This window comes from Leptodactylus fuscus, chromosome 2 (genome assembly GCF_031893055.1).
Source record: "Leptodactylus fuscus isolate aLepFus1 chromosome 2, aLepFus1.hap2, whole genome shotgun sequence".
In the NCBI taxonomy this organism is placed as follows: Eukaryota; Metazoa; Chordata; class Amphibia; order Anura; family Leptodactylidae; genus Leptodactylus; species Leptodactylus fuscus.
In genome coordinates, this window is record NC_134266.1 from 52395525 (window position 1) to 52467613 (window position 72089).

General features: G+C 44.4%; 2 protein-coding genes across 4 annotated transcripts; both read left to right on the forward strand.

The window, feature by feature from the left end:
* The first annotated feature begins 2630 nt into the window (after window positions 1-2630).
* On the forward strand, window positions 2631-37234 carry PHF12 (PHD finger protein 12). Of its 3 annotated transcripts, none has more exons than XM_075263756.1 (15): window positions 2631-3368; window positions 5550-5731; window positions 17134-17206; window positions 19555-19939; window positions 20081-20201; window positions 20924-21056; window positions 21709-21873; window positions 23709-23867; window positions 24319-25003; window positions 29395-29520; window positions 31335-31478; window positions 31953-32054; window positions 32307-32389; window positions 35045-35183; window positions 36047-37234. In XM_075263756.1, exons 1-15 carry the CDS (start codon window positions 3315-3317, stop codon window positions 36385-36387), a joined length of 2892 nt encoding a protein of 963 aa, XP_075119857.1. In that variant the 5' UTR covers window positions 2631-3314; the 3' UTR covers window positions 36388-37234. The 3 variants fall into 3 exon arrangements, with proteins under 3 accessions (XP_075119857.1, XP_075119856.1, XP_075119855.1); XM_075263755.1 differs by having other exon boundaries at window positions 2632-3368; window positions 24259-25003; window positions 31335-31482; window positions 31960-32054; XM_075263754.1 differs by having other exon boundaries at window positions 2633-3368; window positions 24259-25003.
* Window positions 37235-40320: 3086 nt separating this feature from the next.
* Window positions 40321-49238, forward strand: DHRS13 (dehydrogenase/reductase 13). The gene is made up of 5 exons (XM_075263791.1): window positions 40321-40592; window positions 44239-44357; window positions 46458-46581; window positions 46939-47250; window positions 48832-49238. The coding sequence occupies exons 1-5, from the start codon at window positions 40463-40465 to the stop codon at window positions 49092-49094; spliced, it is 948 nt and encodes a 315-aa protein (XP_075119892.1). The 5' UTR covers window positions 40321-40462; the 3' UTR covers window positions 49095-49238.
* The last annotated feature ends 22851 nt before the right edge of the window (window positions 49239-72089 follow it).

Below are 72089 nucleotides of genomic sequence, written 5' to 3' on the forward strand. Positions count from 1 at the left end.
CATATATAACCAGAGACCTGTATGTGCTTATATATAACCAGAGACCTGTATGTGCCCATATATAACCAGAGACCTGTATGTGTCCATATATAACCAGAGACCTGTATGTGCCCATATATAACCAGAGACCTGTATGTGCCCATATATAACCAGAGACCTGTATGTGCTTATATATAACCAGAGACCTGTATGTGCCCATATATAACCAGAGACCTGTATGTGCCCATATATAACCAGAGACCTGTATGTGCTTATATATAACCAGAGACCTGTATGTGCCCATATATAACCAGAGACCTGTATGTGCCCATATATAACCAGAGACCTGTATGTGCTCATATATAACCAGATACCTGCATGTGCTTATATATAACCAGAGACCTGTATGTGCTTATATATAACCAGAGACCTGTATGTGCCCATATATAACCAGAGACCTGTATGTGCTTATATATAACCAGAGACCTGTATGTGCCCATATATAACAAGAGACCTGTATGTGTCTATATATAACCAGAGACCTGTATGTGCTTATATATAACCAGAGACCTGTATGTGCCCATATATCAAATCAAAAAATGCTTTATTGGCACGTCCGAATAGGTATTTGGCATTGCCAAAGCTAGTAAAGTGGGTGGGGGGGGGGGGGAGTTGGGTTGGGTGGGTGGTGGGTATGGGGGGGGGGGGGGGGTCGGTTATAACAGTCCATGGAGTCTCATCTTCCTCTTCGTTGGTGACTGCTATATGGGGGTGGGTGGGGCGGGTGTATTGGGATAAATATATCACATATATAACAAGAGACCTGTATGTGCCCATATATAACCAGAGACCTGTATGTGCTCATATATAACCAGAGACCTGTATGTGCTCATATATAACCAGAGACCTGTATGTGCTAATATATAACCAGAGACCTGTATGTGCCCATATATAACCAGAGGCCTGTATGTGCTCATATATAACCAGAGACCTGTATGTGCTCACATATAACCAGAGGCCTGTATGTGCTCATATATAACCAGAGACCTGTATGTGCTCATATATAACCAGAGACCTGTATGTGCCCATATATAACCAGAGACCTGTATGTGCTTATATATAACCAGAGACCTGTATGTGCCCATATATAACCAGAGACCTGTATGTGTCCATATATAACCAGAGACCTGTATGTGCCCATACATAACCAGAGACCTGTATGTGCCCATATATAACCAGAGACCTGTATGTGCTTATATATAACCAGAGACCTGTATGTGCCCATATATAACCAGAGACCTGTATGTGCCCATATATAACCAGAGACCTGTATGTGCTTATATATAACCAGAGACCTGTATGTGCCCATATATAACCAGAGACCTGTATGTGCCCATATATAACCAGAGACCTGTATGTGCTCATATATAACCAGATACCTGCATGTGCTTATATATAACCAGAGACCTGTATGTGCTTATATATAACCAGAGACCTGTATGTGCCCATATATAACCAGAGACCTGTATGTGCTTATATATAACCAGAGACCTGTATGTGCCCATATATAACCAGAGACCTGTATGTGCCCATATATAACAAGAGACCTGTATGTGTCTATATATAACCAGAGACCTGTATGTGCCCATATATCAAATCAAATCAAAAAATGCTTTATTGGCACGTCCGAATAGGTATTTGGCATTGCCAAAGCTAGTAAAGTGGGTGGGGGGGGGGGGGAGTTGGGTTGGGTGGGTGGTGGGTATGGGGGGGGGGGGTCGGTTATAACAGTCCATGGAGTCTCATCTTCCTCTTCGTTGGTGACTGCTATATGGGGAGGGGGAGGTGGGGGTGGGTGGGGCGGGTGTATTGGGATAAATATATCACATATATAACAAGAGACCTGTATGTGCCCATATATAACCAGAGACCTGTATGTGTCCACACACTTTAGTAGAGCCAATTAAGACTCCATTCACACTTGAAGTTAAAGGCACACTATGACTGGTTGCATAGGGAGGATCCGATCCCCAAAATAGTTCCTGCTGCCAAGGCAAATTGCGCTTGTAGACGTCCTCTACAAGCAGTGGAGGACCAGAACTTATCACGTGACGCTTTTTAGCCTATCAGCGTTGTTCTCTCTCCAGTTATCCCTACAAAACGCCATTTATATTGCCGGCATTCTGCAAGAACGATTTTGGAGTGAAGACCAGTTTACAAAATATTTCCCTGCTAAAGGCTCCATAATTTTTAGTTTTATGAGTGTATGAGAATCGGCAATCTTTGTGAAGAAATCTTCTCTACATACATGCCAGCTCCAAGATGGCCGCCCTCTCATTACATACACAGAACGCGCATGCGTGTAAAAGCCAAAACAAACAAAAAAGCCTTTGCATGTCCGCAGGAAGATGACCCACTGCGCATGCGTTTGACGTCCTTATTCTTCATTTGTCCGCTGTGTACAGCAGCTGTACACGCCTTTTCCAATCTCTGCGCATGCGTATAATTAATGACGTGCTCGGCTGCACGCCGCACCCCCTGCGGTGTACCGGCTGTGTATGTGCATTTTTGCAGCTAGTACGCATGCGCGCCTGGTGACATCACTGTAGCCATCAAATGTATCCCGCCTCTTTCGTGGCGAGTCAAGGCTCCCGGTTCTTTCTCTGTAAACGCATGCGCAGGACTGGTGACGTAGACGTCTGCTGTCTTCCCAAATACAGTAGCGGTTGCGCATGCGTATACATCGTGACGTGCCTAAGTCTAGCGCTGCTCCTATCCTTGCCGTGTAGCGGCTCGGCTCTCCCCCTCGCTCTCTTCCACGCATGCGCACAGGGCTGTCTCCCGCGCAGTCACTTTGCGCCAAGTGCGCGGCCGCTGCTGGGGGAGGGGAGACGCACGTAAGCAACCGCGGAAGGAGTGGAGCGCAACAGCGAGACAGTGTACGGTATACAGCCCCTGCCGTCTGCCCTTCTCCCCTGTGAAAAGACGGGGCCAACATGGCCGGAGCCTTGATGCTTCCTGCAGACCGTAGCCATCGCAGGAGGAGGGACCGGCGACCAGTCGGCTAGGCCCCGGATAGGCCTCGCCATATCCCCGGCGCTGGGAGCGCCCCCCTCCTTGGACTGTTCCATCTAAGGCTTTCTCGTCAGGCGGATATCTCCTAGGAGACGGCTGCAGGCCTGTGCTGTGTCCGCGGGCGCCCGCCTCCTCCGTCTCCGTTACTCGGTGCTGCGGGCTCTGATCCCTGAGGGAGGCCCCGGTGTCCTGTCCCCACCGAGCTCCTATTCTGTAGGCCGCCGGGCCTGTGCATCCTCCACTGCGGCCCTGACACCGTCATGGAGACCAAAACCATTGTGTACGACCTGGACACGTCCGGGGGGCTGATGGAGGTAAGCTGAGCCCTGTCACCTGAGCCCGCCATGTCAGTGCCAGAGCCCCCCAACAATACAGCATGGGGGAGGCTGCCCGGCACTGTAGGGAGGGGCACACGTCTACATACATGGTAGGGGGCACACTGCCCAGTGCCCTCAGCTCCTACCCCGGGGGCACATGCGCAGTGCTGGCCTCTATGTACTGCCTGCAGCTCCTATATGGAGGGTGGTGTTATAGGGAGGATGGACACATTGCTTTTGCTATCTCTGACTCTCTGGGATCTATAGCAGGCTGGAAAGGGTCTTAGTGTAGAGGTCACTGCCCCATGATCCCTCTTAGATCTCGCCTGAGGAGCCCCAATATAGACATGACTATGATATTACATTCATCCAGCAGTTACCCACAACAACCAGTCATATTCCAGCTTATAGTCTACAAGGGGTCTGAGGACACAGAGCATGAATCTGGTTGGTTGCATTGAAAACACCTCCATTTTTTTGTAGATTTTCTACACTAGAATATTTACAGCTTTTTAGCAGCAGCAGAAACACCAAAATGGTTTTGTTTTGTTTTTTTCACTGGAAATTTTGTTGTGCCTCAAGTTTCACCCTATGTATTGCATATGTTGTAGCATATGGAGGAGATTTAGTAAAATCTTACCTATAGTATACTATCAGCATGCAATTCTATGACAAAAAAATCAGCAGTTTGTCTGTCACATGTGAACTTGCCTTAGGCCCAGTTCAGCTCTACGTTTGGGCCATTCCGTTCCCTTCTGCATGAAAAATGCAGAGAAAAAAGTCTTGCACGCAGCAGTACACACTCTACGTTTTTCATGCAGAAATCACACAGACCCCATTATAGTCTATGGGGTTTGCGGGTTTCCTTAGGTAACGTCTTTTTTTATGCGGATTAGGTTTCCGTTTAAGCGGTCCCCATGCACAGATATGATCCGGGCCTTAGGTTAGTATCAGCCAAACCTGCTAATTTTAGTGAGACTGGCCAACTATCTGTATTGTATGGAGTGACCTCCTTACTCATGAGTGAGATAAGACGGGACTGAAGACTTGGAGTTCAATATGCCCGATCCTTTTGTTCTCAGGGGAGATGAACTCTGACCATGGCTTATTCTCCTCTTAACGTTCATATCTGTGCTTGGCTAAGCCAAGCTTCCACGTATGTTGTTGGATGTAAAGGAATAGCTGTTAGTTGTTGGCGAAATGCTTCTTTGGTTGTCTGAGCACCTTAAGGTATTCCCATTTCAAATATTTATGGCATATCCACCGGCTATGCTATAAATATCCCATCGATGTGGGAGGCTCAGCTATTCTTGGAAGTGCCATAGAAGCGTTGGAGAAATGTCCCATTAATTCTGCTATGCTATGCCATCACGTTCTGATTAGTGGTGGACTGGCCTGGGAGCACCTCTGATCCCGAAAATAAAGGGGCTATGCTTAGGCCCAGTTCACATCTGCATTTGGTCCTTTCCGTTCCCCTATCTGCACAGAATATGCGGAGAGAAAAGTCCTGCAAGCAACACCTTTCTCTCCGTATTTTTTGTATGGAAACCACACGGATCCCATTATAGTCTATGGGGTCTGCGGGTTTTCTTAGGTAACCCCTTTTTTATGAGGATAGGTTTCCCTTTGAGGGTTCCGTGAACGCAGAGTTGAACCTGGGCCTTAGCTGTCCCCATTCATTTCATAGAAGTAAAAAGGTTGTAGCTTGACCACTCCAGGTGAATTGGGCACCCCTAATCTCGATATAAGTATGGCCCTTAGAAGGAGGTACCTGCATCTTTCACACGTGGTATTTTTCAGTTTCTATGTTTTGTGTGCGTGTGTATAAAGGATATATTGGGGCAGACTAGATGGACATTGTGGGCTTTTTCTGCTGTCAGCCTTCTAGGTTTCTATGAATAATGTAGAGAGAAATGCTAATGTAAACCAAGCCCTAAGCCAGTTGCAATGATGATTCAGGGGATTTTGGATGTGCTTGAGCATCTAATGAAAACTTGCAAGCAGTGATCACAGCACATGAGACAACTGAATACATATCCCAATGATGTGGTTATATGTCCAGGCCCAGGAGCCTGCTGCTGCAGGGTGTACAGAGAGATATGTGTGAATATCAGTAGTAGCTTTGGGCATGTCTGTTCTGCCATTAACGCTCCTCACATTTTCCTGTGCCTACACTAGCAAATCCAAGCGCTCCTGGCACCACCCAAAAGTGAAGAAGGGGAGAAGAAAAGCAGGAGACCAGAAAAAGAGCCAAGGAGAAGTGGACGGGCCACCAACCATGACAGCTGTGATAGCTGCAAGGAAGGAGGGGACCTCCTCTGCTGCGACCACTGTCCTGCTGCGTTCCACCTTCAGTGCTGGTAAGAAGCAGTAGCGTCCCCCCTCCTTCCATCTTGTATTGTTTGTATGGGAGTCCCTGACTGTATAAGTTATTGTTTCCTTTTCCGTGTTGGTGTTTTCCTGCGCTGTATACTATTGCTAGGCCTTAGAGATTTCTGCAGGTCATTTGGTTTTAGTATTTCTATGGTAGTGTTTGTTTCTATGATACAGACGTCGCCTGTGATGTGATCATGTTGCTCCGGCCTGATACCTGTTTTGCTTCCAGCCATACACAGGGGGCGCTAGAGTAATTGAATAATCAAACCCAGCTCTGTTTGTTCTTCTGTAAGGTCTCTTTATCCTCCGGATTGCTGACTAGAGCGATGACAGACGTCATGCCATGGTTGCCTTTTGTGGATTCCTGTGGCAGAGCTGGCTAGTTCTCTTCTCGTATTGCTCCTTGAAGACTGATGTCCTTAGGCCTCTGTAGTATAAGTGAAAGTTTCCCAGCCCATAGTTTACTGTTATTATCTGGTGACACCATAATTCTACTTACCCGGGGAGAAAATATAATTAGGCCTGTAGAAATCTCCTGGTAGAACGGGTTGAGGAGAGCTGGGAAGGGTGCCAGCTTTGTTGTTCAAGGACAACCTCTATTGTATATGGATGGTCATTCGTACATGGAGGGAATGTTATCCAGACCCTTTTCTTGCAGGCTTGGAGTAGATGCCGTGTTACACTGAATTATTGTGAGCGCTGTGACACAGGCAGGAAGGAACTTGTACAAGTTTACATAACATGACATGGGGCTTGCTGAAAACGTTACGTACAGGGAGGCTGTCATTGGGGAAGCTGCTTTGTTTTATCTTCCTGTGCCGTCGATAGATGTAGTGTTGTGTAACTGTGTGGATTCCCTGGAAACCTTCGGCATGTCCTGGGTAAATGCCGATCACTGTGAATGGAAAGGTTGTGCTCTTTTATTAGGCTCTGTTCACACAATGTTTATGAGCTACGATCGAGAAATACCTTCTATGTGGCTTGCGTCTATCTATTTAGTAGTAACACTAATATAACACAAGGAACATACCAACGCCATAAAGATGTCTTATAGCATTGGGGTCAAGGCTCTAGCTAAAACGAGTTGGGTAACCTCAGGGTCCCTGTGCTGTGCCCATTGGGGCAGTCATATGCTGCACAAGGGTCTTTTGGTTACATGTTTGATGGCTTCTTAATCCATTACCATTTTAATTAATAAATGATGATCCATCTTTAATAAACACATGTAAAATGTATGATTAGGAGGAGTCTGATCTGAGACACCCCCCCCCCCCCTCCAATACCGTGAATGAAAACGGTGGGGTACTGTTTCAGCACTTTGACCCCATCAGTCTTTTACTGCACTACATTGCCCCTCAAGAGGGCTAGCCTGTTTCAAGTGAATCAATCAATCATAAAGTGCTAGGAATAGAGGAAAATATCTATTGTAAAGAAGGAAAAGCTTTACCGGAATTGTATACGTGGTGTGAATAGAGCTGGATATAGTTCAATTAAATTCCTGAATATTATCAGCCTTTATGCTGTCAGTGATTGGGAGCATAGTGCCGACTCTATAAGCGTATGTATTACACAATATGACCTTGTAGTGAATGGGATTTGTTAAAATTCTGTTCACACTATGTTGTTAGAAACAGCACGTATGCTTGGCTCACAGAGGATTGCTTAGACTTCTCAGCGCTCTGAGAGTAAACAATGTTATCATTGACTCAGTGCAAACAGATCTTGATCATGGAGAAAGGGTAACACCCAGTTTATTAGAAAGTTTTTAATGTACACCAAACCCCATGTAGGGGTGAAATATACTCAAAGACCAAAAAGTTCTCGTCCATGTTCAATGGTTACAGCCACATTAGACTATCTATACAGACTGCTATTGTTTAGGGATTATCTTGGAGTCTAACCTTAAGATGGGTCATTATTAGCATTTTAGTAAGGGCGAGAGTCCCAGTAGATCAGTTATCAGCCGAGTAAAGGGGCAGTGGTGCTCCGGCTCAGACACTGCTCCAAACATTGTGTGGTGACTGTGAATTATACTAGATATTACTATACTATACATATACTATAATAAATTGTAAGCTCTCGCGGGCAGGGCCCTCTACCCCACTGTGCCAGTCGGTCACTGTTAGTATTACCGTATATACTCGAGTATAAGCCGAATTTTTCAGCCCAGTTTTTGTGCTGAAAAAGCCCCCCTCGGCTTATACTCGAGTCAGCAAAGAAAAAAAAAAATATTTTTTTTTTTTTTTTTTAGGAGGGGGGGTCCATGACCAGCCATAATATTAATGTATAGAATCTCCCATAAAATAGTGCAAAAGAAAAAAAAAAGATTTTTAAAAAATAAAAGTTCTAAATCATCCCTTTCCCTAGAATACATACAAAAGTAGAAAATGACTGTGAAACACATACACATTAGGTATCCCTGTGTCTGACAGTGCCCGGTCTACTGAATATAGGGTATCTGCAGCGCTCCTATTCCATCAGGAAGGGGTTAATAGGTGCACTGCAGATACCCTATATTCAGCCAGACTGAATTCCAAGTGGGGGGAATGAAAAAACCCAGTCCTCAAGCTCAGGGAAGGGGCAGACAGACAACCAAAACACCCCCTCCCCTTTCCCAGCACCCAAAAACTCCGACCATTTTAATTTTTGAAATTTTCCAGTAGCTGCTGCATTTCCCCCCCTAGGCTTATACTCGAGTCAATAAGTTTTCCCAGTTTTTTGTGGTAAAATTAGGGGGGTCGGCTTATACTCGAGTATATACGGTATATCTACCTGTATATTTTGTGTATTGTATGTAACCCCCAAATGTAAAGCCCCATGGAATTAATGGTGCTATATAAATAAACAATAATAATAATACTACAGCTCTCTCCAAGTCACCTGAACATTGCAATGCTAAAAGTCCTGTATTCTGAGAGTGAGCAGTGTCTGGATGAAGGGTGAAGAGGCCACAGCACACACACAAGCACCTCGGCTTCTTGGTACTGTCTTAAGATAAGTTATCTGTTATATCCCCTTGTAAAAAGGTAGCACTTTTCCTAGATCAACCTTATCAAGCCAAGTGCCTCCTTGTGAAATAAGTTCCAACTTCGTACACTCTGGTGTCCATCCTGTGACAGATCCTTTGGGTTACCGGGTACTCCTGTGGCAGGGACACTTTAAAAGTTCCAAGTTCCTTCCGGCTCTTCATTTATCAGATCAGAAGCTATTTTCCTATTCAGCACAGATATCTCACCCCCTTTATATGGGTTGTCTAGGATCTAAAGGTAGTTGATACTGATGACTTACCCACTGTATAGGTCATCAGTTTCGTCCCAGTCATGTGGAAGTTATATATCAAGTGTAAGTCCGGAAACAGCCCTGCTCCAATTCAAGTTCCAGTTACCACCTCTCCCACTTCCGGAGCAGTGATTCTCAACCACGGCATATACCACAGGTTGAGAACCACTGTCCTAGATAATGACCTCTACCGCTGGCTCCAGATGCAGAGAATTGCTGAGGTTTTACAGTGCAGGTTATATATAGCAAAAAAAAAAAGAGAAATTTCCAGTACGTGTTTGGGATTTTCCGAATCCCATTCACAGGTCTAGGAATCTTTCCTAGCCATAGCAGAGATCATTATGATACTGATTTCATCCTTTGTGATGTGCAGAATGAAATCTGCTGCAAAGTATGAAATGCGGGAGGAGTGTTAGAACTTTCTTTATATTTCTCATTCCTTTACAATTCACTCCTGGTTTTGGCTCAAAAAATGCCACACAATCTGCAACAGAAAACACAGCTTTTCTGCAACGTGGGCCTCAGCTGAAATGTGTTTTCAATGAATTCTATTCTCCTCCTTTTGGAGAGGCTATTGGTGTCAGATCTCCCCCCCTCCCCGAAAAGACTGTGCCACTCCAGTGGGCACTGCATTCCTTTCATTGTTTTGTAGTAGCTTTGCAGATCTTCCCCATGCACTTGAGTTGAGGTGAGCCTGCAGTACCAGGAGCAGCCACTACAATATGTACAGTAGACAATGAAGCAGGTTCAGGATTTGCCTCTGTGTAATGTACGGGGTGCTAAAGTCAGATACTCACTGGAAGACATGCTGCAAAATCTGCAACGTTTCTGCAATATGGGGCCTTAGCCTAAGGTTATGTGTTCATACACAGCAGATTTCCTGCTGACATTTCTGTGACTCCATTGTGTTTTGTTGCAGTTTGTGCAGCGATTTCTGTAGATCCCATTCAGGTATTTGGGACAGTCGCACAAAATCGATTTCATCCACAACCGAGTAGGATCATTTCTGCACGTCTTATTCAGAAGAATGGGCGGTAGCTAAAATATCAGCAACTTATCTGCTGCGGTGAACTTTTTTAGTCAAGGGTTACACAGGTGACCTAGTTGCAGACCGTGACACTGTGTAAGGACTTCTCCGTGTATCTGCTTCTAATGGAAGTGCGAGTCATGGAGTGCGTGGCCCGTATTGGTCTTAATGGGTGAATGCAGATGTTCTTCCTTGGGTGGTCCGTAAATAAGAATGGAGACTTGCTCTGTTTTTGACCATGGGGATGCACTTTAAAGTCTGAAAATCGCAGCACACGGATGGAATAGATAAAAGCTGGTCAAGCCCATGACCCTACAATGAGCAGAATTGTTTTTTGTCCGAGACGTGTGAATGAGGATCTTGTGAGAAGGAAACTACATAGATCTGTCATGTAGTCAGTTTGGTTGCCCAAGAATGGTTATACATGACACAACCATCACAAGGTAGTGCTCATACGTGTACATGATAACGCTCTCACACATTGGGAATTGTGGGCTGGTAGTGCTAAAATTGTAGGGTTCCTTTAATGCAGGGGTAGGGAACATACGGCTCTCCAGCTGATGCAAAACTACAACTCCCAGCATGCATACTTGCTCTGCTGTTCTTGGACCTCCCATGGAAGTGAGTGGAGCATGCTGGGAGTTGTAGTTTCACAGCAGCTGGAGAGCCGAAGGTTCCCTACCCCTGCTCTGTGTATAGTGGCTCCTTGTGTATATGCGGCCTCCTCAGGTCTTGCACTTAGCATCGGACGCTGCTTTTTGCGCTTTTCTTTTTAGAATAGTTGCTGCTGATTTTCCTCAGTAGTGATGAATTTTATAGCACAAAATTAGATGCCAGCCATATATCTTTAGGCACCTTCACCTGCGGTACCGGGAATCCTCCTGCCTAGTTTGGAGTTTTCTGATGATGGTGTTCTCCTTATGAAATATTCTGGTGACTTAATGGGTTGTGGAAGCTGGATCAGTTCTTCATTATTCTGTACACCCGAGTCTTGAAAGGGCACATGGCAAACACTGGTGCTTTTTTTTTTTTTTTTTTTTTTTTTTTTTTTGGGGGGGGGGGGTTTCTGAAAGACTGCATTCAGAAAGTAAACCCCATGTTCCCTTGCGCTCAGCAGAGCTTGAAGCATTTGTATGTAAAGTGTTAATGAAGTTTCCTTGTCTACAAACCACAGGGAGTGGACTTGGCAGACTCATTCCTCGGGGATACAATGCTTATATGATAAAGGCTTATTCCTTCTCTGGAGCTTTATAGGAGACCAGATACTTCCTGTCCTTAGGGCAACTTTTCTCGCCATAAGTGATACCGAGCGTGATGGGACCTTTGTTGGTCTCAGTGTAGGAATAAATATATGGATTTCTTTTAAGGGACGCAATGGATTTCTTGTCTTTGGATTTCCACTTCCAAATCAATATGTCTTTCTATGTGATCTTATCGGTAAAGGCTGGCCTATAGGACCCAGAATAGAAAGGGCTCTATGTCTGACAACATTGTAAACACCCCGCCATTCAGATGAGTGGCCCTTTGGTTAGATGCTTGTCACATTTCCATTCACAGAAATATACAGAAACTCTCTGGAGAGTCTTTTGTTCTGGAATTCGAAGTCTCTGATCAGACTTCAGTGGTGAGATCTGATAATTCTTGGTAACACAGAAGAAGCATTATGGTTATTTGCCTTTAAAGCAGTTTTGTAGCTGATAAAGTGATAGAAAAAGCTCAAAATGAAGAAAAATGATCCTCTCCATGAATCCACCGCTGCTCCTGTTCCTGCACTTCTAGGGTCCTTCACCAGTCTCTACTTCCTTGGCCCTCTTGACACACAGGACATGACTGGCTGCTCAGTCTGGGTGTGCGTGGCGGGACCAGGAAATGTACAGTGTGTGCATAGGGGTCGATTTGAGATACATTGGTGTAATATCTGTAGGTCTGTGAGCTGCCGTCCAGTGTTTGAGCACAACTGGCCGCTTTCTTGCTTCATAGACAAAGATGGCTGAATGTAGAGGTAGCATTAGAGTACTTGTCCCGACAAGGCAGCCGATGTGATCTCCGGGTATATGAACTTCATGGGGGGTGATTCAATCCTTATGTGTACACAGTAGTAATAGAAAATGTTTACAAGCTGGTAATATTTTCCAAAATGTGGTTTCTAAGACGCCTACAGGAGATTAACTGTGAAAAAAATGTTGATCTCTATACCGGTCTTGAAGCTGATGGTTTAATCCCATCTAGATTTAGAATGAGAGGTGAGAGAAGCTTTGGAGGTCTCCCAAATTCTGCCGTATATGAAAGGGTTTGTCCAGTGCTGAGGAGTTGGAGTGCTTGGGTTGCTGGTCACGTGACCTATGAAGTACGGGTAATACATTGTGTCATGTGGAACTGCAGACTTGGAGAAATTGCACGCCATGGTCATAGCATGATGTTCATTATAGAGCGGTAGTATTTTTCCTTTTTGCAGTTTTTTTTTAGTGTGTGGTTTTCTTGTTTCACCGGTCTGGACACTTTACCTACCAAGCAATAACTTTACGGCCATAACTTATAAATTCAGAAATCTGTAAAACTCGCAGTATTTTCGCTCTACCTTTATCTTGTTAATAGGCCACAGAACTTCCAAACTAGTTCTCATTTTCTTTCAGTATTTGTGCAGTTAGGGCTAGCTCACACGTAGTTGTTTGGTCCGGATTTTGCCTCAAAATTCGGATCAAAAAAATGCCCCCCATTGAATACAATGGGAGCCGGTCATTTCCTTTTTCGCTCACGGAAAAAAGTGACCTGCCCTATCTTGACGTAGCTTCAGCGGTGGTTGCCGCCGTGGCATCAGAAAAATTCCTCCGGACTAGACCCATTCATTTGGGCCTAGTCCAGAGCAGAAAGCCTCAACATTCGTAACTGGCCGTGGCAGGCGCATTTTGGTCCGGATTCTAACGCGGCTTGCCGCGTCAAAATCTGGACCAAATAACTACGTGTGAACTAGCAAATGACTTCATTACCTATTTTTGCTCCTTTTATTGTAAAAAAAGAAATAATAATAATACATATATCAGTCTGTTGTGGCATAAGGAGCGCAAAAGTTGAAAGCTGCTCTACAACATGATCCTGTATCTCACAGTCACTGATCTGTTTGCAGGGTTTTAAAGGTTTTCTCTGACCGTTTTGGTGGTGATATCTTTTGTCTTGTTCGGTTGCCAGTGGATCCGATCATAAATGCAGGAACTTTCTATGGTCTGGGACTTGTCGGAGACCCAGCCCCGTGACTTCCTTATTTTGGCCGGGTTATCTTTCCTCTTTGTTTCTGTGCTCCTGCATAAGAAGATAAAATGAAGTCATGACTGGATTTCTGACAAGTGCCAGACCATAGAAAGGTCTCTCATTCATGGTCGGACCCATTAGCAATCTATTGAGACCACAGACTGTCACGGCTAAGATGGTTAGAGAAAATCTTTAAAACGCTGCAAAAATTGTAATTTATATTCACAAAAATCCCTTTAGGCCGGTGTCCCATGAAAACATATTACAGTAATAGTAATTTATTTTTAGTTTTGTGCAATGATTCACTCTCTAATGGCCGTAGCCTTAAATGGTACCAGATATACTGGGTTTCTCCTGAGAACTCAGCGATTTCTTCTTTTTAGAACATTTGCTACCTCTATTAGTTTTTGGTCGGCCTGCCCTTATTTCTGGCTTTAACATGAAATCCTTCCATTGGAGGCCACTATAAATAAAAACATTAGCGATAACTTTCTGTAAGTATGTGGTCACTTCAATGAGAGTGTAGCCATGTGCAAGGCATTTGTATTGGCAAGTATCTGCGTCTGTGTGGATGGATTGGTATGTTGCACAGGCCGAAGCCTGCCGAGCACTCTTGAGATGATCACTATGTGGCTCCTTCTGCGGCAGGCTTCTTGGAATGATGTGTGGTATGCAGGCTTTGTCCTCCCGCTCTCCAGACGTCTTCCAGGCTTCTGCACTTTCTTTTGTTGCCAGTTCCTTCATTCTTCTGGACTGATTAATGCTCTTTACCAAAAAGAGACCCTTCATACACGTTTTAGGAAGCCACTGCTTATAGGTGGAGGAAATGGGAGGAAGTCACCCATACCACATTTCTGTTAATGTAGCTATGGCTCTGGGACACACTCAGTTTTTGTCTGGCAATATTTAAAAAAAAAAAATTATGATTCTTTTTAAAGAGGACTTTTCATGGTTTGGGCCACAGGCAGTTCTATATACTGCTGGAAAGCCGACAGTGCACTGAATTCAGTCGGCTTTCCCGATCTGTGCCCCGGGTAAAGAGCTAGCGATCCCAGTACCGTAGCTCTTCACAGTCAAAAGGACGTTCCTGACAGTCTGTCAGGTCCGTCCTTCTCCACAGCAGCGCCTATAGCACTGTACAGTGTGAGCGGGGAGGAACCTCTGCTCACAGTGCTCGTCCATAGATGAGTATTATCAGGAGGGGAGGGGGCTTTCCTCCCCGCTCACACGGTACAGCGCTATTGGCGTTGCTTGTACAGACTGTCATAAACGCCCTTCTGACTGTAAAGAGCTACGGTACTGGGACCGATAGCGCTTCACCCGCGGCACAGATCGGGAAAGTTATAGACAGTAGGAACTAAGCAGATTAATATATCACTTTCTTGGAAAAAAATTCAGTATAACTTGTCACTCATTGAGCTAAGGCTAGGTTCACACTAGTGTTATTTAATGTCCGTTGCTCTAATTCATCACAGGTTCAGATCAATGAACATTAAATGACAGGTGCAGACAGTCCCCTCTCTTTGGTCTCTCAACATTCACCCCAATGCAAAAAACCCATTATGCAAGCTTTCTTTCATCATTATCATATATATGTTTTTTTACTTGTCTTGCGTGCACAGCCTTTACTTCTATTACATATGTCCTCAATGGGATCGCACACAGGCTGTGTTCCTCTGCTACTGTTAATGCCATTTCATGTTATCCTATAACGAATCACAGCAGCAGACATTAACAGTAGTGTGAATATAGCCTAATGCTCCATGCACACAAGTGAGCCATGTTTTTCACAGCTAACACACTGACCCATTATTTTCTACGATCTCATGTATCACAGGTCTAAATAGGGGGCAAAAGTCAGGACAGGTCTTATAGCGGTTTGTTTTTCCAAAGCCTATCTTCCTGAAAAACACATGAATATACTCGGGTCCTCCTGCAGATCACACAGCACAGGACAAGCTTGCTTTTGCTCTCTACTAGCAGCAGTAGACTATATGGATCGGCACATATAGAAATGAATGGTCTCCGGGGTCAGCTCTGCGGCGTCTGGATTCCTGCCTAAAGAATGGTATTGATGTGACCGTAATGAGATTGAATCCATCAGTTTAGCTTATCTGTATAGCGATGTATGGGAATTATAGGTTTGTGGTGCTGGTCTGTGTGTACTTAGATGTATCAAAACAGGCAGGTATACTATTGGACTTGCACCAGGGATACTGTTGTACACTATATACACCATGTATTCAAGGGATTGTCCAGGAATTACAGTTTTGGGTGAAGAGGCCGAGGAAGGTGAAATATTAAAATACTGGTTTGTCCCCAGCACTCTGGTATCTCCCACCACTGTCCCCGGGCACTGCTGGACTGACGTCCTCGCCGCATGTTAGAGAGTCCAATCAGTCCGGGATTCTTTCCTGTGACCGCTGAGGCCACTGATTGGTTCAGTGGGCACGTGCAAGCGAGGACTTTCCCTGAATACCGGTGTGCCTGGGCCAGCCAAAATATCAGTGGATTTTTGTCAGACACTAAGCCAACTAATGGGTGGCCGAAACTTAGACCAGACAGTGTAACAATGCACCAGATTTATCATCCACAATCAGTCACTGATCAATCTGGCGCATTTTGATAAATTGACTTTATTAGTAAATCTGTCCAGTGTATTTTAGACGCGGTTCACATCTGCGTTCAGGCCGTTCCATTCCCCTCTCTGCATGAAGTGTACAGAGAGAAAAGTCCCGCAAGCAGAACTTTTCTATCCGCGTTTTTCGAGCGGAAACCACACGGACCTCTTTATAGTCTATGGGGTCTGCCGGTTTCCTAAGGTAACCGCTTTTTTTATGCAGGTAAGTTTCCATTCGGGAGGTCCCTAAGCGGACTCCCTGAACGGAAACCCGAGCGCAGATGTGAACTGGGCCTTACGTGATGTGACATTATGGAGAACGGTCTTTCTTGGTATGTTGTATTTGCAGACATAAAACCACTGGGGTGAGGTTTCAGCACATCTGCAGCTTCTGCCTGGTAATGTGTAGTCTAGATTCTCGTGTGTCACACCTGTTAGAATACATGTATATTTCACCCATCCAATTCACACCAGCAGGCATACCCAGATGTTGTTTCCTGTATTAGACCAAGTTCATACTTAGAAATTTGGAGCCGTAGTTTTTTTGTTTTCTTCGCCCAGTGTGCTGAAAAAAAGAATCCCAGTGTGGACCGATACATGGTGTACTGCTTTTTCCAATAAAAGGACATTTTCCATCCATACAAGTTGCTGACAGACCTGATTGTTTTTTCTATTGCAAACCCTTTTGCCTGGAGAGGGGTTTCTGTCGTGCAATTTGTGGGATAATTATCTTTCTTTGAAAAAATAAAAATAAAAAAATATGTGTGTGTGTGTATATAGATATATTCATATATATAAAAAAAATTCCCTATTTTTTTCTGTTTCTTCTTCTTCTGGTGTGTATATATAATATATTTAATGTTTTCCCTTATAAATGTACATTTAGTTGGACTGTGACCCTTCAGTAGTTGCAGTCATATATGGCCTGTAATAAGCCTGATATGGGTTACCAGGGATAGTAATAAATGTGCCAGTATAGTTCATAGTGTCTAATAGATGCTGCGTCTTATTCTTTCTGATTCATGGGAACTGCTGGGTTTTTTGCAGGTAGGTTTCCAATGTGAGTCTGATTTTTTTTTTTTTTTTTTTTATGTTTGTATTGTGGGTCAGGTTCTCAGACTTTTGTGCCGTTTTTCACTGAATATACTATTCAGCCTGTGTGTAAAGTTGGACGGATCTTAATTCTTGTCCTTTTTCTTCCCCTTTTCTTCCAGCAATCCTCCCCTGAGTGAGGAAATGCTGCCCCCTGGAGAGTGGATGTGTCATCGCTGCACCATCCGTAGGAAGGTATTGTGATTTAGGCTTTCTATAGCTATATGCATGCTGCAGGTGTGGGTCCTTTTACATGGGGTTTCCTTCCTAGTTTGGAGAGGCCTGGACAATGTGGGTTCAGTGAGTGGCACTGTGTGGCGGGCACGTAGCCCTTCCAATTCACAAGCATTGGCTGCAAGCCCAAATTTAGTCTAACAAATGTTGGGCTGTTTTCCTTCCACATTTCTTCTCCTTCCTGCATAATGTAATCTGGCTGCAAAATCTGAAAAGAATGTGTTTTTTTTCTTGTCAGTGTAATAAATAAGTATTCAGTGATCTCTGTGCAAGACACTGGCAGCAAGGGGTTTACCCACAGAATACATTTCTGGCATATCCGCACCTGTATCTTATATGAGCACCATCCTCCGTGCCCTGCTATTTCACCAAGCCTGACCTCACTGAGCAGACTTTCAGATATAGTTGGGCTTTATGGAAAACCTAGCTCTGAGCGGTTTCTGTAACCCCCATAGAATTTAACAATATAAGCTCACAGTTCACCTCTTTCCATAACTCCTGTTCACTTCAATGGGAGTTACGGAAACGGTGTAGCTGAGTTTAGGGCTTTCCATACAGCCTGGCCTTAGCTGAAAATCTTTGGTAAGGTTGTGGTTGGGTAAGTAGCAGAGCATAGAGTCTGGGGTGAGGCCTCATTTTAGAGACGGGTGCAGGTCCCAGACCTTATAGCATACATGACATGCCTCACATTTATTTTGTGTGCTTAAAGAGAACCTTTCACGATTTGGGGCACAGACCGTTCTATATACTGCTTGAAAGCCGACAGTGAGCTGAATCCAGCGCACTGTCGGTTTTCCCGATCTGTGCCCCTGGTAAAGAGCTAGTGGTGCCGGTACCGTAGCACTTCACAGTCAGAAGGGCGTTTCTGACAGTCTGTTAGGAACGTCCTTCTCCACAGCAGCGCCTATAGCATTCTGCTGTGTGAGCAGGGAGGAACGCCCCCTACCTCTTCTCACAGTTCTCGTCCATAGACAAGTATTATCAGGAGGGGAGGGAGGCGTTCCTCCCCGCTCACACTGCACAGCGCTATAGGTGCTGCTGTGGAGAAGGACGTTCCTGACAGACTTGAAGGTTCCTGACCTTGAAGAGTTACGGTACCGGCCCCGCCAGCTCTTTACCCGGGGCACAGATCGGGAAAGCTGACAGTGCACTGAATTCAGCGCACTGTCAGCTTTCCAGCAGTATATAGAACTGCCTGTGCCCCAAACCATGAAAGGTCCTCTTTAATTTGTTTCCCCTTTTGTAGACATCCCCTTGAATAAATGCACCGGATTTATCCTCCAGCCTAGGCCATTCTGATAAATCTAGGCATCTTATATTGTCTAGTCTGGCTGTGTAAAACTTAGAAAAAAATATATAGTGATTCAGCATCCAGTCTAGTGTAGACTTAAAAAATTTTCATACTTTAATAAAGCCATTTAAAATTCCACAATCACCAGAAACCAGTAAAAAATAGCAAAAAGACACAGCACTTACATATATAGACGATACTTGGGTTACATGGAACAATGGATACACGAACAAAACTTTAGCCGCCTACGCGTTTCAGGGTCAGAGCCCCTTCCTCATGGCGAAGTAAAGACTGAATGAGAAAACTGTGGCTTTATACCCTCTTCTAGGTTAGATGTTAATTAATCCGTATCTACTCCAGCTGTAATGTGGTCTAGCCACAGTTTTCATTCAACAAAATAACATACCCACAAAACATATATACACTTGAGTGTATATATGTTTTGTGGGTATGGTATATATGTTTTGTGGGTATGTTATTTTGTTGAATGAAAACTGTGGCTAGACCACATTACAGCTGGAGTAGATACGGATTAATTAACATCTAACCTAGAAGAGGGTATAAAGCCACAGTTTTCTCATTCAGTCTTTACTTCGCCATGAGGAAGGGGCTCTGACCCTGAAACGCGTAGGCGACTAAAGTTTTTTTTGTGTATCCATTGTTCCATGTAACCCAAGTATCGTCTATATATGTAAGTGCTGTGTCTTTTTGCTATTTTTTACAGGTTTCTGGTGATTGTGGAATTTTAAATGGCTTTATTAAAGTATGAAAATTTTTTAAGTCTACACTAAACTGGATGCTGAATCACTATATATTTTTTTCTGGGACTGTCTAACAATACCTGTACCGGCAGGGTTTAGTTTTTCGTGCATCAGTGCTAGTATATTACACAATGGGATCACACAAAACACCAAGGCTGTGATATACAATTTTTACTGTGTAAAACTTAGCAGAAGTAAATTCGCCCCGCTGTATTCTTTCTGTAAACCTCAATAACTTGATACGTTTGTGTTTGCAGAAACGTGAGCGTAAGAAGGAGCTTGGACAAGTCAATGGCTTGTTTGACCGATACGGGAGAAGGACTGTGTCACCTACCAGTGACATGGATTATTCTGAAAGAGCTGCTGGCAGCTTTCGAGCCCTTGCCCAAGCCAGGATGTTAGAAAGGCGGATAAGCCGCCCAGGCACCCCAACATCTAGTGCCAGTACTGATACACCAAATTCTGAGCAAAATGACATGGATGAGGACATGATCGATGTGGATGAAGAACCCTCTGTGGATTCGGAGTACAGTCATTCTCAACTCAAGAGACCATTTCAGTTGCTTATTGCAGCAGCCATGGAGCGAAATCCTACCCAGTTTCAGCTGCCTAATGAACTTACCTGCACCACAGCACTTCCAGGTCAGCCTTGATGTCTTGTACCGTATCTGCCATATACTCCTGTATCTGATTTCATGCTGGCTTTTTATTTGCTGTGAGTTACCCGCATTGTCCTTGAGTTTTAGTTACATAATGTGCTAAGCATTTTCAATTGTTCTGCAGGTACCAGCAAGCGTCGGAGAAAAGAAGAAATGACGGGGAAAAATGTTAAGAAAGCACAGCATGAGTTGGATCACAACGGCCTGGTGCCTTTACCAGTGAAAGTCTGCTTCAGTTGTAGCAGGTATGAATTGTACCCAGGTGACTTATAAGTGTATGGACACCCATGCAAATGAAGGTATCAGCGGTCGTGATGTACGCCACACTTTCCGCCGTTAAATATCATGTAGGAAACAGCATTGTCATTAGTCTCATGCAAGATGCCACCAAGTGCAGAGTTGTTTGATTTCGAGAAAAGGGTAATTGTCAGGTACCGCAGAAATGGCCGATCCTTAATGGACACACAGGTAGCAAGCAAACTTAATTTACCCAAAATCAACAGTGGCCTTCGTAATTACGAAGTGGAAAGTGAACGGTGATTGTCTGAATGTTCCCCGAGTCGGCAGACCCCCGAAACTGGGAGATAGAGACTGACGGGTGCTGGCCAGAGAAATTCGGAAGTACCCAACTGATGGATCACATACACCAGGAGTTTCAACAGGCATCCAGGAGTATTGTGTCGATCAATACCATCCGTAAGGAAGAATCTGCTGGGATCTACCACCTGGGCCGGCCTCCATCTCTATTGAATATCAATAAATGTTGTTTTTCTATTCTACCACAGGTGTCCAAATACTTATTGGTAGACCGTGTATTAGGGCCCGTTCACACAGCAGGCCTCCTATGCCTCTCTACTTTTCATGTTTGCTTTTGCTGGTTGTTCTAATCCTTGTTTATGATGTTAAAGTAAATCTCTAGTTTTTTGGCTGCTACTGACTCACTTCTGTCTGTGCTTATACCTGATAGGAGCTGTCGCGTGGCACCGTTAATTCAGTGTGATTACTGCCCTCTCTTGTTTCATATGGACTGCTTAGACCCTCCTCTTACTGCCATGCCAACCGGCCGCTGGATGTGTCCCAACCATATTGAGCACATTGTGGTGAGTCATTGTTGGTCACACTGTATTGTAGCCTTATACTTTCTGAAATGGCTGCACCGATTCTCAATAAGGCTACTTTCACTTTTTTTTTTTTTTTTTTTCCTTTTGTGTGTGTCCAAAAACTATATGACCCCATATTATTCTTGGGTCCCGCCCGGTGATGTGTTATGTTAGGCCACAACCTATTGTAGAGCTCCAGTTTGCTCACCTATCCACACTCTGGTCCAGGCTTGCTTCCACTTCCATGGCGCTGTAACCAACACTTAAGAACACAAGGACGCCGAACGTAGCATCCTGGTGTTCTTCGGTGTCGTGATGTAAGTGCAGTGCTGCCTAAAGGTGGTGGAGGCGGCAGACCTGGGCAAGGAACGTGGATAAGTAAATTATAGGCTGCTTCCTATTAGAATAATACAAAGTAGTGACAGATTAAAAATAGAATGCTGCCTTTGCCTCATGGAAGATGCCCTCTTGGTCACACACTTTCATATGTTAGTGACTCTGGCATTAATATTTTTCACAGACAGACAGTGGAGATTTCCAGTTGTAATATGGATGCATGCAGCCATGCATATGTATTGAGAGCTGATGGAGTTGGTCAGTAGACCTTGGAGAGGCATTGAAATCTTTAATGTAACGTCATTGTGTCTTCCAGCTGAACCAGAAGAATATGACCCTGAGTAATCGATGCCAGGTGTTTGACCGCTTCCAGGACAGCATTTCTCAGCATGCGGTAAAGCTGGACTTTCTGAGCCGCATCCATAAAATACATCCCCCAAACCGCAGGCAGTTGCCATCAGCCAGGAAAAACACGGTCAAGGTGCGTACAACTTCTTATAGTTTTCCAAGATGAAGATTTTATAGGGGAATGATTGAGGAGGAAAAAAAAAATCATATGAAAAGCAGCAAATGGTTATCTGAATTGAAGATTGTATTTGGATTGATAGTGATACATGAGGGGTCTTTACATGTCTTGGTAAGCTCTTTAATGGTTGGTAGAAGTTGAGAACCTTTCACCACCTCTACCAAGTCCATCCCCTTGCATCATTTAATAGGTATGTCTCCACTGATTCTGACACAGTTGGATTTTTTTTCTCTGTAGCCCCCACCATTTCCGAGCAATCAATGCTGTTAGTTTTGGTGGCTGACATACTATTTATGCTCCACACTGTCAGGAGGGCGGTGTCAGACAAGACCTCTTGCTTGCCTTTTCCTCGCACTGCTCACTAGACAGTACAAAACATAAATAGCACATCAGGTACCAAAACTAACTCTGCTTGTTGCTAGAGAAAAAAATTCCAACTGCACTTGAATCCATGGAGCACCTATTAAATGCTGCAAAGAACTGGATTTGAAGATGAAGGGTTCTCTTTACTCTAGAGCTACATGATGAGTTTGGCTGCGACACATTGTGGAGCCAAAGGTTTTCTGTCGGGTTGTCTATTGCAATTAGTGACTGTGATCTGGATGCATCTCAGCAATTTGAAAAAATCCAACCCTGATGAACACCCCGGTCTCCTGCCATGCGTCATGCATTGCTGCCAAACTCACACTGTAGCCTTGAGCACTAAGCCTAGCCTTGGGCACTAAAAATGGACAAATATAGAGCATGTGAGTTGTTTTTGATGGATGCCATTCAAAAATAAAAAAAGTGAATGGACAAATTGAAATCAATGTGTTCTCAAAATAGCCATGTGAGGAACATTACCAACACTGATGTCAGACGACTTTTTTCACGGTTGTGTGAATAAGGCCCATTACAGGAAAAAGTGCCCCAGTAAAAATAAGCAGCTTTAGCCTAACCTTAAGGGTACGTTCACATGGCGGAATTTGCATTCCACATGTGAACACTTCCGCGCATGTAGCTGCGACGGGATGCAGGTGTGCTGCAAGCGGCATCCAGTCACGACATTCTGCTCCAGATTAGGCCCAAAGAATGGACCTAATCGGGAGGGAGCCTCAAGCCATGGCTGACTCTGCCCCGGCAAGACAAGGCAGCTCACTTCTTTTTCCCGCTACTAGCTATAGTCACTGGGAGCCGTTTTTGGAGGCGGATTCCACGTCAAAATCTGCTCCCAAAAATTCTGTTTGAATATACCCTAAGCAAAACATCATTTAACAACATTTAAGCCTTTTGAGGGACCTTGCCCCCCCCCCTTTTCTTTTTTTTTTTTGGGGGGGGGGGGGAGGAGTGCGGTGGCATTAAAATACAGTGAAAAAATGAAATGGTTGTGTGAATAGCATCATTGATATGAACTGATTTTCACTTCAGCTGTTTGACAGACTTTAGAAAAATCACCATCACTCACTCTCATTTCTTTTTCTGCTACCACTTTCTGTTTACCCTTTATTTCTCTGTCACATGCCCCTATATATATATATATATATATATATATATATATATATATATATATATATATATATATATATATATATATATATATATATTTATTTATTATTTTTTTTTTTTTTTTTTTTTTTTTTTTTTTTTTTAAGACTGTGTGGGGTGGGTCCTCCCTCTGCCTATGGGCCTGACAATGTCTGGTTGTAATATGTTGTAATAGATATGAAAAAATATCTTAGCTGCTGTACTTGTTACCTTTTACCAAGTACAGTTTTAAGCATAATTGACATTTGTTTTCTGCTTCTCATCAGGTTCCTGAAGCTATCAAGGCCCAGTATCAATCCCCTCCACAATTACTGCCCCCTGCTGGGATACGTGATGGGGAACTAATCTGCAATGGTGTACTGGATGAACCACAAAAGCACCCATTGCACTCAGAGCACTTAGCTAACCAAGTAGAGCAACAAGAGGTTAGTAGACTATCGGTGTCAGTCCCCCACTTTTGTACACCCCAGACCCAATAGAACAAAAGAGGGTTGTTTTCTGTTCCACTGTATAAATGGTTGTGTGAGAATAGATGGTTTACTGGGAGCATATCTTTCTGTATATTAGCCTGGGCATGGTTCACATGTAATTGTCACTAGGGGGCGATTGTCCACTCTTTATGGCACGCTTACATGTTTATCATATAGTGTGTGCGTATATAGTCTGAATGGTGGTGGTGTTATTATAACACCTCTATCCACAAATGCTATCATCTTCCATTTTACATCTATTTGTGTGACCCTTTCCCTAGATGGGAGATGTATTCTTAGTTTTAATCCAAATTTTTTTTTTTCGGGTTTTGTTTTGAATCTTCAGTGGCTTCGTAGTGTGGTTGCGCTTCAGTGCAGCATATTGAAATACTTATCTGCTAAGCAGATGCCAACCTGGGGATCAGAGGACGTTGATTCGTTGGATGTGAAACCAGTCATATCACCTGATGGTTCAGTGTCCAACTCTCACCAGCACGCTGACGGCAAGCCTCAGTTTTCTCCATCTATAGGACTGTGTCCGAGCAGTCAGTCTACATCATTGGAAGAAGATGCTACTTATGTGGTGAAACCACATCTCTCAGCCAGCAGTGGCACTTCCAATGGACCTGCTGTATCGGAGTCCAAATCAAATGGGCCTCATGTTTATATTAGCCCAAGCCCAACGGAACAGTTACATGACCATCAGAGACTGTCTGGAGCTAGTCCTGGCATTTCTGTACTTTCTCAGAGACAAACAAGGCCTCGGTCAGGCACTCCTCCCACAACAATTGTTCTCCCAAATCATGTAGTGAAAACAGAGGGCACGACAGGACCTGCACACTGCACCCAGAGGCTTCCAGGTCCTGCTGCGACGCCTCCTAATTCATGCGCCAGTCCGGAGCCTACAAGCACTTTGTCATGGAAACCTACCCAGACACAACCTGCTCCCCCACTTGGTCAACATGATTCCAGACCTGTTGGGTCACCGCTTTCTGGTACCCGGGCACTTACACCTCCCCAGGCATCTGGAGGTGATCTCGCCTCGGCAGCCTCTGGTGCGTCCAGGCTTTGTGTAGCAGCTCCACCCACAGGTACGTCATTTCTATTGATCTCCCTCACTTGGATTCTTTTTATGTTGTAGTTATTTAAGGCCTGGTTCACATCTGCCTTCGGGTCATTCCATTCCCCTCTCTGCATAAAAACGCAGAGAGAAAAGCGCTGCAAGCAGACTTCCCGAACAGAAACCCTTGCACAGATGTGAACCGGGCCTAAGGGAGTTTAACATATTTTGTCATCACCTTGAGATAGAAATATTTTTATACCATTCACGTTGCAGTGTGAGATGTTAAATAGTAGCTATTATCCTCCATTTGTCTAACTACGTTGGGGGCATCTAAGTGGTTAAAGGGATTCCATAATTAAAATAGAATTTTTTTTTTCTCATGAACACATATGAATAGCCTTAAGAAAGGTTATTCTTCTCCTACCTTTAGAATTCTTCTCTGCGTCGCTGTTCCATAGATATCCTGGTTTACTTCGGTATGCTAATGAGTTTTCTTCTGGCGCGCTCTCTCCATGACGTCTTCTTCCGTCAGCTTCTTCTGGCCTTAAATGGCTCTGTACACTCGTGTAAGCGGCCACAAGAAAATGGCATGCCATTTACAGCTGGAAGAAGACATCGCGGAGAAGGCGTGCCAGAAGAAGAGGCCATCGCTGGGGAGTTCTCTCGCAGTATTGGGGACGCCCACAGTGCTGTTTGAGCATTGGGGACCGCCCCCAGTGCTGTGAGAAAACTCATTAGCATACCGAAGAAAACTGGGATGTCTACGGAATGGCAGCACAGAGAAGACGTCTAAAGGTAGGAGAAGAATAGCCTTTCTTAAGTCCATTCCTACGTGTTAGGGAGAAAAAAATTCCATTTTACTGATTGAATCAATCCCTTTAAACTGTCAGCATTAGTTATCACTGATATTGGCCATATCAGAAGCATTTTTGCTGTATACCACTGCAGATATCGCTTACTGATGACTTGGGCACAGCTGTGTGCTATACATGTGCATTGCAGAGCAGGCTAAAATGAAAGCTGAATGAAGCTAAATTTCATACATGACTAGCATTTCTTAAAGGGATTGTCTAGCCCGTGTTTGGCCTATGTTATACTTTGCTGATCACTAGTGTTCCCATTGTGGTATTTACTGGTTGCTCATCTGTCTGTAAATCTTGTCCTGCCATTACAGTGACCTCAGCGGTGCAGACATATCACCTCTGTGACTAGAGATTGGCTGCAGCGGTCACATGTTTGTTTTGTGACATCACTGCTAGAGGCCACGATAAATACTCTTATTTTATCCCATTCTAAACTGGACAATCCCTTTAACATACGGTTATGGTTCAATCTGGCAGTGTAAATGGATAGATCAGCAGTGGGAATATTGGATTCTCTGCATCTTCTGTTCTGGCATTGTCAGCGCCATTTATTTAGTTTCTATGCTGTGGGTGAATCCAGCGCTGGAGCCGCCACTGGTGCTGAGCTCTCTGCCAATTCACAGAATTCTGCTGTCCTCATGTTACGGGAATTCAGCATTTTATTTATAAAGCCTCTCCAAAACATTGCAGTTCCCTAATACTCAGACAAGGTTACAAACATCTATGAGCACGGTGTACAATGATATTATATAGCGTTGTATATACATAGTGAGAGCTGTAGCATCTACCAAAACCACACGTCCCCTCTCTATAATGTCTGTGTTGTGTATTCTGCAGTTGTATAAGGCCAGGGCTACAGCGGGACCTATTGTAGTGCTCCTGGATTTAACTATTGAGCTACCACTGTAGTCCGAATGAATACATGGAGTGTGCGGCAGCTATGGCTTATACATATGTACATGTATATGCCTTTAAGGTCCCACTACGTGGGCAGATTAGGAGCACTGACGTTTTAGACCATATAGAAAGTCATTTGGCTCTTATTTAGCTGCAATGGGAGTATGTTTGAGGGACAGAACCCCGTCCACCCAAGATGACCAAGGGCCACACAATTCTGCAGGTAAATGACAACCATGTGGCCACTGTATGTATATGGGATGTTATTTGCATGTGGCTGATGAAACCTGAAGAGCCCGGCCTCACATATGTGACCAGCCAGCGAGCGTGGACGATACTTATTTATATGGCCAGCTATTGCCCCTGTGTCTAAAGCTGTCTGGCACTCAGCACATCTGCAGTTACATAAGAATACTTACATTGTATCTTGTGTTGTGTTAAGGGTTTTCCCACGAATGTCATGTCCCATGTACAGGATATTCCATAAACGTCTGCTAGATGCGGGTCCCACAGCCTCCATTACCTGACCGTGACCTCACTGAGAAGACTTGGCTATGGTCGGAAACAATATACTAGACTGTTTCTGTAACTGTTCACTTCTATGGAATTTGGGCTCTCTCCAGATCATGTTTTTACATCCATTTAACAGATGCAAAAAATGGACACAGACAATGGGCGGCCATCCACAAAATGTATGGCCGCCCATTCGTGTCTGTCATTTGCATCAGTTAGATGGATGTAAAAATAACAATCTCAATAGTCTTAGAGAGACGACGCAGCTCAGAGCAAATAACCGGGCACGAATATGACTGGGAGGGGTGTTATTTGAGAGAAAGGTGAGGACCCACATCTATCAGACATTTATGACATATCTTGTGGAAGGTTGAACACTCATTAAAATTGGTTGTAGAGTATCCTGATACCGAAACGGCCAACCAATGAGCAGCGGTGCACCATAGTACCCGGCCATGTAAAGAGGTGGCAGCTCCCCAGACATTACCACTGAGTCTTCTGAGTAAGGGAGCGTTCACACTACCGTCGGTGTCCGCTGCTAATGTCCGTTCAAAATCTTGTGTGGACATTAGCAGCGGACACTAGCTGTGTCCGTGACATTTTGCATTGATTTAAATGGAGATCGGGTGCGTTTTTAATGTCAGTGTCTGTCCTTAACTGTTCGTTCCCACAGATGTCCGACTTTTCAAGCGGACAGCAAAATCCTACATGTCGGGTTTTGCTGTCCACTTGAAAAGTCGGACATCTTTGGGAACAGACAGTTAAGGATAGACACGGACTGTAAATGAATGCACCCGATGTCCATTTAAATCAATGCAAAATGTCACGGACACAGCTAGTGTCCGCTGCTAATGTCCACACAAGATTTTCAGCGGACACTAGCTGTCGGACACCGACGGTAGTGTGAACGCTCCCTTACTGGCCAGCTATTGGCAGCCTAAGCCATATCTGTTTTGTTATATTGACGCCGTCCACCTAGAACATCTGCCATTGTTTGCTCACTCTTACACTCTTTTTGGCACAAGCTGACTTTGCATGTAGCATTTGTTAGTCAGTGTTTCAGATCTCTTTGGCGTCAGACCTTCATAGGTTTTCTCTAATTTATGGATTTTTTCCAAGCCTTTTTATACATAATGTTACTTTCCTGGCTTTCTACTATTGCTGACCTGTCATCAGGATAGGCCATTAGTATTTCAGATTGGTAGGGGTCTGGGTCATCTGACTGTAGGTGCAGCTTTGTCCAATTCAAGGTTAACAGGATTTCAATAACCAGGTACATAATGTTACTGCACTTGCCTGATGCCATGACCCCCTTTAGTCAGCTGACCAGAAGGTTGGCAGAAGTCAGAGCTGCATCAGTCTGATATTGCGGACCAGTCCATGTATTTTTTTTTGTTTTTTTTTGTTTTGTTTTGCTGCTGTAGATTTATTTATTTTTTTATGTAGATTGTGAGCCCCACATAGAGCTCACAATGTACATTTTTTTCCTTATCAATATGTCTTTGGAATATGGGATGGAAATCCACGCAAACACGGGGAGAACATACAAACTCCTTGCAGATGTTTTTTTGCCATCTTGGTTTTGGTGGGATTTGAACACCAGGACTCCAGCGCTGCAAGGCTGCAGTGCTAACCACTGAGCCACCATGTGGCCCCTTGCTTCTGTAGATTTACCACTGTGAATGTTTCTCAATTTATGGTCACAGTCGGGTATAACTTTTTAGGTCACTTTAAAATGAATGTGTCACCAAAGACATTATTTTTTTTAATAGAATTTTTTTTTTCCAAGATTTTAAAAATATCAAGATTTTTATTTTTCATATTATCTGTATTTAAAAAATTTTTTTTTAAAGTAAACTACAGTAGATTAGAAAAAGTGATTTTAATAAAGAAAGTCATTAGCGATACCGTTAATACAGATTTTGGAAGAGATTTCCTTGAACTCCTTTCTTATTCCCTTCACTTTGCTGGTATAACGTGGACATATTCTTTCATGAGTCTTTGTTCTTGATGGGGCTCTCAATGTTTTTTTTTATATTTCTTTAATCTTTCCACATCTCCCATAGTCAAATTTGTGTTTTTTTGCTATTGACTTTTTTGGATACACTTTATCAGGTAATTTTGTAATGTTTTTTTTCGGTTCTAGATGGTAAAGTCCGACCCAGTACGTTAATAATCGATGGGGCCTCAACCGGTTCTTCATGTACAGTAAACTCTTCAGCAATGGCTGAGCTTACAAATTCTCTCAGATCGTTGATGGATGGAAGCGGAGGTAAATGACAGTAACTATTAAATAGAACACATTATATGTCCTGACGTGGGATTCTTCAGGAGTTAAAGGGGTGTCCCTCCATATAGCTAGACGTAAGAGAACAGATACTATATACCGTATATACTCGAGTATAAGCCGACCCAAATATAAGCCGAGGCCCCAGTTTTACCACAAAACACTGGGAAAACTTATTGACTCGAGTATAAGCCGAGGGGGGGAAATGCAGCAGCTACTGGAAAATTTCAAAAATTAAAATGGTCGGAGTTTTTGGGTGCAGTAGATGCTGGGGAAGGGAGGGGGTCTCTGCCCCTTCCCTGAGCTTGAGGACTGGGGTTTTTCCCCCCACTTGGAATTCAGCCTGGCTATAGTCAGACTGAATTACAAGTGTGTGGGGGGGGGGGGAACAGTCTCAGGGAAGGAGCAGTTAGACAACCGTGTTTACCGTACAGGAAAAATATTTTTATAGATTTGTAGAGCGGGCGTTTTCGGACACAGGGATACCTAACATGTATGTGTTTCACAGTATTAGTTTTATATGGGTTCTAGGGAAAGGGGGCGATTTTGAATTTTTAATACTTTATATTTTTAACTTTAAAAAAAAAAAAAAAAAATTTGCATTTATTAGACCCCTTAGGGATCTTGAACCCCAGGGGTTCTGATCATTAATACAATGTGTTACAATTCTAATGCATTGCAATACATTGCAAAAATCGTCATTTGTTTTGCAGGCTGCATAGAGCAGTCTGTAAAAGAAAAGCGCTGCAACCGGGGAGCCTTTACAGTAGCGCTGAGGGGAATCCCCGGCAGGAGCACTGAGGGACAGACCTGAAGGAGAACCTCGGCCAGCCGAACTTGAATCCCCAGCTGCCAGGGATTCTCCTCAACGTTTCTGCCGGCGGCCGGTCGCAGTTCCCCTTCAGGTCCGGCGGCCGAGGTCTTCCTTCAGGTCCGCCCTCTGCGCTCCTGCCGGCCCCAGGGGATCTCCCTCAGTGCTTCAGGTTGGCCTTGAGAGAGTGGTCACGCCTGCTCCCTACTCTCTACCGTAAGTACTTCTGCAGTTTGAAATGAATAGCCGCCCCGGTGTATGTAATATTGCTGAATTACCGTAATGACGCGAGTTTAAGCCAAGGCGGACCTTTTCAGCACAAAAACTGTACTGAAAAACTCTTTTCATACTAGTGTATGAACCTGCAGGTCTGCAGTCTCTGTGCAGGTCTGCCATGTTCTGGGCCTTTGACCCGCAGATGAGCACGTCAACCAATCAGAGGCTTAGCAATGTTCAGATGGTGTATCAAGGCTGAGCCATCGATTGGCTTACACTATCATGTACAGGTAGGAGGAGCTAAATGGACACGAATGTAGACTTGGTAGATCCCTGGCTATATAGTATTTGTAGCTTTAAGCCTCCCTATACAACCCCACCCACCCCAATTTTTAAACCTTCTGGTGCATTATATCGTAGAACTTTGTGTTGCGCTGTTCTCCTGTTGTTCCTACATATTTATGAATAAATTGACAGCTAAGCGTTACGAGCTAGTGGTGAGTCCATACATAGCCTGATACGGACTAGTCTGCGCTGACTGTATCAGACTGTGAAGAGACTCCTCCATGGCCAGGAGAATGGTAACACCCAATTTCCAATTTATTCTTAAATATTCAGGCTAATAGTGGGGCAACACAGATTTATAGGTAAGATTACCCAGAATTATTGTTTCGTGGGTTTCGGCAAGTATTGACGTGTCGGGAAAGGTGACCTGTCCTATACTCCTGTAAGAAGTCGCTTCCTATAACACTTTATGACTTTATCATTGCAGAGATCCAGATAAACATGCTGGATGAGAAGTTGATAAAATTTTTGGCCATGCAGAGAATCCAGGAGATATTCTCTTCCAAAGACCATCCTGTAGCAAGTGCCACCCGTCCCCCGCCAACTCCTTCCCTTGGACATCACGTGGAAGGTGGGTCTGTTTTCTGTCTCTATCTCTAGAAGCTTTTATTATATTAGTCTTTGGGCCTTGTGGTTTTTTTTTTTGTTTTATATAAAATGTTGTCAATTACAACCAGCTAGACTCTTTCTAGCCGTACATTATTATTATTATTATTATTATTATTATTATTAATCATCTCCAAATGCTGATCCTTCTTTCCCTTGACTTCCACTGTCAGGGAAAGGTCATGACACTCCAGACCAGATAGCCATTTGGTTCTGCTAAAATCAGCTAGTTTGGCCAGCATTAACTCTTTGGCAACATTAAATCTGAAACTTTGGCGACATCCCAATTTACATGCAAAAGTAAAACAAATAAACCTATTAAAGCCCCACATTGCAAAAACACTGCATTTTCTGCTGCTTGGTACGTTTCCAGGTTTTTTTGTTTTGCATATGGAGATATGATACTGACTGTCTTTCTAATTGCTTTCCCTTCATACAGCCCAAAGAAGAGATGTGCAGGCCAGGGCCGTCTTCTACCCCCTGATGATGGGTTCTGGGGCCCCTGTCAACATGTGCTACCGGACTCTCTATATCGGCACAGGTTAGTTCACCACATTTATTAAATCTTTCTCTTAGTAGCCATGTTGTCAACTCTCATTTCTGAATGAGAATAATTACCCCCATCTCTGCCCCCCCCCCAATTTTTTTTTGTTTAGTTTTTTTCTTCACTTTATTACTGCAGAAACTGAGCAAATATTAGATTTGAGCTTTTGCTTTATATCTCCTGAATGTACAAATGGCTCAGCTCCAGTCACGTGAGCCTGTTCATCATGTGTCCCCTCTTTCATTGCAGGAGCAGACATGGACGTATGCCTTACAAATTATGGTCATTGCAACTATGTTTCCGGCAAGCATGCTTGCATATTTTATGATGAGGTGAGTACGGATATTGGGTTGCCTCTCCTTTATCTCAGGCTACATGCTCACGACTGGAATGGTCTTTACTAGCCACAATATGGACCTGTAGTCTGCAAAAAATAAATAAATAAAAAGGTCTTGCATCAGAATGTCCTTCACGTTCACTGAGTCACAAAAACTTTTATGAGCTCGCCTGCATTACATAATAAGGACATGGGAAAAATATGCAAATCTGTTTTCCAATATGCAAATATAAAAATAGTGCCTCTGTTTGCTGCCCTCTAGGGGCTGCCCCCTTAAACATCATGCCCAACTTTTTCAGCAAGCCTTAATGCTATGATGCGGGGTTTAGCCAAATCAGTATCCCAGCTGTGGACAGCGCTGTTCTAATCTGCTTGGATCTCCTCAGTATAGTGTAGGGAAAACTGATTTGGCAGAGAGGAGACTTCTAGACCAGGTTCTGGGGATAATGTTTAAGGGGGCTGCCCCTAGAGGGCAGCAAACAGAGACACTGTTTTTCTATTTACAGCTTGGAAAACTGATTTGCATATTTTTCCCATAATCCCCCAGTGGAGTGAAAAAGGCTTTTGTAAGTCTCCATACGCCTGTGAAGGTGATCTCTCCTTAAGGAGTGATAATATCCCCAGAATAATATGGTCAGGGATAAGTCCTGCTCCATTTTTTACAAACTGTTTCTACGGCGCAGACACTGAACTATAAAAACTACAGATATTTATGAGGCCATAGAAATGAATGGGTCAGTGTACTATCCACAGCGACAGATCTGTAATTGCAGACACTATATTGAAAACAAATCTGGTCATGTACATCGGTCTTTATGATCAGTGTCACCATGTATAATAGTGTTTGCAGACCAGCCTTGCATCTGGAATTTTACTGCGAACACTTCACCTGCACAGAGGTCCACACTAAGCCGATGGTCATAGTTTTAGGGACATTTATCATTTTAATTTCACCAAAACCCAACACCCCTGTTACTTTCCATCTTCAGACTCAAATATGAACGCAAGCTACATCTTGTCTTTTGTATCCTTTATACTTATTTATGAAACTGAAATATGTAATTCTGGTGCAAGAAATGAAGCAGGTTGGACTATTTTGAGTGTTTATATAAACATTTTATTATTAGTTCTTGGTTCATAAGCATAAATTCAACAAGGTCTGTGCGTCAGAATAAGTCAGACTAAATGCAAGATAAGTGACTTTCATCCGGTCAGTATTGTTCTTCAGTATTTGTGCACTAAATCGAAGAGTGAAGAAGAAGAAAAAAAAAAACTAAAATTTGCACCTCTGTTTTTTGACTTCTAAATAATTATGTAAAATACTGACCGTATGAAAGTGACTTTAGAATAAGCAACAACACTTTTTTTTAGTAAATGTGAACTTAAATGTATATATATATTTTTTTTTTATCAAGATACATCTAGTTATGGTCGTTTAGTGGGCCCAGGTAAAAGGCTTCATAAGTAGCCCACCCTCCAGCACATAACGTAATGTCCCTCCAAGTGGCCTACACAATATGGGGCCCCCTTAGTGACAATTCAGTCAATATCACATACAAGTAAAGAAAAAAAAAGAATATTTGTTCTCGCCCAATCCCATGAAGCTGCTTCCTCATCATCCACTTTTGCTGCAGACGTCAGCCGACTCCTGATTGGTGGACCATTGTGTTTTAAAGGGGTTGGGCTTAAGGTTGAGAAGAAATATGAGGGACTGAAATGGAAAAGTCTGTCCAAAAAGCTGTTGTTTGGTTCTATGAACAACCAGGCAGAAGCGTCAGGCATGGGGACAGGATAAAATAATTTTTTTTTTAAGTGGAATCTTACAATGACAATTCTTCTTTCTAAAATGAATGTATACAATGTTTGCCCAGTGATCCCTGTAGTCTTTCTTATACTCTGTTTAGCAGTTGCATGAACCTTATATCGTTCCATGACTGTTTCCGGTTTCAGTCCATAGTCCAAGAAAGCTTTACTAAGAGAGCTGTTTACTATTCGGGCTTATTCTCGCTTTGTAACTAGACTCTTAAAATGTGGAGAAAAGGGAATGTGACTGAGAGAAAGGAGCACGGTGTAAATCTATGGTCCTATGGCTGAATCTACTAAATAGTGTGAACCTGGTCTAGTTATAAGCTGTCCTTATTTACCGAGGACCTTTCACCAGCTCCAACAAGTCCAGCTCTTTACATCATTTAATAGGCGCTGCTTCACTCATTCTGGCACAGTTGGGTTTTTTTTCTCCAGCCCTCACTTTTTTTCTTTTTTTTTTCTTTTTTTTTAGCAGTCAATGCTGTTAGTTTTGATGCCTGATATACTATTTAGGCTCTATACTGTCAGGCAGGAGCAGACAAGGTGTGTGAGTCTGAGCTCCGACACTGGCTGCCTGTGATTGGAGCTCTGGGTCACACCCCTTGCCTGACACCGCCCACCTGACAGTACAGAGCACATCAGGCACTAAAACTAACAGTACTGATTGCTCAGGAGTGGTGGGGGCTAGAGAAAAAATTCAAGCTGCGCCAGAATCAGTAGGACAGCGCCTATTACCAGATGAGAACTGGAATTGGTGGAAGGTCCTCTTTAATAGCATACATTTCATACAGTTTTCTGTACATGAACAATAAACTTAATATATTTTTGCTTCTACCCCATGTAGAACACAAAACATTACGAGTTGCTGAACTACAGCGAACATGGAACAACTGTAGACAACGTCCTATATTCCTGTGACTTTTCTGAGAAGATCCTCCCTACCCCTCCCAGCAGTATTGTTGCCAAAGTGCAGAATGTTATAAGTAAGTTTTGTTGTTTTTGAGTGTAACATGTTATAGGTTGTCAGTCCAGAAAAACATGGCAAACCTGAAGAATGATTCCATTAGTTTGTCACACACCACTACATATTTACCTACAGAGTAAAGACGTGTTCTAGTGTTTTTAGGACAAACCATCAGCTAACTGAAGGGGACACAGCACTTGAATGTCTTGAAGCGACAGTGCAGATGATTTATTAAGACTGTCCTTTTCCACGCCGGTCTTGATAATCCCTGTCCTGTTAGTTTGCTACTAATTTAAGACCAGATGCATGTCGTATTTTATAAAGCACATCCTCAAGGGTCAAGTCTGCACCAGAAAACTGGCAAAAGTGATGATAAACACTTCAGTGACCCCACTTTTAATAAAGCTGGTGGAAAATAAGTCTTGACCTTTATCCATTCTCAGTTACCACTTCGTGCACATATAAAACTATCCTTAAAACAGCAAGTCTGCTGCATGGCCAAGAAAGGGTTACAAGGGGTTCTTCAAGGATGTTTCATTCATATGCTTAGGATCAACTGGAGGCTCCGTGCCTTAGTATAGTGTCCAGCAGGCGGCACTGTAGCCCAGTTCAGTGCAGTGATAACACTCTGCCACTATACAGGGCACAGAGCGAACTGCCTCCGGCTCCGTGCAGGGCATAGTGCAGGAAGTAGTCCCATACAGGTGATCCATGTAAGGGGCAGTCAGTTAGCCCTTCACCCGTTTAGATATTTATGGGATATGCTAAGGATACACCATTAATAAGATGGCCAGGAAATTTTATGAGTGCCTTATACACAAGTATTCTCATGGCTTTCTTTATTAAAAATCTTTTTTTTTTTTTTTTTTTTCCCCTCTCTAGAGCGCCGCAAGAGCCAAAACCCCGAGCCAGAGCCTGTTAAGGAAGAGGCAGTTATGAACTCCCATGCACAAGGTCCTCATGTACAGCCGTGTAACTGCAAAGCCAGCAGCTCTAGTCTCATTGGAGGAAGTGGAGCCGGCTGGGAAGGCACTGCTCTCTTGCACCACGGGAGCTACATTAAATTGGGCTGCATTCAGTTTTTGTTCTCCATCACAGAGTTTGCAACAAGGCAACCCAAGGGTGAGAGTGAGGCCTTAGCACAAGACCTGGACTTGGAAGACAAGATAACTCTGAAGTCACCCCACCAGGTGCCCGTTTTACGATCCAACTCCGTTCCTTAGGAGCCAAACACTAGAACTCTTACAAAGACAAAGACTCTTCCTGATACTCGACCTACTCGTCGGAGCAAACCTGTCCAGTGGCCCCTCGGAATCCCCTGTTTTGGCCAGAAAGTTTGCACATTTGCATGATATGAAGAAACTTCACCTTTTTATTTTTGTTTTTTCTTTCCTCTGCTCATTTTAGGGGCATTTGCACATATATTTCTATCATACATTTCATATATTATAAATATATATATAAATATATATTTTTTTTTATTCTAAGACTCAACAGCCTTTTTCCCCTCCCCGTAGTGAGTTTACCTGGACACGATTGCAACGTTTGGAGACCAGAAACTGAATTTAGGATTTATTTTTTATTTTATTTTAACTTTTTTTTTGTTTCTTTTCATGCCATTGTAAATTAATAGACACAAGCTCATACTTTTTTTTTTTTTTTTTTCTTTTGCCAGTGACACTTTTTTATAGCATTACAGGATTCGTTTTGTTACATGTATCCACTTACAAGCGCCCCATCTCAACCCCTCAGTCTGACCACCGTTCCAATAAACCTTTGTCATTATAACAGCGAGTACAGCATTCAGCGTTTTGTACATACACAACAGATGGCTGCCCTTTTTGCCCTGGATTTTTTTTTTTTTTTTTTTTTTTAATGTATACAGTGCTGCGTGTGATATGCCTTTTGGCTCCTGTCTGTTGTAACAAAGGTTTTTGTTGTATACTTGTCCCCCTTTTTTGTTTATTTTTAACGTAATACTGCCACTTCTCTTTGAGGAGATTGGACGAGCTAGATTCAATGTAAATATAATTGTATCGTTTTAGATTTTACAAAACCTTTTTTCCTGTATTCTGTATATATAAAAGTTGATTCTTTCGGAGTTTCTGTGTAATGACTTTTCATGACTTGGGCACATTTTGACCATTGAGCAATCCAGGATACAAAATGAACGTCATTGCTCTTCCTTGGTGAATTTGGTCATGGTGATGGTTCATGATCTGTATGATATCCTCAGTTAAAGGGAGTCTACTATCACCAACATGGCTTCTAAACCTCTTGTATGTTGTTATAGGAGGCTGTTAGTTAACATATCGTTCTTACATCAATCTTACTGCTGAGAAATACAAAAATGTTATTTCATATGCAAATGAGCTGTTAGAAAAATGCAAACAGCCCAAACGTGGTAAAATAATAGTGATACTTGGGGCCCATTCACATGGGCACAGAGGGGGCGGATTATGGCGCGTAATCCGCCCCCTCACAATGGTGGTTTATGGAGACCGCTAGCGGAAAAAAAGAAGCGAGCTGCCCTTTCTTCAGGCGGATTCAAGCCGCGGTGTCTGTCTGACGGCAGCAATCTCCGGAGTCGGCCCATTCATTTGAGCCGACTCCGGAGGGGGAAGCCGCGACAGTCGTGGCCGGCGGGTTTTGACCCAAGAGTGACGTATAACTTGTAAATGGCAATAAAATATATCCAGCACTCCGCTCAGCACCTTTTGCCTTCTAGGGCCATCCCCAAATAGAGACTGATAAGTCCCCTGGACAATGACTTCTAGTGATCACAAAAGATGGTGCTTCAAATATGTTCACTAATATGCCCCTACAACAGCATATGAGTGGCTTATAAGCAATTTTTGTGGCGGTGGACTCCCTTTATAATGGGATTTTTTCAGAACCAGGATATTGATAATCTATCCTTAGCAGTGGCCATCAATATTAGATAGGAGGGAGTCTGACTTGTGCTCAGGTAAGTGCTGTTTCACTGTTTACCACAGTCCAACCATACACTGTCTACTTGCTACCTCTGGTGCAAGGTATTCCAGATTCTACCTATTCAAGTGAATGCCCAGAACGGTCACTGCCAAGGAGATGGTATGCAGGTGGGTGACCTTTGTACAGGCTGGTGTGACCTGTGGCCCCTTCATACAGCTGATTGACTTGGGGTGCAGAGGGTTGGACTCCCACTGATATGGTATTGATGGGCATAAGCATCTGGGGGTCCTGGGTGACAAACCTTTGCAGGTGTAATATTTGATGCCCTGTCCTAGGCCATTAAAGAGGACCTTTCACCACTTTTGGGCACATGCAGTGTTATATACTGCCAGAAAGCCGACAGTGCGCTGAATTCAGCGCACTGTCGGCTTTCCCGATCTGTGCCCGGTGTAAAGAGCTTACGGTGCCGGTACCGTAGTGCTCTATGGTCAGAAGGGCGTTTCTGACCATTAGCCAAAGACGTCCTTCTGCCTCGCGGCGCCTATCGCGCTGTGCTGTGAAGCGGGGAGGAACGCCCCCTCCCTCTGCTCACACAGCTCGTCCATAGACGAGCATTATCAGGAGGGCACAGTACAGCGCGATATGCACCGCGAGGCAGAAGGACGTCTCTGGCTAATGGTCAGAAACGCCCTTCTGACCATAGAGCATTACGGTACCGGCACCGTAAGCTCTTTACACCGGGCACAGATCGGGAAAGCCGACAGTGCGCTGAATTCAGCGCACTGTCGGCTTTCTGGCAGTATATAACACTGCATGTGCCCAAAAGTAGTGAAAGGTCCTCTTTAATGTTAGAAACCAGATATTTCAAAGGTTGTCACCGGTATTGACTCTATGCACTGCAATCCATATGTAGGGCAAGGAAAACATTTAGAGGACCTTTCATGTCCTCAGGCACATGCGGCTTTATATACTGCTAGAAAGCCAACTGTGCTGAATTCAACACACTGTCAGCTTTCCTGTTATGTGCACCGGGGCTGTAATGTTACTGCCGTTATAACCACACCGATGTCTGCCCACTTTCAGTAGGGCCTTCCTGACAGTCTAGCTGGGATGTGAGAAATGACCCTCTTACTAGTACTGTTAGAGGGGGTATTACTTACTGCCCAGCCATGACGCTGAGCTGTGAGGAACGTCCCACCTGATTGTACTCGTCTATAGACTAGTACTGGGGGGACATTCCTCACAGTTTAGTGTCATGGCTGGGTGATAAGGAATGCCCCCTCCTGACAGTACAGAGCTATAGGGAAGGGTGTTCCTCACAGCTCAGCTAGACTGTCAGGAACGCTCTTCTGACAGTGGGCAGACATCGGTAACGACTCCAATATCTCAAGCCCTGGGCCACATAATGGGAAAGCCTACAGTGCGCAGAATTCAACGCACAGTCTGCTTTCTGACGGTATAGAGGACATGAAAGGTTCCTCTTTAAGAATATCCGGGTATAACAGCGGTGATGCACTATTCAGTAAATGAACGAGACTAATGCTGCATGCACATTACCCTATGAGAGTCTTGTGAGCGCAGTGGCAGCCTGTCTCATCTAGACTTCATTGACAGGGGCAGTGGATGACTTAGAAGCTGTTAGATGGTAATAACATCTGAATGAGAGTTTACTGTAGAGGTTGTAGGGCCACTTGTCTGCTCAAGGAGCCCCTAGTAGGCACTTACAGTGGGGTTTGCATAAGGTGCAGGAGGAGGTCCCTCTATTACTATATGTATGCTATAATACTGCAGCTATAGAGGCTATTTCCTGAAATGTCTGTCACCTATCTTGTTCCCGCAGCACTTTAGCGTTGCGGTTCCGGCCTGTGGCCCTTAGCCTCAACCAAGCAAAACAATGAGTTTTTGTCTGCGGATTTTGATGCTTTTCCGTGGTGTTTCTGCAACACATTTATCGTGCTGCATTTTTCATACACTCCATAGAAATCTATGGAGAGAAAAACTCAGCGTTTCTGCAACTATAACTGACATGCTGCGTTTTTGAAAAACGCAAACGTTTTTTAAAAAAACGCAGCTTTTCCACAGTATTTTTTCCATAGTTCATATATATGAACAGGACACTACAGGCTGAGAACACACAGACTTCTAATGCAGCACAAAAAGGAAACCGGCAAGAGGCAAACGAACGTCACTAGTTTGTTCCTCTCAGGCCGCCGTCGCTAAGCTCTGCAGGAAACAGCAGGTTATGTGGGTCGTGCAAAGGGATTGTCATTACATAGTGACAGGACGGGAGGGCGGGAGAGCCGGCAGCAGATAAACCGGGATTGTATGCAGCGTGTATAGTGGCCATCACAGAGAGCAGGAGTCATGGCCGCCGTGCTGCTGCTGTCTGGGGGAGTAGTCATGGGGCTCTATGTCCTCATCTACTACAACTTCATCAGGGGAAGACACTGCAAGAGTGACACCAGCCTGAAGGGGAAGACTGTCCTAGTGACAGGTAAGAGAGAGTGTAATGGGGAGACTGTCCTAGTGACAGAGAAAGTGTAAAGGAGAGACTGTCCTAGTGACAGAGAAAGTGTAAAGGAGAGACTGTCCTAGTGACAGAGAGTGTAAAGGAGAGACTGTCCTAGTGACAGAGAGAGTGTAATGGAGAGACTGTCCTAGTGACAGAGAGTGTAAAGGAGAGACTGTCCTAGTGACAGAGAGTGTAAAGGAGAGACTGTCCTAGTGACAGAGAGTGTAAAGGAGAGACTGTCCTAGTGACAGAGAGTGTAAAGGAGAGACTGTCCTAGTGACAGAGAGAGTGTAAAGGAGAGACTGTCCTAGTGACAGAGAGAGTGTAATGGAGAGACTGTCCTAGTGACTGAGAGAGTGTAAAGGAGAGACTGTCCTAGTGACAGAGAGTGTAAAGGAGAGACTGTCCTAGTGACAGAGAGAGTGTAATGGAGAGACTGTCCTAGTGACAGAGAAAGTGTAAAGGAGAGACTGTCCTAGTGACAGAGAGTGTAAAGGAGAGACTGTCCTAGTGACAGAGAGTGTAAAGGAGAGACTGTCCTAGTGACAGAGAGAGTGTAATGGAGAGACTGTCCTAGTGACTGAGAGAGTGTAAAGGAGAGACTGTCCTAGTGACAGAGAGTGTAAAGGAGAGACTGTCCTAGTGACAGAGAGAGTGTAATGGAGAGACTGTCCTAGTGACTGAGAGAGTGTAAAGGAGAGACTGTCCTAGTGACAGAGAGTGTAAAGGAGAGACTGTCCTAGTGACAGAGAGAGTGTAAAGAAGAGACTGTCCTAGTCACAGAGAGAGTGTAATGGAGAGACTGTCCTAGTGACAGAGAAAGTGTAAAGGAGAGACTGTCCTAGTGACAGAGAGTGTAAAGGAGAGACTGTCCTAGTGACAGAGAGAGTGTAATGGAGAGACTGTCCTAGTGACTGAGAGAGTGTAAAGGAGAGACTGTCCTAGTGACAGAGAGTGTAAAGGAGAGACTGTCCTAGTGACAGAGAGAGTGTAAAGAAGAGACTGTCCTAGTCACAGAGAGAGTGTAATGGAGAGACTGTCCTAGTGACAGAGAGAGTGTAAAGAAGAGACTGTCCTAGTGACTGAGAGAGTGTAATGGAGAGACTGTCCTAGTGACTGAGAGAGTGTAAAGGAGAGACTGTCCTAGTGACAGAGAGTGTAAAGGAGAGACTGTCCTAGTGACAGAGAGTGTAAAGGAGAGACTGTCCTAGTGACAGAGAGAGTGTAAAGAAGAGACTGTCCTAGTCACAGAGAGAGTGTAATGGAGAGACTGTCCTAGTGACAGAGAGAGTGTAAAGAAGAGACTGTCCTAGTGACTGAGAGAGTGTAATGGAGAGACTGTCCTAGTGACTGAGAGAGTGTAAAGGAGAGACTGTCCTAGTGACAGAGAGAGTGTAATGGAGAGACTGTCCTAGTGACTGAGAGAGTGTAAAGGAGAGACTGTCCTAGTGACAGAGAAAGTGTAAAGGAGAGACTGTCCTAGTGACAGAGAGTGTAAAGGAGAGACTGTCCTAGTGACAGAGAGTGTAAAGGAGAGACTGTCCTAGTGACAGAGAGAGTGTAATGGAGAGACTGTCCTAGTCACAGAGAGAGTGTAATGGAGAGACTGTCCTAGTGACAGAGAGAGTGTAAAGAAGAGACTGTCCTAGTGACTGAGAGAGTGTAATGGAGAGACTGTCCTAGTGACTGAGAGAGTGTAAAGGAGAGACTGTCCTAGTGACAGAGAGTGTAAAGGAGAGACTGTCCTAGTGACAGAGAGTGTAAAGGAGAGACTGTCCTAGTGACAGAGAGAGTGTAATGGAGAGACTGTCCTAGTGACTGAGAGAGTGTAAAGGAGAGACTGTCCTAGTGACAGAGTGTAAAGGAGAGACTGTCCTAGTCACAGAGAGAGTGTAATGGAGAGACTGTCCTAGTGACTGAGAGAGTGTAAAGGAGAGACAGTCCTAGTGACAGGTGACGCTGGGTTCACACCTGCGTTCTGGTCTCCGTTCTATGGTTTCCGTCTTCTGCATGCCAGAAGACGGAAACCATAGACCGTGAGCGGCGGTGAACGTTTTATGCTCTCCGCCGTGAAACCGGATTTTTTAATCCGGACACAGAGTAGTGCATGTCCGACTCTGTGTCTGGATTATAAAACCCGGTTTCGCGGCGGAGAGCATAAAACGCTCACCGCCGCTCACGGCTGGACATCTATCTTACCCATTCAAATGAACGGGTGAGAGAGACTCCTGCAGGTTTCCGTCTCCTGCTCTGTTTTAGGCAGGAAACGGAAACCTGAAGTACGGACTCCTGGGTGCAGATGTGAACGAGCCCTAAGAGATATGTTGTATACTGTACAAGTGTGGGGAGGATCCAGAATGAATGGACGACCCATCATTCATGCAGAGGCCTCTGATGGTCTGATACTACTCAATGTGACCTGTATGTGCCGATATGAGGATTAAAAATATACATGACGCTAGGTTCACACCAGCGGCCGGTCTCCGTTTTCAGGTTTCCGTCTTCTGCATGCAGAAGATGGAAACCTGTCAGACCGAGTGCGGCCGTGAGCGTTTTATGCTCTCCGTGGCGAAACCGTTTTTTTAAAACCGGACACAGAGTACTGCATGTCCAACTCTGTGTCCGGTTTAAAAAACCCGGTTTCGCCGCGGAGAACATAAACCGCTCACTGGCGCTCACGGCCGGACATCTTTAAACCCATTCAAATAAATGGGTTTGAAAGAAGCCGGCAGGTCTTTTCAAAAACCAATGAAAAAATTATTGGAAGAACATTTTTCAGTGACTTGGTTTTTGTTGTCTTCTGCAGCAAGATGACCAATTGCTATCAGGTTCTCACTAGCTCTTGGATTCCGGCCTTCGGGTTCATCCTGAATCTGGGAGACAGAGATCAGAGCAGGATGCTGAAAAAATAAGATTTGTGCTGTTATGTATAAAATGTCTATTTTTTTAATTAAATAACAGCTTAGTAAGATGGCACCAACATTCTGGACCACACCCAAGGAAATGTGTAAGATCCAGCTGATTTCTATACATATATACTGTATATGTCATCTCCTCTACACAATGCTACATAAGACGGTTTGTGGTGAATAAAGAGGAAGTTTTGTTCACGCTGACAGTGAGTGCGGAGAGTGACTTCTTTGAGCGCGCTCCTTATCTACATAGAATTTGGAATCCAGCAACCAACCAAGGATACTGACTGCATACCAAACCAAAACACTGCTCCTTCTTGCTGTGGAGTCTATGGCTGATCAGCTGCAGACCCCGCAGTGCGAGACACTAAGCCGAACAGCCCCATTTATCTGAGCTGGATCAGTGAATGAAAGCTGCGGCAGAAAGGAAAGAGGAGTTTGAGGCGATACTATATCTCCAATTACAATTCCTTTTCGCCGCGTGACTTCTGACAAGTCCGAACATATCTTAACTCTGTGCTGTCTCGTTCCTCTTGTTATTCCTAGATATTAATGAAACCGGCAAGTGTTGCCATGTCGGGTGTGTCCGCACTAGTGCCAGACTGTGGAAAGACAAAGTGCTTTGACAAGAGGAACTGGAACGTCCAGTTGAATGAATGGCTGCGATGGTTCTTGTGTAAATTTCTCTGATGCCGTATTTTCTTTTGTATATACAGGGGCAAATGTTGGAATTGGCAAAATGACGGCACTAGACATGGCCAAGCGGGGAGCTCGGGTCATTCTGGCTTGTCGTGTGAAGGAAACCGGAGAGGCGGCTGCATATGACATACGTAGAGTAAGTGGAGATCTCACACAAACTCTTCATTGAGGAACATTTGGCAAGTTGCTGATTCTGTTCTTGATGCTTTTATGCTTTCTTCCTCTCTCAGTGTTCCCAAAAAATGATCACAGGGGTTGTCACCCAGCTTTACCAGACTCCTGAATGGCACATCTGCCTAGTTCAGCGGTAATACAGTATCCACCCCTATATTGCAGGATACATTGAAGGTGTAAGGGTCCTTGCACATGCAATAGCCTTGCAGAAAATGTGCCTGTAATTCCTAAGTATAGGACAGTGTGTCTTGGATGAGGCTGATGAGTTGGCTCCTTCAAGAGGTTTTCTTGTGAATATAACCGTATTTCATTTTTAGAGAGTTAAAAGTTAAAGAAAATATAATCAATTTAAAAAAAAGATTTTTTTTTCAGTATTTTAGAAGTAAAAGTCTTTTATCTTGATAGATTTCCATTGGATATGACCATGAATGCAGGAACTTTCTATGGTCTTGGACTTGTCAGAAACCCAGCCATGGTTTCCTTATTGTGAGCAGATTATCAGGCAGGGACACTACATGTAGGAGAAGATAACCCAGGAACAATAAGGAAACCATGGCTGGGTTTCTGACAAGTCCAAGATCATATAAAGTTCCTGCATTCATGGTTGTACCCACTGTCTACTGAATAAGACAACAGACTGTCACCACTAAGGGTGGTCTCACACCTCTGTCCATGCTGCTAGCGGTCGTTAACCCAAATGAATGGGTTTGAAAAGTGACTGGCGGTTTCCATCTCCTGTCCAGTTTCTCAGGCAGAAGATGGAAACCTGAAAGCGGAGACTGGGCGCAGGTGTGAACCCGCCCTCAGTGTCTGCTTTGATACTTTCTTTTATTTTGTTTGTTTGTTTCTGCTTTCTGAGCATGCGCAGAAAAAAACGGACAGTATAACGGATCCCTACCCATTGCCCATAGACTTTAATGTTAAAAAAATAACGGGCGCTTGGAGTCCACCATGAAACCGTTATTTTTCGCAGTCACAAATGTCCTGTATGAAGGATTTTTTGTCCATGAAAAAAAAACGGACATGTGACGGATATGGTGTAAACAGACACTAACGGACACCGGATAAAATCCCATTGAAATCAGTGGAATTTTTAACAGATTTATGAGGGTTCTGCTAGTGTCTGTTGCTAATGTCTTGTGACAGACAATAACAACAGGCACTACTGATGATCAACAACGGTATTGTGAACGAAGATGGGCAGAGGAAATCTTCAAAACTCAGCAAAATTAAAAATAATTTATATTTGCAAAAATGTTTAATTTCTAATTCTCTACAAATTTAAACACGGTTATGTTCATGGGAAAACCCCTTTAAGGGTCTTTTGGACAACTGAGTCGCTGAATAAATACAACAGTGATCATCTGACAATCTCAGACCATCTAGACCAGCCGAAAATTCATTGATTATGGATAGTACATCGTCTCGTGTAAGCAGAGCTTGTGCTTCACCGTATAGGGGTCAATGATCGGATTAACAACTGTTCGTCCTCATGCAGGGCCAAACATACTCTATAACTGACCACTAATGGAATTGTTATACCTATGATCAATGCATGTTATGGCCAGGCATCAGCCCACGTACAAGGACCCTTACTCTTTATATCAGAATCATACATGATTTAGCAAATGACCGGAATTACATGTATAAGTCACGTAATGTCATGTAACACCATATACCACCATCAAATCATTGATATTTCTCACAGAAATAATATGATGTACAATGACTGACGTTTTGGAATTTGATATGTAGAATGGCCATAAATTTCTAAGATGGTAATGCCCCTTAAAGGGATCCTGTCACATGGAAAATGATGTTGAGCCTGAAGGCAGCATGTTATAGAGCAGAAGAAGGTAAGCAGATTGATCTACTGAATGTATGACCACAACGCTATATAACCTATCATTTATCTATTGAAATCTGAATGGTCAGCCTAAAGATTATTAAAAGTTTCGGGCTGATTTGGGGTTATTGTACATTGGAATCATATGGCTAAGATGTTACATGTGGTATTCTCTGTAATGTCATGCTTTGATATGTCCTGTCTACCTTTCTCCAGCTGTCTGGTAACAGTCAGGTACTCTTCATGAAGCTCGATCTAGCCTCCATGGCATCCATTAAGTCATTCTGCCAAACGTTTCTGAGCAGTGAACCTCGCCTGGACATACTTATCAACAATGCAGGTAAGACACCAGGATCTAGGACATAGCTCCATCCTGATGTACATGGGGAAGCACATGACACTCTTGTTAATAGATAAAGAACCAATGTGCCCATCTATTCAGATCAGGGGTAGGCAACCTTTGGCACTCCAGCTGTTGTAAAACTACAACTCCCAGCATGTATACTTGTTCTGCTGTTCTTGGAACTCCCATGGACATGAATGGAGCATGTTGGGAGTTGTAGTTTCACAGAAGCTGGAGTGCCGAAAGTTGCTGACCCCTGATCTAGAAGGTCATTGCTACAATCCTTACAGCAAATAGCCCAAAGTGCTGAAATGACAGTATTTATGGCATTGCTTTCTCTTATGGCAATTTTAGGTATTGAAGGTAAAGGCAAGACTGAAGATGGTTTCAATTTGGTCTTTGGAGTCAATCACTTGGGTCATTTTCTACTGACTCATTTGCTTTTGGATCGCCTCAAGCAGTGCACTCCCAGCCGTATTGTGGTTCTTGCCTCCAAAGCTTATAACAGGGGAAAGATTGACTTCAAGAATCTAAATCCATCTGGAGAAACATGGAAGGAAATTCTCCAGGCCTATTGTGACAGTAAACTCGCCAATGTTCTGTTTGCTCGCGAGCTAGCTAACAGACTCCAGGGCACCGATGTGACTTGTTATTCTGTTCACCCAGGTAGGTACCTCCATTCTGTGCTCTGTTCTTTAGCTGCGGTATATAGTTTTAAGAATCTAACTAGTGTTCCACTATATGACAGATCTGTATGGAAAGACATTATGGAGATATATTTCCCTAGATGCAATGCTTTCTATAGGCAATATCTCCATAATATGGCATTAAATAGAGGATGCCACAGGTTTTTTTTGCATATGAGATCAAACGTGAGTTCTCTTCAGACCCCAGAGTATAATAAGCAGAGGCCCAGGGTAGGTGATCAAACGTAAAGAACAGTGTTACTCACCCATGATTGGGTCTCAGCGTCACAGGGTGTGAAGCATTCTGACACTACGTGACTGCTGAGGCCCAATCACAGGCCTCAGCGGTCCCTGACAACAGGCAGAAGACAGCAGGGAGTCACGCCAGAGCCCAGGAGAGGTGAGTGGGCTTTTTTTTCGGTCTGAGGAGATCCCACAGTATGATCATAGCAGTTTTGGTTCAGACTTGTTCAGTCCAAGTGAAACTGCAAATATTGTAATAGCTGAATCAAAATAACCGACCTGAGCAAAATCACCTTGGTTATCTTGGTTACTGTTCGGTTTCAATTATCTTTCGATTAATCGCCCTCCCCTACCCAGGGCTGGCGTCAGCATGTGGCAAACCCAGACAAGCTCTTGAGACTGTTTAAATAAAAATAAAAAATAAAAAAGAAAGAAATTGACCATTACCTGCTGGAGTAATTATAGTGGGTAACAGGCAATATTTGTTGAGCAAACCTCATGACAATCTCACAAGCATCACCTGGCGATTTTTTATTTTTTTTGTACCAAAAACATTTGAACCAAAACTTCTCTTATACTAGGAGTTCTCTTCAGACCTCAGAGTATAATGATCGGAGGTCCAAGGGAGGTGAGGAAACATAAAAACCAGCATTACTCACCTCTCCTGGGCTCCGGCGCAACTCCCTCCTGCCTTTGGGCCTCTTCGATGACGTCACGTCATTGTCACAACACATAATAACACTGGCGTAACCCACATCTGTGACATCATTGAAGAGGGCTGAAGACAATAGGGAGGCATGCTGGAGCCCAGGAGAGGTAAGTAACACTGTTTTTTTCTGTTTGATCACCTTCCCTTGGCCTCCGATCATTATACTGGGGAGTCTGAAAAGAATGGGGCCCAGTCTTTGCTAGTTACGCCGCTGTAGATATATATACATAGATACTTATATCTGTGGGCTCCCACTCAGTTTCTGCATTGAGCACTTCCATTAATACAGATGAAAACGTTCACTGCACTGTTAACAGTATCAGGCCCTGTTCACATGTTGAAATGTGGCGCTGATTTTGCGTCAGATTCTTCCCTCATTTTGTTCCCATTAAAAACAATTGGATAGGATGCTGGGAAAAAAAATTAAAAATCATGCAAATCATAAAAGTAGAGTCTGTAATGTATAGCGGGATGTATAGGTAGAGCTGGGGAATTTCTGGTTTGGGATAGTAAGAGTTTGTTGCCTTCTGTGTATACAAATCCCATAGACTACTATAAAGATTATGATTTCTTTTACGCCTTCTATGTAAATATCTTCCCTTCTTTCAGGTGTGGTACTCACTAATTTAGGACGCAACTTCCCATACTGGCTTCAGGTACTTCTGTTTCCTCTCGCCTGGCTCCTGCTGAAAACACCTATGGATGGAGCGCAGACCTCTATTTACTGTGCTGTCCAAGAGGGGATTGAAATGTACAGCGGGCGCTACTTCGCCGACTGCCAGGTTCAACAGGTCAAGCCCCATGCTCGGGATGACGCAGTAGCCAAGAAACTGTGGGAAGTTAGTGAAGATCTCCTTGGATTAACTAAATAAAAGCTCTGCCACCTCCGTTTCATCTCAGGGCACCGCAGGTCTCCCTATAAATCTATAGGCCTGTCTTACTGACAACAATCTATGCAAATAATTGGAAAATTTTACTGACGTATTCACAGATAGTAAATTAATATTATTTCCCAATCTTTTATTTCCAGTTTTCTCAAAGGAAGCATGACTAATATATATTTTAACATTTAGTATTTTCAATAATGAAAGCTAAAAAAAATTAGAATACAGAAATGTTTTCCAATGCCTTCACATTCCACATTTCTTTTCCGGCTAATAATAATTCATTACATTTATTTTCAGGGCCATATATTATATTTGTTGTTTAATCAAAGTGACCAAGGAAAGTAAAAAAAGAAATGTCCTTGTAGTAATAGAAAATAACAGTGGTGTGTGAGCAGGGCTACGAATATGGAATCAAATGTAATAGACTCTGACTTCAAAATATAATGATATGATATTATAGAACTATTAAAGGGGATGTCCAGGCAAAAAATGGTCAACCCTTTTAAAGTTTAATTAATTAAGCAATGAAATTAAAAAATGCATACTCACCTGACCCCATTGCTCCGGTGTCTTTGCACACCTCCCGTTTCATCCGCTCCCACGGCGTCTTCCAGCGTTGTGCTGAAGCCATTGATTGGCCTCAGCGGTCACGTGTATTTGCTAAAAATTCGGGGCTTTATATGCTGGACAACTTCTTTAGGCTGCTTATCCTCCGGACCAATCCTTTAGCCTGCCTATGTACCTGATCACTCTTTGGTTAGCCAGCCTGACCGCTCATTCTTTAGCCTTTCTATCGAGTGGACCACACTTTCTTTATCATGTCTATCCACTGGACCACTACATATTTTGTTCTCGACCACCCCTTCCTCAACATTTTAACTATGGCAATGCTAAAGGTTAACTATTGCACTGAGGTCAACTAAAGTTCATATAGATTCAAGTCACATAGGTAATAGATCTTTACAGTCAGTAAGCAGTGAAGAGATCCAATTTAAAGTATGACCTTAAAGGGATATTCCCATCTCCAGGATCATGTTTAAACTTGTAGCTTATGCCAACTGAAGTGTTTTACCCAATACATGACTTTGTTTACTTTACTCCATTAGTCAGGTACAGCTGAATATGCCTCCTCAGTGTGTACAGGGTTCAGACCACCTCTGCTATCTAGTGGCTGGGCTGTCCTCTTATCTTCATTGTGATTAATGGCTAAGGGTAAGTTCACATGGGGTTTTTTAGTCCAGTGCAGTACACCGGCATCCAGTCACACACTCCGCTCCGGATTAGGCCCAAATGAATGGGCCTAGTCGGAAGGGAGTGTCTTCAGGCGGATGTCGCGAGGCGAATCCGCCTGAATGAGCCTGTCGCTTTTTTTTTCCGTTTGTTCCGGCTCCCATTGATTTCAATGGGAGCCGTCTTTTTGGTCAGGATTTTGTAGCCTCAAAATCCTCAACAAAAAACACCGTGTGAACTTACCCTAATGGAGCAGTCTGTCAGCTACACAAAGTGATAAGTGCTAGACCAGTGCTTGATCAGTGCCCTGTTCGCACGCTGCTGGCCACCAACTTGTCACTAAAACCAGGAAGTGGAGGGGAGAGGAGACAGGCGACAAAGAGAAACCCTGAGATGGGAAAGTCCCTTCAGACATCAGGGAATATAAAATTCGCAATTCTTTTGTTTTGTTCAAATCTAAGTTTGTAAGATCATGAAAATAAAAGCCCAAATCAACCCAATATGTATTACCTCCATCTCAATGTTACACCATGGCTCACATGACCACATCTCAGCGTGTAGTCTGACTTAGTTTTAACAATTTCAGAAGTTTTGTCTCTTTATTAAACTGATTTCCGTTATTGTTTAGGACTTGTTGATAAAATTGTGTTAGAAACTTTAAGGAGGAAAATGGTCTTTTGCAATATTTCTGTCCGGACGGTGTTCAGTAGTTACTACTAGCTGTGTGTTCATAAAAATACTAATATATTTTGTCACTAAAGGAAATAATTTACTGTTAATTTCTAGCAATATTTTGTATAGATATAAAACTTGTTTTAGTAATCTATTAATAAAGAAAAAATTATCATGCAAACTAATATTATGAATGACTTTAAAAGCCATATTTCTACAGGATACCTGTTTTTTCTATAGCGTTTGGTATTTCATACTGTCTTATGACAATGATACAAATGGCGATCTGGTTTTCAGGTGGAAGAACATTTGGTTTCCAGTGACCACTAATGTTTATGGTTTGATACAAAACCAGACTGGGAGCAGCAGGGGCATATCTAGGAAAGATGGGGCCCATAGAAACTTTTTTGACTGAGGCCCCCCAGTTCCCCACATGATATAATGCCCCCTTTACTGTCCCCATCACATTATAACACCATCTTTACTGATCCTTTCTCACAATATTAGCCTTTTATCAGTCCCCATACAATATATTGCCTGTTATTGTACCCATACAGTATATTTTCCCTACTACAGGCTCACGGTACAGAATGTGCCTCCACTTACAGACTCCCACGCAGTAAGTGCCCCTGTTACAGGACCTCATGCAGTAAGGGCCCCTGTTACAAGTCCTAAATAAAGACTTTACTGTATGGGGCACTGTAACAGGGACCCTTAATTTCTGGGGTGCATGTGACAGGGCCCCTTACTGTGTTGGAGGCCTGCAATAGCAGCCCTTGCAGTACGGGAGGCTGTAATATGGACCCTTACTATATCTGGGGCCCGTAGTTTGTGCCCCTTACTGTATGGGTGCCTGCAACAGAGGCCCTTACTTTATGAATATCTGTAATAAGGCCCTTACTGTATGGGGACCTGTAAAAGGAGCCCTTTCTTTATGGAGATCCATAACAGGGCCCTTACTATATGGGGGAATGTAAGAGGTTTCAGTAAGGACTCTACACCATCTAGTGCCCCCATCGGTAACAGATGATTTTTATGTTCACCACCTGCTGGAGGTTCCAGGGAAGTGGTAGTGGGTTCGAGCTGGGGAAGGTGCCCATTGAGTCTCTAACAGCTGGGTCCCTAATCTAGAGTGAGGTACAGATGAGACATTGCCACCATTTATGGGCTGCCCAAAATCCCTAAATGGTAGACCCATTGTCTTGGGTAACACAAAGCACTAACATTTATGTGGATCATTATCATTATACGCTAGCATGGATCTCCTGAAGAAGTTGGAATATCTTGACGTGGGGCCTGGAAGCAACTATCAATGACTACTCATTTCTATCCCTGAATATCTGTCACATACACTTTCTTACTTTCTCAGGTGAACAGGGATTTTACTCTTTCATCTTAAGCTGCTGGAGTTTACTCTCACTCACAAGTACTCTGTGTATAGCTCCAGTATAGCTTGTGCATAGCTCCACTTTCTTGTACACTCACCGGCCACTTTATTAGGTACACCATGCTAGTAACGGGTTGGACCCCCTTTTGCCTTCAGAACTGCCTCAATTCTTCGTGGCATAGATACAACAAGGTGCTGGAAGCATTCCTCAGAGATTTTGGTCCATATTGACATGATGGCATCACACAGTTGCCGCAGATTTGTCGGCTGCACATCCATGATGCGAATCTCCCGTTCCACCACATCCCAAAGATGCTCTATTGGATTGAGATCTGGTGACTGTGGAGGCCATTGGAGTACAGTGAACTCATTGTCATGTTCAAGAAACCAGTCTGAGATGATTCCAGCTTTATGACATGGCGCATTATCCTGCTGAAAGTAGCCATCAGATGTTGGGTACATTGTGGTCATAAAGGGATGAAAATGGTCAGCAACAATACTCAGGTAGGCTTTGGCGTTGCAACGATGCTCAATTGGTACCAAGGGGCCCAAAGAGTGCCAAGAAAATATTCCCCACACCATGACACCACCACCACCAGCCTGAACCGTTGATACAAGGCAGGATGGATCCATGCTTTCATGTTGTTGACGCCAAATTCTGACCCTACCATCCGAATGTCGCAGCAGAAATCGAGACTCATCAGACCAGGCAACGTTTTTCCAATCTTCAATTGTCCAATTTCGATGAGCTTGTGCAAATTGTAGCCTCAGTTTCCTGTTCTTAGCTGAAAGGAGTGGCACCCGGTGTGTGGTCTTCTGCTGCTGTAGCCCATCTGCCTCAAAGTTCGACGTACTGTGCGTTCAGAGATGCTCTTCTGGCTACCTTGGTTGTAACGGGTGGCTATTTGAGTCACTGTTGCCTTTCTATCAGCTCAAACCAGTCTGGCCATTCTCCTCTGACCTCTGGCATCAACAACGCATTTCCGCCCACAGAACTGCCGCTCACTGGATGTTTTTTCTTTTTCGGACCATTCTCTGTAAACCCTAGAGATGGTTGTGCTTGAAAATCCCAGTAGATCAGCAGTTTCTGAAATACTCAGACCAGCCCTTCTGGCACCAACAACCATGCCACGTTCAAAGGCACTCAAATCACCTTTCTTCCCCATACTGATGCTCGGTTTGAACTGCAGAAGATTGTCTTGACCATGTCTACATGCCTAAATGCACTGAGTTGCCGCCATGTGATTGGCTGATTAGAAATTAAGTGTTAACGAGCAGTTGGACAGGTGTACCTAATAAAGTGGCCGGTGAGTGTATAGCTTCATACTGCCAGCCCAGGGGTTTGGGATGGGTAGTCCTGGTACACCCACATATGCCAATCTCCTCCTGTGTGGGGGCAAACATACTGTACCATAGTACCCCATAGTTACATGTTTTGGACACGTTATAATGTTATCCTGTAAATGGGTAACTAAGATGAGTTTAATGACTTCCTACATCAACAACAAAGGTCTTGGGTTCACTTTGGAGACTGATATAGATGTGGATCTACATGAAGAGGAATAATTGCCGTCATTCTTTTAGCTTGGGTTCACATGTAGCACCATGACACATTTTCTCTCAGGTGGTGGTTTTTGTGACTTGTGTGCATTTTATCCCCCAAAAAATATGGTAGTCTGTAATGGAAATATGGCCAGTGCCATATATATTCCTCTCAGCCTATCTCTCTGCATAGACAGGGGAGGGACTGACTTGCAGGCATATGTCTATATACATACCATAATTCTCCACAAATATATACTGTGTGTGCTCAAGTTTTTTGAAGAAAAGCTACATTCCAGGCAACTTTCACAGTCTCTACACTATTCATCTTTTATACATTTTTAAATGGCGGTATAACCGCATGTGCGGGCTGCACTTAGGGGTGCAATGGCAGCAGCTTGTGGTTCAGGTATTAATGGGGTGCTCTGTTGCCTAGTCGAATTTTATCTGGAATACAGGACTAAAATTCATTAATAAGCCAGGACTAGGGTTGAGCCGATCTTGACTTTTCAGGATTGATTTTAAAATCCGTTTTCTGATAATTTTTCATTTGAATGCGATCTCGATCCCAATTCCGATCCCAATGCAAGTCAATGGGATGTTTTTATTAATCGGAGATCGGATTTTAAAAGCAATCCTATTCACTATACAGCATGGAATCTAACAATTGAACGCTTTAATTGTTAGAATCCACGCTGTGTAGTGAATCACTAAGTAGCCAGATAATTTTTTTTTTAATCCTCTGGCTACTTAGTCCCCCCTGGTGTCCACTTACCTCCAGAGATGGCTGGTCCGGTGCCCGGTGTTCTTCTTCGCCTTGCTGCCACTCCACACTGCTCTTCTCGCCTCACTGCCCCCTGCCTCCCAGATTAGGAGAGTGTGGGTGGGTTAGGAGAGTGTGGGCGGGTACTGGGAGGGGAGACGTCACGCCTCCCCGCCCTGTACCCACCCACACTCTCCTAAGCCACAAGCCCCGACTTCCTAGCTCTTTAAACACTAACCTGGGAGGCGGCGGCGGCAGCGTGAAGCGGCAGCGAGGTGAAGAAGAAGAACACCGGGCACCGGAGCAGCCATCTCTGGAGGTAAGTAGCTACTAGAGATGGTAGTTTAGTCTCCCATTAGAATGAATGGAGGCAGCCTTGGAACCACAGCGGAGCCTTCACACTGAGTATACACTCCACTCAGAATGAGCGGAGCGTATATTCAGTGTGAAGGCTAAGCAAAGCATTGTGGGAAATAGTTCCAATCTCGATCCCACCTAAAAAGATCGTGTTCAGAATTCCGATCGCGATCGTGAAATTTTCTCGAACGCCGATAGGAATGCAATCTTTTCCGAACACAATCGCTCAACCCTAGCCAGGACTCATTTTCACTGATGAAAGTAACCCTTTCTATGCTGACACTGAACAAATGTTTGCACAAGGTAACTGCCAGCACTCCAGCTGTTGTGAAACTACGACTCCCAGCATGCATACTTGCTCTACTATTCTTGGAATTGCCATAGAAGTGAAGCATGCTGGGAGTTGTAGTTTTACAGCAGCTGGAGAACTGACCCCTTATTTATAGCCCCTTAAGGACCCGGGCATTTTTTGGTTTTGCATTTTCATTTTTCCCTCCCCACATTTCAAGAGCCCTAACTTTTTCAGTTTTCAGTTCACAGTCACATGATGGCTTATTGTTTGCGGGACAAACCGTACTTTGTAATGGCGCCATCCAATATGCTGTGCAATGTACTTGGAAGCTGGAAACAAATTCAGAATGAGGTGCAAATGGAGAAAAAATGCATTTGCGCCAATTTCATATGGGTTTAATCTTTACAGCGTAATCAGTCCAGCTTATTATTGAGGAGCACATCCAGGTACTTAGAGCTTTTGACTATCTCAGTGCCCGTCCCCTGGATGTCCATTGGTTTTGGAGCATACCTCCGCTTACTAAAGTCCACCGCCATCTCCTTGGTCTTCCCAGCATTAATCCTGAGGTGTTTCGGCTGGCACCAATCCACAAAATCCCGGTTTAATTCTCTGTGGTAATGGGCATGGAGGACATCACTTATGAGGAACACTAAAGATAAATTCCCATGTTGCGGATAAGCTGCTTTTTTTGTTGCAGATTTTCTTTTCTTTTTTAGCCAAACCCAGGACTTATAGTTCTCACGTCTGCTCTATCTATCACACACAATATCACACATCCGAGCTTTGCTCCAGGTTTCCATAACAATCCAGCCATTTTTCTTCGCTGCTTTATGTCAGCTTTAAAGAGGCAGGGCGCTGTAGACAACACTGTTACACAAGGTCACAGTCACAAAGCTTTACTGCAGCTATCCATAACAACCAATAGCAGGTTTTTCACTGATATCCAAACTGAGATTTATATGGTCACATGACGCTTCCATAGCTCCCAACCGTCCCGCATTTATACTCTTGTCCCGCGTAGCTCCCTGCATGTCTCGCTCTGTCCCTGAAGTGTTTTACTTAACAATCTTTCCTCCAATCACCGCCCGCTCTTATAACGGTTGTGACTAAATACTAGACGCCGTAAGGACCTTGTCTACTTTTTAGCCGGCTCAGTGTGAGTTGTCTATTTCCCATTACTAGTAAGGACCTTTTTGCCCCCTAGTGGTCGGGTCCTTAACTGAGATAGTATTTAGCCAGCTCACAGTGAATTGGCTAAATCCCGTACTCCAGAGGGACCAGGTCCTCACCAGTGATGGTATATATATGTATACAGCCAGGTCCTCACCAGTGATAGTATTTAGCCAACTCTATGTGAGCCGTCTATTTCCATCATTTGTAGGGACCATTTTTGCCCCTATTGGTCAGTCCTGAACTCTTATAGTATTCACAGTGAATTGGCTAAACCCCGCTCTCTGTAAGGACCTTTATAATAACTGGGCTCCGGCTTCAGTAATGTTTGTAAATCTCACAATAAAGGGACAAGATTAAATCGTAAAAATTTTAAGATAAGACACATATTATCTTTATTATTCCAACAATTGTTTGAAATCAATAAAAGATGGAAAAAAAACATTTTCAGCAAAAAGTGTGACTGAGTTACAAGGTTTCATCCTGGTGAGGTCCTTCCAGTGATAGTATTTAGCCGTCTCACACTGAACTGCCTATTTACTATACTCCGTAAGGACCTTTTCCGTGTATCCTATACTTACAAGGTTTCATACCGGTGAGGTCCTTTCCAGTGATAGTATTTAGCCGTCTCACACTGAACTGGCTATTTACTATACTCCATAAGGACCTTTTCTATGTTTCCTATACTTACAGGGTTTCATCCTGGTGAGGTCCTCTCCAGTGATAGTATTTAGCTGTCTCACACTGTATCCATGTATCATATACTGTACTTAGGAGGTGTCAGATGGTATAAGATAATATATAGTCAGTGTATGAAGAGATCTGTGAGGAAAGAGAACATGTTGTATTGTTTGACAGTCCGTGACCCGGATATGTGAACCCCCTCATTGAATGTAAGGCTGCCATGTGATGACATGACCATTATTCAGTGTGGTGTGAATGTAGTACTGTATACTGCTTATATGTAGTAGATAAGTGCTGTATTACCCAGAAGCCGCACAGTTTGTAACATCGGCAGCAGTTTTGTGAGTGAAGCCGCTGTTTTCCGGTAATATCCAGTATTCACTACACAATTGTATAGTAAACTGTGCTGAATGTATGTTAGGGCAGGTTCACACCTGTGCCCACTCTCCGCTTTGCAGGTTTCAGTCCTCTGCCCGAGAAACTGGACAGGAGACGAAAACTGGCAGTCACTTTTCATTTGAATGGGTTTGCAAAGTGTCCGCCCGTGAGCGTCTTCTGGTCTCCGTGGCGAAACCGTCTTTTTTTTTTTTTAACTGGACACAAAGTCGGACATGCAGGACTTTGTGTGCATATATATGTGTGCGTGTGCATATGTGTCTGTGTGCATATATATGTGTGTGCGTGCGCATATATATGTGCATGTGTTTGTGTGTATATATATCTTGTCACGGGATGGTTAGAGTCTATACTATAGGCAATGTGTAATATATATTTCATGTGGACTGTATTCTCTAACCTGTTGTATACATCAATGTGTAGTTGGCTGATTAGGGTCTAGTGTGTTAGCACATTGTATGCAAATACCTCTAACTAGTGAGGACCAGTGAGGACAATGGGTGGAGATAATCTGATCAGTGTCTCCAAGAAGATGTTGGATGGTGCATTGTCCATAGTAGAGAGGGAGTCTGCTCTCCTTGGTATAGGTGAGGGGGGAAGGATCTGTGACTCAGCCCTTCCCCCCACAGATATAGGTGTAACAGTCTTAGTATATAGTTATAGCTAGCAGTTAGTATGTGTTAGCCGGCCTGTGCACAGCTCTGTAGAGAGCCAGGATTTAGTTACAGGACCAAGGAGCCAAAGCTATCATTGGATTGTGACTTCTGTGGACTTATTGTTATTATGGTTGATGTGACCGCCGCCGGCTACTAACTTTGTGGATTACAATAAATTGCTGTTGTCTCCCGACCTCTTGCGTCCGTGTTGATTCAAAAGACCTTCCGGAGGAAGACGTATACCTTGCTCCGTGACAACTGGTTGGCAGCGGTGGGATCAACAGCGGACAGCGAGATGGACTACAGCAGCCCAGCGATTAATGGAGCCACAACCTCAGAATACAGGAACTGGACTATGGCAAGTCTAAAATTAAGGGCCCGGGAACTAAACCTGAGTTACCAGGGAAGAACGAAAGATCAACTGATCGAGGCACTGGAGGAGATGACCCTGCAAAGCGACCATGAGGAGGGCTGCCCCCAGGAGACAGTAGAGATACGGGAGTGGCAGGTACAGACCCAAAAGAGCAGATGGGTTGTTTTGTATGAGGAGGAATTGGCAGTGCTGGGGCTAGGAGCAACTGCAGAGCAAAGGAGTAGAGCATTACAGAGGGCTCAGGAAACGGAGGAGGAACAGAGAATGGCGCATGAAAAGGAAAGAATGGCGCATGAAATGCGAATGGCTGAGATAACTACGCGGAATTATAATCAAACGTCGACCCCCAGCCCAACAGTGAGAGAACCACCATATGTCTCCCATAAACACTTCAAGACCTTTGAGGAAGCGGCTGGGGATGTTGATGGATATTTTCAGGACTTCGAACACCAGTGCCGCCTGATGGAAGTCCCAGAGAAGGATTGGGTCCGGTATCTGGTGGGGCACCTACGAGATGGGGCTGCGGAAGCTCTCAGAGCCATGGACCCTAGTGATCAGCGGGACTATGAGGCCATTAAAAGAGCGGTGCAGAAGTATTATGCAGTCACTCCAGAGACCTACCGAGTTCAGTTCCGCTCTTTGTCTTACAATGGGGGAAGCTCCTTCCACATGTTCGCCCACAAGTTGAAGCAAGCATGCAAGCGCTGGCTAGAAGGAGAGGAGGCTGTCACAGTCGATAAGATCCTCCAAGTCATACTTAAGGAACAGTTCTTTTCCCAGTGCCCCGCTGAGATCCGTGAGTGGGTGCTGGAACGTAACCCAGCCACAGTTGAGCAAGCTGCTTCCCTTGCAGATGAGGGCCTGACCATCAAGCCACAGTGGAAGAGGTTGTTTGCAGAGGAGCGGAAAACTACCACAGTCCGCCAGACACCCTTCATTCAGCCACCCACCTTTCGTGCCCGGCCTCAGGATTACAATTCCCCCTCTACCCCTGCCCCAGCCCATCGGCCTCCAGCTATGAACAACCCTGTCCCTAGACAACGACCTACTGGAAGAATGCTAGAGCGCAGATGTTTTGGGTGCGGGCGGCCTGGACATTTGCAAGCTAGTTGCCCTGCTAACATGGGGGCACGGGCCACCGTGGCATCCCGGCCTATTCACTACCTGGGAACCACCCCTAGGACAGAAAGTTTGGCCCCATTTTCAGATGACTCCATGAATGACCCATCTGTTCCACCTCCAGGGGTCTATGGGATTCAGCCTTCCGCCACACATCCCGCAAACCTTCAGTGGAAGCACTTGCAGGAGGTCCTACTGGATGGCCGAACAGTTGTTGGATTCCGGGACTCGGGAGCTTTCCTAACGGTAGCGGACCCCCGAGTTGTGCGACCCGAGGCCCTAGAGGAGGGCCCTGGCATTTCTATCAAGTTGGCAGGGGGTACTCGGAAACGTATTCCTAAAGCTACCGTGGAACTCGACTATGGTTATGGACCAAAACGATGCACAATTGGTGTGATGAGCGGGCTGCCGGCCGATGTTCTGTTAGGCAACGATGTTGGAAATCTACAGTGCCACTTTGTGGGAGCAGTGACCCGAAGCCAAGCTCAGAGAGAAGCCAACATGGATCCACCGGATTTTCTGCCAGATGCCAGCCCTTCAACCCTACAACTTTACCATTCAGTACCGCCGAGGGAACCAACACCAGAACGCAGATGGGTTATCCCGGCAGGAGGACATATGAGCTATAGAGACTGATGTGCATTCCCCAATTTACCTGTGTAGGCCAATTGTGTCATGCACATGTTTTGAGAGGGGGAGGGGTTGTCACGGGATGGTTAGAGTCTATACTATAGGCAATGTGTAATATATATTTCATGTGGAATGTATTCTCTAACCTGTTATATACATCAATGTGTAGTTGGCTGATTAGGGTCTAGTGTGTTAGCACATTGTATGCAAATACCTCTAACTAGTGAGGACCAGTGAGGACAATGGGTGGAGATAATCTGATCAGTGTCTCCAAGAAGATGTTGGATGGTGCATTGTCCACAGGAGACAGGGAGTCTGCTCTCCTTGGTATAGGTGAGGGGGGAAGGATCTGTGACTCAGCCCTTCCCCCCACAGATATAGGTGTAACAGTCTTAGTATATAGTTATAGCTAGCAGTTAGTATGTGTTAGCCGGCCTGTGCACAGCTCTGTAGAGAGCCAGGATTTAGTTACAGGACCAAGGAGCCAAAGCTATCATTGGATTGTGACTTCTGTGGACTTATTGTTATTATGGTTGATGTGACCGCCGCCGGCTACTAACTTTGTGGATTACAATAAATTGCTGTTGTCTCCCGACCTCTTGCGTCCGTGTTGATTCAAAAGACCTTCCGGAGGAAGACGTATACCTTGCTCCGTGACATATCTATATATATAGAGAGAGAGAGAGATGTGCGCGCATATATGCATATGTGTGTGTGCATATATATATGTGTGTGTGCATACCCTGTTTCCCCGAATATAAGACATCCCCCAAAGTAAGGCATGGGGGAGGTTTTGTTAAATTGCCTAATATAAGGCACCCCCTGAAAATAAGACATCCCCAAAAAAACACTGCAGTCGGCTGAACACTGTGCACGATGTTCTGTGTGCACAGGAAAGCTGGCTGCTGCCTCTGCTGTGATACCACTGTTCCTGCTGCTGTAGGATGAGCTGGGAAAGCATCGTATGCTGCGGGGAGTCCACTCTCCCAGCTCAACCCACAGCAGTCGGACCAGTGGTATCACAGCAGAGACAGCAGCCGGCTTTCCTGTGCACACGGAGCACAGCGTTCAGCCGGCTGCAATGCCCACTAAGTGAGGCTCTCCGGTGCAACTGCCGGAAGCCTCGCTAATCTCTGCTAAACCCTGCCCAACACTTCCGCCATCGTGACCAACAGCAGCACCAGCGCTGCTACAAAGATGGGAAGGTAACTAGCATACCTCCCCCCCACACCTTTTGCACCACCTACAACCGGCAGTCATGCCGGCACTCCACTAAGGAAGCACCTGCATGACTGCTGATTGTCCCCCGCTCCATAAGATATCCCCCAAAAATAAGACAGGTTATATATTTCAGAAGATAATTTAATATAAGACACTGTCTTATTTTCGGGGAAACACGGTGTGTATATATATACGCCCCACCCTGTATATGCGCGCACATATATATGCGCCCCACCCTGTATATGCGCCCCACCCTTTATATGCGCGCGCATATACAGGGTGGGGCGCATATATATGTGCGCGCATATATATGTGCGCACTCACACACACATATACTGTATATGCACACACACACACACATATATATATATATATATATATATATATATATATATATGTGCGCGCACATAAGACTTAAAAAGTATTTGCCCCCTTCCAGAATCATTACTTTCTTCCTGTATTTGTAGTGCAGAAGTCTCGCCCCTGGCCATTGGGGGTAGCTGGTTCCAGAGATCCAAAAAGCCCCAAGATGTCTCCATAGGACAGAGGCAGTGTCTTCAGTATGGCACCTGTGAACCGAGTAGGGTCCAGTACGTAGACAATGGGGCTGAGCCACAGAACTACCATTGGAGAAGCTAGACAATGTTGCAGACAGAAAAATGGAATGTGTGTGTGCATATGCACATATATATGTGTGCACATAACTACCATATATATAACTACCATATATATGCGCACATAAATATACGTGCACACATGCGTGCATATATATGGTAGTTATATATATGATAGTTATCTGCGTGCATATTTATGTGCGCGCATATATATGGTAGTTATATACAGTCCTATGAAAAAGTTTGGGCACCCCTATTAATCTTAATTTTTAGTTCTAAATATTTTGGTGTTTGCAACAGCCATTTCAGTTTGATATATCTAATAACTGATGGACACAGTAATATTTCAGGACTGAAATGAGGTTTATTGTACTAACAGAAAATGTGTAATATGCATTAAACCAAAATTTGACCGTTGCAAAAGTATGGGCACCTCAACAGAAAAGTGACATTAATATTTAGTAGATCTTCCTTTGGCAAAGATAACAGCCTCTAGTCGCTTCCTGTAGCTCTTAATCAGTTCCTGGATCCTGGATGAAGGGATTTTGGACCATTCCTCTTTACAAAACAATTCAAGTTCAGTTAAGTTTGATGGTCGCCGAGCATGGACAGCCCGCTTCAAATCATCCCACAGATGTTCAATGATATTCAGGTCTGGGGACTGGGATGGCCATTCCAGAGCATTGTAATTGTTCCTCTGCATGAATGCCTGAGTCGATTTGGAGCGGTGTTTTGGATCATTGTCTTGCTGACATATCCATCCCCGGCGTAACTTCAACTTCGTCACTGATTCTTGAACATTATTCTCAAGAATCTGCTGATACTGAGTGGAATCCATGCGACTCTCAACTTTAACAAGATTCCCGGTGCCGGCATTGGCCACACAGCCACAAAGCATGATGGAACCTCCACCAAATTTTACAGTGGGTAGCAAATGTTTTTCTTGGAATGCTGTTTTTTTGGACGCCATGCATAATGCCTTTTCGTATGACCAAACAACTCAATCTTTGTTTCATCAGTCCACAGGACCTTCTTCCAAAATGAAGCTGGCTTGTCCAAATGTGCTTTTGCATACCTCAGGCGACGCTGTTTGTGGCGTGCTTGCAGAAACGGCTTCTTTCTCATCACTCTCCCATACAGCTTCTCCTTGTGCAAAGTGCGCTGTATTGCTGACTTATGCACAGTCACACCATCTGCAGCAAGATGATGCTGCAGCTCTTTGGAGGTGGTCTGTGGATTGTCCTTGACTGTTCTCACCATTCTTCTTCTCTGCCTTTCTGATATTTTTCTTGGCCTGCCACTTCTGGGCTTAACAAGAACTGTCCCTGTGGTCTTCCATTTCCTTACTATGGTCCTCACAGTGGAAATTGACAGGTTAAATCTCTGAGACAACGTTTTGTATCCTTCCCCTGAACAACTATGTTGAACAATCTTTGTTTTCAGATCATTTGAGAGCGGGCTGTCCATGCTCGGTGACCATCAAACTTAACTGAACTTGAATTGTTTTGTAAAGAGGAATGGTCCAAAATACCTTTATCCGGGATCCAGGGACTGATTAAAAGCTACAGGAAGTGACTAGAGGCTGTTATCTTTGCAAAAGGAGGATCTACTAAATATTAATGTCACTTTTCTGCTGAGGTGCCCATACTTTTGCATCGGGCAAATTTTCGCTTAATGCAGATTGCACATTTTCTGTTAGTACAATAAACCTCATTTCAATCCTGAAATATTACTGTGTCCATCAGTTATTAGATATATCAAACTGAAATGGCTGTTGCAAACACCAAAATATTTAGAACTAAAAATGATTAAGATTAATAGGGGTGCCCAAACTTTTTCATAGGACTGTATATGGTAGTTATGTGCGTGCATATATATGGTAGTTATATATATGGTAGTTATGTGCGCGCATATTTATGTGCGCGCATATGGTAGTTATGTATATGGTAGTTATGTGCGTGCATATTTATGTGCGCGCATATATATGGTAGTTATATATATGGTAGTTATGTGCGCGCATATATATGTGCGCACATATATATGGTAGTTATATATATATGGTAGTTATGTGCGCGCATATGGTAGTTATGTATATGGTAGTTATGTGCGCGCATATTTATGTGCGCGCATATATATGGTAGTTATATATATGGTAGTTATGTGCGCGCATATATATGTGAGCACATATATATGGTAGTTATATATATGGTAGTTATGTGCGCACGTATTTATGTGCGCGCATATTTATGTGCGCGCATATATATGTGCGCACATATTTATGTGCGCGCATATATATGTGCGCGCTGTAGGCAAGTGGAGGGAAGGTATATTCCATTGAGATGGCTCCTCGCCACTAGATAAATAATGAATCCAGTTCCGGGTCTTGGGGGTAGTCATAGACCCAGGTTCCAAGCTCTGGCCCTGAGTTTTCGTGCAGCACATTTGGAGCCTTAACCCTGTGAAGTCAGGAGGGTGTGTCTGACTTTCATTACTGCTGCAGCTATTGAGAGTGGAGGACCCAAACCCTGTGTAGCTGTGGAGAACCAGAAGGGCCAGCCTGCTAAAGTTTGTGAACTGCATTGCCTTGTGGCTGAAGTAAGCCTTTTCTTTTCCTTTTTGCTGAAGAAAGCTGTTTATGTTGAACTTTGTGAATTTGCACCTAAATAAACCAAGCACCAGTGTGAACCTGAAGACCAAGCTTCACGTGTGTTTTACTTAGCTGACAACCAGCCCCAAGCACCCGCTTTTACATATGGTGGAGGACGCGGGCAGGCAAGTGTCGTTGTTTGGTGCAACAAACCATTGAAGTTGGCAGTTTCAGCTGTGTATATCTTGGGTGGAGGCCGCCATAGCACCAAAGGACAATACCAGAGCTATGGAGGAGTTGGTCCAGCAGTTGGTGCGCTCTACTGTGCAACAGCAAGAGATGAATCACTTGCTGATGGAGCAAATGGCAGCTCTCATGAAAATGGTCGCAGCAAAGACAGGTGTACCTGTAGCCGCTCCTGTCCATGATGTCCGGAAAAAGGTACATGCCTCATTACAGAAAATGTCTGCTGAGGACAATGTGGAGGCATACCTGACTATATTTGAACGCACTGCAGAGAGAGAAAAGTTGCCTAGGGAGCAGTGGGCGGAGGTACTGGCTCCCTACCTGACTGGCGAGCCGCAAAAGGCATATTTTGATTCGACTGTACCAGACTCTAAGGATTACAGCAAGTTGAAAGCGGTGATACTTGCTCGTTTGGGAGTCAGTGTGGCAGTCCAGGCACAGCGGGTGCAGCAGTGGTCCTTTTCTCTGGAAAAACCGCCACGGTCCCAGATGTATGACCTGTTCCATCTGGTCCGAAAATGGTTATGTCCTGAGACGCTTACCCCAGAACAGATGGTGGAGAGAGTCGCTATGGATCACTATGGTAAGTGCTCTCCCTGCTCCATTACAGCGCTGGGTTATCCAGGGAAGTCCAGACAACCTTGCTGAGTTGGTGGAGAGGTACATTACCGCTGAAAATTGTGCCTTACATCCAACTAGGGAGAAAACTCCCCTGCAGACACCCAGGACTGTCCCCAGGGTTGGTAAAAGGTGGGGTCAGCCGACCAAGGAACATATTGTTGCACACTGTCCTGCAGAGCAGGAGCCCATAGACTGCAGCTTGGCACAACACTGCTCTATGTTTGCCTACCCAGTGTGCAGCGCCATAACCATTGACCTGGACAGACCCCAAAAGTGTCAGCTTACTCTTAATGGCACCAAAGTCATGGCACTACTGGACTCAGGGAGTCTGGTAACCCTGGTCAGAGATGAACTGTTCCCTGTTTTGTGTGACCCAGGGCAAGTTATGGGCGTGGTGTGCATACATGGGGACACCAAGAACTATCCGGTGGCCCAAGTACACATACAGACTGTGTGTGGGAGTGTCACCCATAAAGTGGGTGTGGTTAAAAACCTGCTGTATGAGATGATATTAGGGCAGGATTTTCCTTTATTTTGGGAATTGTGGGATACGCTGTCACCTTCTGATGTAAAAATGTCTGTTGCAGATAGGGTGTCTTCAGGGCGTGAAGAAAACGCTCAAGGGACAGATAACTTTCCTCTGGCCGTGTTATTAGGGGATGAGGATGAGCCCACAGATACGGAGTCCGTACTCCCAGACCTTGAGGTATCGAGGGTTAACTTTGGAACTGCACAATTACAAGATCCCACCCTAAAAACCGCCTTTGAAAGTGTGACAGTTTTAAATGGGGTACCCCAGGAACCAGGGGCTGAACTGCGGTATCCGTATTTTGAGGTGCAAGACAACTTGTTATACCGTGTGACAAGGGTTAATGATGAAACTATAGAACAGCTACTGGTTCCTAAACCATACAGAAAAATGGTGTTGGATATGGCCCACTCACATGTATTAGGGGGCCACTTAGCAGCAGACAAGACCAGGGAACGTATTTTTCAAAGGTTCTATTGGCCAGGGTGCTATAAAGAAATAGAGAACTATTGTAAGTCTTGTCCAACCTGCCAGGTAAATGCTCCTGTTACACATTTCAGGAATCCCTTGATACCTTTGCCTGTCATTGAGGTTCCTTTTGAACGGATTGCTTTGGATATTGTAGGGCCCTTGGTGAAGTCAGGCAGAGGGCATCAATATATCTTGGTTATACTGGACTATGCCACCAGGTATCCAGAGGCAGTCCCTTTAAGGAAACCCACAGCCAAGTGCATAGCCAAGGAGCTGTTTCATATGTGCACTAGGGTGGGGATTTGTAGCGCCCCACAGAGTGGGTCACTACAAATGTCATCTTATGTGATCTACACTGTGTACTGTGAAGGTATAGTGAGATCCAGTCAACCTGTCAGCATACACAAAGTTCCACAGCCATTATCTCTGTAAGAAAAGGGGTGGAGCTACAGACTGGAAGAGGGTCTCTCTTTCAGTTCGAGGTCAGAAAGTGCAGGAGTGTGCAAGAGAGAGGAGAGGTGTGGAGGTGCAGTGCGTGCTGCAAGCCTCATGGTGTGATAGCACAGGAGGCCGGAGAGCTGCAGAGGTGAGATGAGACCTCACAGGGACGGGGCTGCAGTTATAGGACCATCAATTCCTAACTAGTGTGAGAAACACTTAGAAAATTGAGAAACTCACTGGATCCAGGCCTAGTGAATGCAGGATTCCTGGAGGCTCAGTAACATACAGAGATGGGGTGTCTGTATCCAGCATCCCAAAGAACTCGCGTTACCTGCTGTCCAGAAGGGGGATCTACCCAGTTGTACTTAACCTCTGAGCTCCTGGAACCCATGACCAGAGGAAATCTATTAGAGAGTTTGAGCAGCAATGGAAGGCTGAATCATACTAGTGGTAAAAGGGAAGACTGGAATCTCACTATACTGGAGCAAAGTGAATCCTCCTGTAACATCTGTTATCTCCTGCTGACTACAGAAGTAAACTGTAAGTGTTTGGTTAACCCCTGTCTGGACTGTTCTTTCATTGATCCTCTGTTACTCCTCCTGGAAATCATCCCATCCTCACCTATATCATATATCATCCGGCCCTGGGACCTGCCCTGGTTGGGGAGGGTATAACATCTGGCACTGCATCACCACCTATTCCCAGAGGCCCTGCCTACAGTGCCCGGCTTCACCTTAAGCCGAAACCATAACTGGCGTCACGACAAACTTTTATTTTTCTTTATTTTAATTTCATCCATTTTTACTTAAAACTCCCCTTTTTCAAGGCGCTGCCACCCCCGGTGTCGGGCCTGCTCGCACCGTGAATCTACATAGGCCGAGCCGGGGTGACTCAGATTCCCAAGGAAATCTTGACAGACCAGGGTACGCCTTTTATGTCTAAGGTCATGAAGGAACTGTGTAAGGTTTTTAAAATCAGACAGTTGAGAACCTCTGTGTACCATCCCCAAACTGACGGCCTGGTAGAGAGATTTAACAAAACCCTAAAGGCAATGTTAAAAAAGGCTGTTGAAAAAGATGGAAAAGATTGGGATTGCCTATTACCGTATTTGCTATTTTCTATTAGGGAAGTTCCTCAGGCCTCTACAGGGTTCTCCCCGTTTGAGTTGTTATACGGTAGACATCCCCGTGGTCTCTTAGACCTTGCTAAGGAAACATGGGAATCTGAGTCCACGCCATACCGCAGTGTTATAGAACATGTGGCCAGCATGCAGGAGAGAATCTCCAAAATAATGCCAATAGTAAAAGAGCATTTACAGAAGGCGCAGGAAATGCAAAAGAGGGTGTATAATCGCTCTGCCAGAGTGAGAGTGTTCAGTCCTGGGGACCGGGTCCTAATACTTGTTCCCACTGTAGAAAGCAAGTTCCTGGCTAAGTGGCAGGGCCCTTTTGAGATATTGGAAAGGGTTGGAGAGGTAAATTACAAGGTGCACCAACCAGGGAAAAGGAAACCCATACAGATTTACCATGTAAATCTGATCAAACCCTGGAGAGAAAGGGAGTCCTTGGCCACGGTAACCTCCCCTTCCACAGTTGTAGAGTCAGAACACCACAAAGTGGGAATAGCAGAGACTCTGTCCACTTCTCAGAAACACGAAACAAGAGAATTCTTGCAACACAACAAGGAAATGTTTTCTGGTTTACCGGGGTGTACCACTGTGAGAGAGCATGAGATCATTACAGAACCACACGTAAAAGTAAAAATAAAACCCTATAGAATACCTGAGGCCCGTAGGAAGATTGTGTCAGAAGAGGTACAGAGGATGTTATCTCTGGGTGTAATTGAAGTGTCCAAGAGTGACTGGTCTAGTCCCATTCTACTGGTTCCCAAACTTGGGACTTGGCGTTTTTGTAATGACTTTAGAAAGCTTAATGAGGTTTCAAAAATGGATGCTTACCCTATGCCGCGGGTGGATGAGCTCATTGAAAGGTTGGGTCCAGCCAGGTACATAACTACCTTAGATCTGACAAAGGGGTATTGACAGATATCACTGGCTAAAGATGCCAGGGAGAAAACGGCGTTTTCCACCCCTGACGGTTGTTTCCAATACGTCAGGATGCCATTTGGTTTGAAGGGAGCTCCTGCCACCTTCCAAAGGGCAATGGATGCCATCCTTGCCCCACACACAGAATATGCGGCAGCCTATCTGGACGATATAGTTATTTTTAGTCTGGATTGGAACAGCCATTTGAACAAGGTTCAGGCTGTTTTGGATGCTCTTAAAAAAGCAGGGTTTACGGCCAACCCAGAGAAATGTGCCATAGGCATGGAGCAGGCGAGGTATTTGGGATATGTTGTAGGGAGGGGCTTGATTAAACCCCAAAATAATAAAGTAGATGCCATACAAAGCTGGCCTTGCCCACTCACAAAAAGACAGGTGAGGGCATTTTTAGGAATCGTGGGGTATTACCGGCGGTTTGTACCCAATTTCGCTAGCATGGCAGCACCCTTATCTGACCTAACTAAGGGAAGAAAATCAGTGATGGTACAGTGGTCACCCGAGGCAGAGAGGGCTTTTCAAAATCTTAAAACAGCCCTTTGTAGACAACCAGTATTAATAGCACCAGACTTCTCAAAAGATTTTATAGTGCAAACTGATGCCTCAGAGGTCGGCTTAGGAGCTGTATTGTCACAAGAGGTCAATGGGGAGGAACACCCGGTGATGTATCTAAGCCGGAAATTAAGTTCTGCAGAGAGGAACTATTCCATTGTGGAAAAAGAGTGCCTAGCAGTCAAGTGGGCCTTGGACTCACTGAGATATTACCTCTTAGGCAGAAGATTCAGGCTAATCTCTGATCATGCTCCACTAAAGTGGATGAGTAAAAATAAGGGGAATAATGCGAGAGTGACACGCTGGTTTTTGCTGCTGCAGGATTTTGACTTTACAGTCGAGCATAGACCCGGAAAGGCTCATACAAATGCAGACGCCTTGTCTAGAACCCATTGTTTTTTTTCTAAAGGTGCCAAGCGGCTTTGGGCAGAGGGGGAGGATATGTAGGCAAGTGGAGGGAAGGTATATTCCATTGAGATGGCTCCTCGCCACTAGATAAATAATGAATCCAGTTCCGGGTCTTGGGGGTAGTCATAGACCCAGGTTCCAAGCTCTGGCCCTGAGTTTTCGTGCAGCACATTTGGAGCCTTAACCCTGTGAAGTCAGGAGGGTGTGTCTGACTTTCATTACTGCTGCAGCTATTGAGAGTGGAGGACCCAAACCCTGTGTAGCTGTGGAGAACCAGAAGGGCCAGCCTGCTAAAGTTTGTGAACTGCATTGCCTTGTGGCTGAAGTAAGCCTTTTCTTTTCCTTTTTGCTGAAGAAAGCTGTTTATGTTGAACTTTGTGAATTTGCACCTAAATAAACCAAGCACCAGTGTGAACCTGAAGACCAAGCTTCACGTGTGTTTTACTTGCCTGACAACCAGCCCCAAGCACCCGCTTTTACAACGCATATTTATGTGCGCGCATATGGTAGTTACGTATATGGTAGTTATGTGCGCGCATATATATGCGCGCATATGGTAGTTATGTATATGGTAGTTATGTGCGCGCATATTTATGGGCGCGCATATATATGGGCGCGTATATTTATGTGCGCGCATATGGTAGTTATGTATATGGGAGTTATGGGCGCGCAGAGTTATGGGCGCGCAGAGGGTAGTTCTGTATATGGTAGTTATGGGCGCGCAGAGGGTAGTTCTGTATATGGTAGTTATGGGCGCGCATAGTTGTGTGCGTGCATATTTGTGTGCGCGCATATGGTAGTTATGTATATGGTAATTATGTGCGCACATATTTCTGTGCGCATATATATATATATATATATATATATATATATATATATATCTATATATCTCGTATTTTTCGGACTGTAAGACGCACTTTTTTTCCCCAAAATTTTTTGGGAAAAGAAGGGTGCGTCTTATAGTCTGAAGGTGGCGCCTGGCATCCGCTGTAATAGAGAGGCGGAAGCTGGCAAGTGATAGACGCCATTACAGGTGCCGGGGCCTGAGACATCGCTGCGCTCCTCTGCCCTGCATGAAGCCAGCAGCGGCAGGGGCTCCTTCGTCCCCCCGCTGCTGGCTTCATGAAGGGCAGAGGATCGTAGCGATGTCTCAGGCCCCGGCGTCTATCCCTCCCCGGCATCCGCCTCTCTAGTACAGCGGATGCCGGGTCAGTATCCGTGGCCCCTTCTCCCCCGGGGTCGGTCACCACCGGCCCCATACCTGTAAAGTTGCAGGCCGGCTCCTGCGCGGCGATATCGCAGGAGCCGACCTGTTCCGGTGACAGCCGGGAGCCTAATGAGGCTCCCCGGCCTGTCACTGCTGTATTAGTATTGCGGCTGGGTCTATGACCAGCCGCCGTAAAACTAATATACAGAATGTCCCATAGACGGCAATACAGTTGTATTGCCGTCTATGGGACTTGCGATCAAGTGACCGCAGGTTCAAGCCCCCGGGGGGGAATAAAATAGTTAAAAAAAATAAAATAAAAAAGCTTTAAAAATATGAAATAAATAAAAGTTCTAAATCACCTCCTGTTTTTTTTTTCAATACAAGGTGATCTAAGCAATAGATATCCCCCAAAATGGTATAACTAAAAAGTACAGCTGGCCCCGCAAAAAAAAACGCTCTATGCATCCCCATACAGCTGCAGGGTCACCTGTCAATGTGGCCTTGCAGCTGTTGCAAAACTACAACTCCCATATATTAACCGGTTAAGGACCGCCGTACGTAAAATTACGGCCTGCGGTCCAGGTACCTAAAGACCGGACTATTGTAAAAATACGTCCTGTCTTTAGGTACCTATTTCGCGGGGGGATGGGTGCGGGGAGGACGGGGGTTAGGTGTTACTAACACCTAACCCCTTCCTCAATAACGTCCAGTCGGAACTGAGTCCGACTGGACGTTTTAACCCTTTCGATC

Coding starts and splice junctions, on each gene's coding strand:
- DHRS13 (XM_075263791.1), top strand. CDS start 40,463: ATGGCCGCCGTGCTGCTGCTGTCTGGGGGAGTAGTCATGGGGCTCTAT. Junction 44,358..46,457: donor CTGCATATGACATACGTAGA/GTAAGTGGAGAT, acceptor ACCTTTCTCCAG/CTGTCTGGTAACAGTCAGGT. Junction 46,582..46,938: donor CATACTTATCAACAATGCAG/GTAAGACACCAG, acceptor TGGCAATTTTAG/GTATTGAAGGTAAAGGCAAG.
- PHF12 (XM_075263754.1), top strand. CDS start 3,315: ATGGAGACCAAAACCATTGTGTACGACCTGGACACGTCCGGGGGGCTG. Junction 3,369..5,549: donor CGTCCGGGGGGCTGATGGAG/GTAAGCTGAGCC, acceptor TGCCTACACTAG/CAAATCCAAGCGCTCCTGGC. Junction 29,521..31,334: donor GTTGATGGATGGAAGCGGAG/GTAAATGACAGT, acceptor TTATCATTGCAG/AGATCCAGATAAACATGCTG.